Source organism: Pinus tabuliformis, chromosome 9 (assembly GCF_031772625.1).
Source record: "Pinus tabuliformis cultivar Carrire ecotype Pingquan chromosome 9, CPIR1, whole genome shotgun sequence".
Lineage (NCBI taxonomy): Eukaryota > Viridiplantae > Streptophyta > Pinopsida > Pinales > Pinaceae > Pinus > Pinus tabuliformis.
This window is the reverse complement of record NC_142307.1, coordinates 1,707,067,277-1,707,139,365: the sequence shown is the minus strand read 5'-3', so window position 1 is coordinate 1,707,139,365 and position 72,089 is coordinate 1,707,067,277. Positions and strand designations below refer to the sequence as shown.

At 36.0% G+C, this 72,089-nt stretch overlaps 4 pseudogenes; all 4 read right to left on the bottom strand.

The window, feature by feature from the left end:
- Nucleotides 1-24,857: 24,857 nt before the first annotated feature.
- On the bottom strand, nt 24,858-26,049 carry LOC149155484 (mitochondrial outer membrane protein porin of 36 kDa pseudogene; annotated as a pseudogene).
- Nucleotides 26,050-26,056: 7 nt separating this feature from the next.
- LOC149155483 (lycopene epsilon cyclase, chloroplastic pseudogene) lies at nt 26,057-27,455 on the bottom strand (annotated as a pseudogene).
- Nucleotides 27,456-43,349: 15,894 nt separating this feature from the next.
- LOC149155482 (mitochondrial outer membrane protein porin of 36 kDa pseudogene) lies at nt 43,350-44,254 on the bottom strand (annotated as a pseudogene).
- Nucleotides 44,255-44,543: 289 nt separating this feature from the next.
- Nucleotides 44,544-55,521, bottom strand: LOC149155481 (lycopene epsilon cyclase, chloroplastic-like; annotated as a pseudogene).
- Nucleotides 55,522-72,089: the final 16,568 nt, after the last annotated feature.

The following is a 72,089-nucleotide window of genomic DNA, read 5'->3' as shown; positions in this document are numbered from 1 at the left end:
ATCCTTAGAAAAATTGTCAGGACTTCCACATTGCAAATCTATCTGCAGTAAATATGGTCTAACCATTCATGATCCTTTGGTTAGAAAAAGGAAGGCCAAAAAGAGAGCCAAAAGGGAATATAAGCAGACTGCCAAATTCTATAGCAATAAAGGCCGATCCTCAGGAAGAAAAGTCCCTCCAAGGACCAGAAAGGGACATTACAGGTATATATGCCTAGGACACATTACTATAAGCCTTCAGATATACACCTGCATACATCCAAACAAGAAAAATGGAATAAGCTAACTTGTTGGCTTTGGGGAAAGATGGGGCATACATCCAATCGATGTACAGTGGGTGAAGAATCAAAGAAAAACAGAGGTAAGAAAAATCAGCCTCTGAATAGGCATGATAACGCTGTCAAAATAGAGACCCAAACACAATGCAGAAAGTGTGGGTACAAAAATCATGACACAAATCGCTGCCCAAATATTTCAATCACAAAACATTTACAGCAGCAACAACTAGAAGATTCATCTGTTGACTCCTTCAGCTCTTCGTCAGAATCATCTGTTGAAAATTCACATGCACATATGCAACCTTGTGCATGCTCAGACTCAGACAATTGTGAATGCCCACACTATTTTGATTCTGATTCTGATTTTTATAGTGAATCCTCTATTGAAGAAACGTATTTAGTACCACACAAGGAAAAGGTGTTGATGGCTCATACTGAAGAAGAAGAATTCAAGATTCTTTCTCAAATCCGAGCCATGGAAGAAGGTGATATGAAGGAAAGGCTTACTACAACTTTCATGGATTAGCTACATGTATCATGTTCTTCTAAAAATGTTGTCAAAAGTCCATTATTTGTTGATGCCTCGTTTGAGTGGAATACCAAATCATTCCAGAAACATCAACCACATCACAAGGTTCGCTCACTCACCTTGGGGGACGTAAGCAGAGAAATACATCATCTCAAATCTAAAATTTATGGTTTAAAATCTAGAATTGCAGGGTTAAAAAAAGAAAAGTAGCTTGAAAGTGTCCAAGAAAGGAACACCACAACCTCCTACCAAAATCCAAATATAGAAATCATTGAAGGACAGAAAGATCCTATTCTAGGCTTCAGAGAGATGAGGATCATGGCAATTGAATATCAACAACACCATGTAAAGGTAAATATGTGTATACAAGGAGAAATTTTTTCACTAACTGCGTTATTAGATTCTGGTGCAGATGTAAATATCTTGAATTCAAAAGTTATTCTAGCAAAATATTGGATTTCTGTAGAAAGTAAAGTTGTTTGTCTAGGAAATAAAACACTCAGGTATGAAGAACCAAAATCTTCTATATGTTTTGACCAACATTGTATAAAGCTTAAGTTCGCAATATCATATATACTCGTTGATTGCATTTTGGGTAATATCTTTCTAGCCGTAGTTGAACCCCATGGTTCAATACGATTGAAGAATAATAAAGCTAGCTACTTCATCATAGTCCCAACCTCAGATGGAAAGTCAAAAAGGATTGAAATGCCTTACATCACAAGCCCAAGGATTTCAACCATGGTCCAAAAAATCAGGGACTTAGATAGAGCCGAAGCAAAATTAACAAATCTAAAAGATCTGAAGTCTTCGATACAAATTGAAGAACAATTGAAAAATCCTCTAAACAAAAGGAAAATTGTTGAGCTGAAAAAGATGATAGAGGATAAATGTTGTTCAAAAGAACCTAATGCCTTTTGGCATTGGAAGTAGCACACAGTCGATTTACAATACAAGATAGAGTATGCTGGGAAGCCATGCCAGAGCAGAGCAATCCTGATGAATAAATAATATAGGGATCTATGTGAAAAGGAGATAAAGAAACTCTTGAACAGAAGACTCATTAGAGAATCCGGCAATCCTTGGAACTGTTATGGGTTCTATGTAAACAAAAGATCAGAACAAGTTAGAGGTATTTGAAGGCTTGTAATCAATTACAAACCTCTGAACTCTGTTCTCGCAAATAACACATATCCTATCCCCCACAAAGGAGATTTAATAGGGAGGATAGGAAGAGCAAATATTTCAAAATTTGATTTAAAGTCGAGATTTTGGCAAGTTGCCATTTCTGAAGAAGATAAATTCAAAACAGCCTTCGACATGCCTACAGGACATTATGAATGGAACGTGATGCCTTTTGGATTGAAGCATGCTCCCTCTAAGTTCCAAAATGTAATGGATTTCATCTTCAAACCTTACTTTGATTGGCTCCAGGTCTATATTGATGACATCCTAATTTTTTCAAAGAATATTCAAGATCATTTCAAGCATGTGTAGACCTTTGTACAATTGGTAAAAAGAAATGGTTTGGTTTTAAGCAAGAAGAAAATAGAGGTATTCCAAACCTCTGTAAAGTTTCTTGGCCACACCATATTAATTGGCAAAATATCCTTGCAAAAACATGCATTAGAATTCTCTGAAAAGTTCCTTGACATTATTACTGATAAGACCCAACTTCAGAGATTTCTAGGATGTCTAAATTATGTGAGTAACTTTTATCAAAACTGTGCAAAGGATAGAAGTTTGTTAAATCAAAGGCTCAAGAAAAATCTGCCTCTATGGACCGAGGGCCACACTAAAGTTTTCCAACGAATCAAAGGTAAAGTCAAAACACTGCCTATCCTTTACGTAGCTGATGATAATGCTTTCAAGATCGTAGAATCAGATGAAAGAAATATTGGATGGGGAGGCATCCTCAAATAGAAAAAGGAAGGTAGAGAACAAATTGTACAGTTTGCTTCAGGAACCTGGAGTCCAGCGGAACAAAATTACTCTAATATAGAGAAGGAAGTTAAAGCCGCTTGGAATTGTATAAATAAATTTGAAGTAAATATTGTAAATAAAAAATTCTTGCTAAGGATTGATGCCTCGGCTATGAAGAAACTCTTAACCAAAGATATTAAAAAGCCAGGAGAAGCTAAGTTTGCTCGGTGGCAGGCCTTGTTCGCCAACTTTGATTTCGAAGTGGAGCATATTAAAGGGAAAGAAAATCATCTGCCAGATTTTCTCAGTAGAGAAATTATTCAGCCACCTGAACATGTGATGGAAATATAACAGAATGGGATAAAAGCCAACAAAAAGAAGTACTTAGAAAAATTCCAAATAATCTTAGTTGGTCAGAATACAAAGAAAGTTGGAAGACCAACTGGAAATTAAGAAATACGAAAGTATTAGATGCCAGTATTCAAGCACACACTGCTTTATTACATCTAGTACCTGAAAGAAGAGTGTATCCAAAAGGGAGCAGGTGGATCCACGATATGGTTTATTCCAAAAGTATGGATGCTGCAAGACAGGCACAAGATGCTCTTCTACATGACTTCCATGATCTAACCATGATATGGTCACATGGGGTAAGCAGAAGTGGGGTCTATGAAAGATATTTTTCAATAAATCAAATGAGGAACACTTCTTGCCCTTTTATAACACATAATGTTGCACTATGGCCTGGAAAGGACCCCAACCTCATCTTTCAGGACACAGTTTATGATTTCGACATCTACAAAAGATTATGTTGGGACATATTGAATAAAGTTAGCAAAGAGGAAACCCATTACACCAAAATAAATTTTGGGACCGTAGGAATCATGCAGTCAAACCAAAAAAATGATTGGTTGTGAGATTGGTGGACTGATTATGGTATGAACAGAACAGGTATAGATCCTGTTTACCATGAATCATATGTCAGAATAGGTTGTGATACATGTTTTTAACACAATATTCCTGAATGCTTCCATTCTCCTTATGAAATCGTCAAAGACATTTTCTCTCTCCCAGATCGATATCCTCTCCGAGATAATGAGGTATTAAAAGAATATATGAATAGACATCACCAATGGCTTATTCTCATAAAAATTAAGCAACAAATTATATTAAATAATCCCATGATTGTAAGAAGGATTTTTACCAAGGCTTGGGATGAGAATCTGTATAAAAAAATTTGGTTTCCCGAAATTACAGCGTTTTAAAAAAATTTGGTTCTCGTGGACTTTTCCATAAAAGTCTCCACAATGTAAATTTGTCGTCGAGTCACCAGGACAATTTGTGACCAGATTCTCCCGTGGGCTTTTCCTGTTCAAAAAGCTTCCACTTTGTAAAGTTTTATTCTCCGTAGATTTGTAATAATCTTCAGTAATGAGACACGGAGCACTTCTTCGTCATTTGGTGTGCTTTGAGCCACATCTCATGATTTGACAGATTCCTTTAGTACCAAGTTTGTCGACTCGATGGTTGGATGTTTGTCCCCTCCTTTTGCTATATAAGAAAGGGAGTAAGGCTCATTCGGGGCCTTCAGAGCTTTGAGTGTTTTACTTTTTAGTCTTTTAGAGTCGAGATTTTTCCTGCTCTACAACTGCGGACTTCTGTCTAATCTACTTGCATCATGAAGAAATCTCAAAGTCTTAGGTGATCTAAGAAGCCTACTCATCTGTGTGTTCAACACAGGTGAGAATCAAAAGTGGCCAGATCTTTAGAGAGTCTGTCTCTATGAGTGTTAGTATCAGTGTTCAAAGACTGAGTCTGTGATCTCGCCAGGTAGCCTCCAATAAGCTATCTCCCAGCTGAGTAGCTAAAGTCTGGTAAACGCAAACACAGTCTATCTTAGGATTGAATAGATTGTAATCCTTCTATAATCCATTTCTGAATTAATATAAAAGAGTGTTATCACTATTCCACATCTAAGTACTTGTGTATTAAAAATGAGTTGTTGAGGTAGTATCTATTTAAGTTACTCTGTACTGAAGTTCGCCAAAAGTTCGCCAGAGGTTCGCCAACGCACAGAAGGGACGCCTGACCGTGTAAAGGTAAGGGAGCTGTTGAGAAGGTCGACAGTGCGTGAAATGTGTTAGTAGGTTCGTGTATGGGTTCATGTATGGGTTCGTGTAAGTTAGAGTAAGTGGCAAAAATAGAGAAGAGACTCAGCAAGGCCTAGCAGCTGCACTGTTGTTGCAAACTTCATTGAAGTCCCTGCGTAAGCTAACCAACAGGTTAGCTTATTCCATTTTTCTTGTTTGGATGTATGCAGGTGTATATCTGAAGGCTTATAGTAATGTGTCCTACGCACATACCTGTAATGTCCCTTTCTGGTCCTTGGAGGGACTTTTCTTCCTGAGGATCGACCTTTATTGCTATAGAATTTGGCAGTCTTCTTATATTCCTTTTTGGCTCTCTTTTTGGCTTTCCTTTTTCTAACCAAAGGATCATCAATGGTTAGACCATATTTACTGCAGATAGATTTGCAATCTGGAAGTCTTGATAGTTTTTCTAAGGATCTATTTACCTTAGAACTAGTGCATAAACTAACCAAAGTCTTTGTAATGAGAGAATAAATCTCTCCCCATGTATAAGATTTAAATGGTAATTGAAACACTTCTTGCAGTTTGATGTAATCAACAAATCTGGATGGAAGAGCTGCAAGGTATACCTATTTCCACAATAAATTTTTGGAATCTTTCACTTCATATATTCTTTGTACCCAATCTCTATGAAAATCTTCAAATTGTGACATTTTGTTGCATTTGAGGTTCATTAATATAACCTCATGTTTGTCAGCTAATTCTTCTTCAGAGTCGCACTAGTGCTCTAAGATCATCGAAGTCAAGGCTCCGATCATATTGCTCTGAACTGACCCATATGCATTATGAATGATATTTCCATCTGCATCTTTAAGACATTCTTCTTCCATCTTTGTTATTAAGGCTGGGGATGATTCTATTTCCCACCATCTGAGAATTGTTCCAGTGAAACACTGTATGATGGTTTTGAATGCTTCAATTTCACTCTTACCCCTGAGACACATTAGCTTATATTCAGAAAACATTACATTAATTAGTTACCTGATTTGTCCAATGCTAAGCTTATCAACATTCCATTCCTTATGAGATTCTAGGAAGAATGTATGTGTCTCTGGAAGTTTGCCTTTTCCAGCCAAATCAGGAGCCGAGTATTTATTGAACTGACTTTCTAAAGGTTCATAGATAGGAAGAACCTTGGCCATTTTTTCTTCTTCTTCCAGAAATAATGATGCCATAGAAATGTGTTATGATGATTCTTCTTTCTGTGAAACTATGGTCTCTTTGGGAAGCAAGAATGGAAATCTATCCATTGGTTTGACAGGGTCTTGTATCTTTACACTTTTTTTGTGCAAAAAGGAATCTGGAACTAGTTTATCTATTTTTGATACCGATATCTTTTCTACTTTTCCCGCCAGTTCACTTATTATTCCCTTAGTAGAATCAAATTGTTCTACCATCCTTTCTCCTACTTCTTCTATCTTGTTCAAAGATTCTCTAGTGTATCCTCTAACAACTGAGAATGTATATTTTACATCATTAAAAAAATTATTTACATCATTCAAAGAAACTTGCACGACATCAAATTGATCTTTAACCTCTGTAGATTTTATCACATTCATCTCCAGACCCTTAATGGTTGTGCTTGTCCAGTTTAGCTGTTCACTGGCCTTTTGTATTCTGCCATCTATTCCCAAGGAATTATCATCTTTTAATACTATAAGAATGGCCTTTACAGAGTTTTGACCTTCTCCTAAGACAATATCTTTATAAGGAGGGACATGGCTGACCAAGAGTGAAGTGATGAAGTAGAGGCCTTATGACCTGCCATCATAACATCTTTTGTTTGTCTCATGTTTTTCCAGGAATAGAAAGATATCCAGGAATTTGTTTCTTCCATACACTGTTTCCATTCTTGAGACAATTTAATTTTTTCTTTAACAGTATGAGTAAGACAAAAAGATTCAGCTTCTAGATGAGTGAGAAGACCACAATTTAGCATGGCTTTCATCCATGCACCTCCAATTTTTTGCTTGGAACAACCATCCATTAATGTAAAAAACTTTTGCATTTCCATGACAGCTGATTTTTTATAATCTTCTGGAATTGGGCCAAATCTTGAATCAGGGATAAGCTCATTTTCTTGTTCTAGAAATCCAAGCCCATATCTAGGCTTTGCTGGTCTCATGGTACTGAAGATTGATGTTAGCCTTGGATCTTCTTTTTCGAAGGTAGTGATCTCATGCATCATTAGGATGTGTTCAGCTTCATGGAGAAATGGTATATCTGAACACTTTGTATTAGGACAAGGATTTATAGAAGTGGTAGGTGGAGCTTCTCCTATCCTAGGATGGTGATTTTCATGCATGAAAATATCAGCAAGATGACTAAGATTAACAGGGCAATGACAATTTCTAGACATTTTACTTCAAGAGAGGAAAAAATTACTAATTGTGCAAATTGGTATAATGATATATGTTTTTAGGAGTTTGAACTAGAACTGGAGCAAGTTGTATCTACAAACTCAGGGTCTCTGTATAATGGTGATCTTCTGCACATCTGGTCGATTCTTTTTCTATCTATGGTTGACCTTCTATGGAATGAAAGAACAGTAGAGGATGATTCTTCCCAGATGTCTACAGAAGTTATTTTCTTCGTAGTAAGAGGTTTGGGATTTGACACTACCCAATGTTCTGGGAAAGTTAAGTCTTCCCATCTAATGGTTTGGTTTTCAATCTTTTGGTTTCTAGAATCAGTTAACACCACAACACTGGCCTTCGACTCTTTACTCGGAGTGTGCAATATTGCAGGACAGCGGGTATTAGTATGCTTGAAACAACCTCTAGTTTGAATGGCAATATTGTGTCTTTTCTTGGCCATATCGAACCCAGTGGTCTAGATTTGCAACTGAAGGATACTTTCGATTGTCTCATCGAAAACATAAACTGAAAAATTTGGGTAACAATCGAAGTATACTGGGCCATTAGACAGAGGAGCTACAATTCCTCCAATCAATGAATCTGTATATTTATTGTGGGTCAGATCTCTAACAATGGCTAGAACAAAAGTATTCAGACCCTGGTGTGTCAATGCATGAATCCCAATTCTGATACAACCCAGATGAAGATATTGGGTTTTCAACCTCTTAGCTTCAGCTTGAAGCTGCTTAGGATCTAATAGTGGAATAGACTAGACACAATCAGAGTTTTCTTGTATTTGGCTAATTGACTCTTTTATAGATATTCTAGTGGCAGCTTTTAAGTGGAAGATTGATAAATCAGAATAGCCATATGAGGCATTTATATTTGGAAGCTACCATCTAGCAGTAGGTTGTGATTCTTCGTACTCTAATTCAGCAGAATTAAAATCACGACTAGAAGCAGATGCGAACATCTCTCTAAGAGGATTTTCTTGAGCAAATGATTCTTTCTCTTCTAACTCTCGGAAAGAAACATACTTTCTATATGGATCCATTTATACTGAGTGTTTTTCAAGAGTACTAACCTGAACCAAACACTTCGTCTCTGATACAAATTTACGCAGGGACTTCAATGAAGTTTGCAATAGCAGTGCAACTGCTAGGCCTCGCTGAGTCTCTTCTCTATTTTTTCCACTTACCTGACTTACACGAACCCATACACGAACCTACTAACACATTTCATGCACTGTCGACCTTCTCAATGGCTCCCTTGCCTTTACACGGTCTGGCGTCCCTTCTGTGCGTTGGCGAATATAGATGACATCCTAATTTTTTCAAAGAATATTCAAGATCATTTAAAGCATGTGCAGACCTTTGTACAGTTCGTAAAAAGAAATGGTTTGGTTTTAAGCAAGAAGAAAATAGAGGTATTCCAAACCTCTGTAAAGTTTCTTGGCCACACCATATTCAATGGCCAAATATCCTTGCAAAAACACGCATTAGAATTCTCTAAAAAAATTCCTGACATTATTACCGATAAGACCCAACTTCAGAGATTTCTAGGATGGCTAAATTATGTGAGTAACTTTTATCAAGACTGTGCAAAGGATAGAAGTTTGTTAAATCAAAGGCTCAAGAAAAATCCGCCTCTATGGACTGAGGCCCATACTAAAGTTGTCCAACGAATCAAAGGTAAAGTCAAAACATTGCCTATCCTTTATGTAGTTGATGACAATGCTTTCGAGATCGTAGAATCAGATGCAAGCAATATTGGAAGTGGAGGAATCTTCAAACAGAAAAAGGAAGGTAGAGAACAAATTGTATAGTTTGCTTCAGGAACCTTGAATCCAGGGGAACAAAATTACTCTACTATAGAGAAGGAAGTTAAAGCCGCTTGGAATTGTATAAATAAATTTGAAGTAAATCTTGTAAATAAAAAATTCTTGTTAAGGACTGATGCCTCAGCTATGAAGAAAGTCTTAACCAAAGATATTTAAAAGCTGGGAGAAGCTAAGTTTGCTCGGTGGCAGGCCTTGTTCGCCAACTTTGATTTCGAAGTGGAGCAGATTAAAGGGAAAGAAAATCATCTGCCAGATTTTCTCAGTAGAGAATTTATTCAGCCACTTGAACATGTGATGGTAATAGTAACAAAATGGGATCAAAGCCAACAAAAAGAAGTACTTAGAACAATTCCCAATAATCTTAGTTGGTCAGAATACAAACAAAGTTGGAAGCCTACCTGGAAATTAAGAAATACGAAAGTATTAGATACCAATCTTCAAGCACACACTCATATATTACATCTAGTACCTGAAAGAAGAGTGTGTCCAAAATGGAGCAAGTGGATCCACGATATGGTTTATTCCAAAAGTATGGATGTTGCAAGATAGGCACAAGATGCTCTTCCACATGACTTCCATGATCTAACCATGATATGGTCACATGGGGGAAGCAAAAGTGGGTTCTATGAAAGATATTTTTCAATAAATCGAATGAGGAACACTTCTTGCCCTTTTACAACACATAATGCTACACTATGGCCTGGAAAGGACCCCAACCTCATCTTTCCGGACACATTCTATGATTTCGGCATCTACAAAAGATTATGGTGGGACATATTGAATAAAGACAGCAAAGAGAAAACCCACTACATCAAAATAAAGTTTTGGACCACAGGAATCATGCAGCGAAACCAACAAAGTGATTGGATACGAGATTGGTGGACTGATTATGGTATGAACAGAACATGTATAGATCCTGTTCACCATGAATCATATGTCAGAATAGGTTGCGATACATATTTTGAACACAATATTCCTGAATGCTTCCATTCTCCTTATGAAACCGTCAAAGACATGTTCTCTCTCCCAGGTCGATATCCTCTCCGAGATAACAAGGTATTAAAAGAATATATGAATAGACATCACCAATGGCTTATTCTCACAAAAATTAAGCATCAAATTATATTAAATAATCCCATGATTGTAAGAAGGATTTTTACCAAGGCTTGGGATGAGAATCTGTATAAAAAATTTCGGTTTCCCAAAATTATAGTCTTTTAAAAAAATTTGGTTCCCAGTGGGCTTTTCCATAAAAGTCTCCACAATGTAAATTTGTCTTCGAGTCACAAGGACAATTTGTGACCAGATTTTCCTGTGGGCTTTTCCTATTCAAAAAGCTTCCACTTTGTAAAGTTTTATTCTCCGTAGATTTGTAATAATCTTCAGTAATGAGACACGGAGAACTTCTGTATCTTTTGGTGCGCTTTGAGCCACATCTCATGATCTGACAGATTCCTTTAGTACCAAGTTTTTTGACTCGATGGTCGGATGTTTGTCCCCTCCTTTTGCTATATAAGAAAGGAAGTAAGGCTCATTCGGGGCATTCAAAGTTTTGAGTGTTTTAAGTTTTAGTGTTTTAGAGTCGAAAGTTTTTCCTGCTCTGCAACTGCAGACTTCTGTCTAATCTGCTTGCATCACGAAGAAATCTCAAAGTCTTAGGTGATTTGAGAAGTCTGTGCATCTGTGTGTTCGGCACAAGTGAGAACCTAAAGTGACCAGATCTTTAGAGAGTCTGTCTTTATGAGTGTTAGTATCAGTGTTCAAAGACTGAGTCTGTGATCTCGCCAAGTAGCCTCCAGTAAGTTATCTCCTAGCTAAGTAGCTAAAGTTTGGTAAACGCGAACACAGTCTATCTCATGATTGAACAGATTGTAATCTTTCTATAATCCATTTCTGAATTAATATAAAAGAGTGTTATCACTATTCTACATCTGAGCACTTGTGTATTAAAAATGAGTTGTTGAGGTAGTATCTATTTAAGTTACTCTGTACTGAAGTTCGCCAGAAGTTCCCCAGAGGTTCGCCAATGCACATAAGGGACGCCAAACCGTCTAAGGCAAGGGAGCCGTTGAGAAGGTCAATAGTGCGTGAAATGTGTTAGTAGGTTCATGTATGGGTTCGTGTAAATCAGAGTAAGTGGCAAAAATAGAGAAGAGACTCAGCAAGGCCTAGTAGCTACACTTCTGTTGCAAACTTCATTGAAGTCCCCGCATAAATGGCAGCTCCCAAGTATAAATGCCTCAGAAGTCTATTCTGATTTATCAGTCTTCCATTTAAAAGCTACCACTAAAATATCAGTCTATTATGATTTAACTTTAATTTAATTCTTTTAAATTTATCATATTTGAAAATTTAAATCAACATTTTTAACCAACAACAAATATGGTTAGTCATTAGGACATGATCTAACTTCATTATAGGTATCAAATGATAACTTAAAATTTTCAATCAACATTTTTAACCAACAACAAATATGGTTGGTCATTAGGACATGATCTAACTTCATTATAGGTATCAAATGATAACTTTTTAAAGGATGATCTCAAAACCATATAAAAATACACTTCAAAATGTTTTATAATTGAATGCAACAATTATTTGACTTGCACCACTCGTGGCATGTATCGAAATATCCATTTCAAACATCTTTATATATGTCACTTTTTGAATTATTTTGGTTGTCTCATTGAATGTAAGTGTACTCTCTTTGTTTTATGATCTTAAATTCCTATGTTTTATTGGATAAAGTTATAAGGTTACATGTTTGGATTATTAACTTATTTAATAAGTATATAGCAAAGGTAACAAATTTTGTGATGTGATTACTAAATAGCTAAGTACACACTTGCTACAAATTTAGATTTACGATTCACCCAATTAAGTGAAAGTGTAACATATAAAAGGATAAATTGTATATATAATCAGAGATTCCCATGAAACTTCATAATCACTGTGGAGGTTCTTTATTTACGGTTCACCTAATTAAGTGAAAGTGTTAACATATAAAAGGATAAATTGTATATATAATCAACGATTCCCATGAAACTTCATAATCATTGTGGAAGTTCTTGGGTAAAGCTCACTTTAAATCTCTTCTTTTTAAATTTATCTTTATATAATATAATTATTATAACTGAGGATGAAACAAACTGTCATATGTTCTTTCTCTGTCAGAAATTGTTGCAGATTTGGCATTCTTTGGAAATTTTATATGGTCTTTCTCATGCTTCTCACTCATCCATACAAGAAGCTTTTGTTTGGTGGATCAGGCAAAAGAATTCCTGGAAGCAGCTTTTTATCATCATCCTTTGGTGCATATGGAGATGGAGAAATAACAAAAATTTTAAGGAAAGTAAAGAGCCTTTCTTGGGAATCATCCAAAGCATATCTTTTATTTTTGATTCCTTATCTGAGAAGCCTCCCAAGGAAAAAAGATTGGCCCACAACTTGGATGACCATTTTCATAACTGTTACCCGAGAGCGTTCTTTGATGGAGTGGCTCAAAACAACTCCTGTGGCCGCGGAATCTATATCATCATGGATGAAAATTCTCAATTTCTTATTTCGTGGAATGGTGGAAAAGGATCTGGATGCAAAGCGGAGGCGATGGCTCTAGTTGGGCTTCTCTCTTTCTGTCTCTTCTTTAATATTCAGTCCGTTTCAATTTTTGGGGACTCCAAATTAATGGTTGATTTTGTCCTGGGAAATATCCATATTAGCAATCCTCAACTGGCAGGCTGGATGAATAGGATTGTTTTTCTTTGGGACAGGATGATAGGATGTTCCATTCAACACATTTACAGGTTACAAAACAAGCAGGCTAACAGTTTATCAAAGGATGGTCTGATTTCAGCTCCAGGTATTTGGCACATGAAGGTAATTTCAGACAAGCAAGTGATCCCTATCACAGAATTCTCTTTTCCTAAAGCTTAATTCATCTTGCTGGTGTCAGGTATGTTTTTTGTTTATTTTGACCTTGTTGTTCCCATTTCTATTTAGATCAATCGCCTTCTTAGTATTTTGTTCTATCTCCCAAGGAGGATCTAAGTTCTCAACTGTATGTATTTGCAAAATTTTGTTTATGAGGCCCTTCTACAGAGATTGATTGTCTTTATGAACGATCATTAGTGTTATGCTTTTCAGGGATCTCTTTCCTCTTTATCAGGATTTTTTGTCCATTATCCAACTCTTTTGCAGCTTCCTGTCTGCCAATGTATTCCGATAATTATACTCCTTATATAATACATTACGCTTTTTCTTTCCTGAAAATATATATATATATATATATATATATATATATATATATATATTATAATTATAATTATTTTCTTCATATTTTAATAAATATATGAATTAAAAAATCAAAATACAGTTTCAATATTTCAATCATCCTACTCATAATGACACTAAGGATATTAGTTACATAAAACTTTATTAACAACCATTTCATCACTTTTTAATGTGGCTTCAAGGATGTTTTCCAAATTTAATGATAATAATTTCAGGGGAATTTTACTTAAATATATTATTTTTCATAATTAATTTTACATTTTATGAAGATATAATGATGAGAAGCAAATTCTCAAATTTATGGTGCTGGATTTCATTCATGGAGCAGGATTTCACTTTTGTCAGATGTTTAGGGTCTTGGGTCATGAGCAGAGTTTTAGGGCATACTCTAGGCTCAATGGTTTCTTTACTCTATTTTTTTGTTTTTTGTTTTTGTTCTTTTTGTTTTTTTGTGTAATTATTAAAATTGGAGAAAGTTGTTGTTATGTGAATTAGAAATTTAAATACTCTTCAAAAAGATTTCAGCAAAAGATTTAAATAAACTATTTGAAGAACTATGTTAATTAATTTATGTGATAAAAATTTAAATCTTATATTTTTCAAAAATATTTTAACAAAAGATTTAAATAAACTATTTGAAGATCTATGTTAATTAATTTATGTGATAAAAAAATAAATTTTTATGGTTAAAATTTTTATTTAGTATATATAGTCTATTTAGCATTCAAAAATTCAATTTAAACAATGAAAAATAACACAATATTTTTCACTCTAAAAGCCGCTCATGTTAGATAGGTACTTAAGATGGTATTAGAGAAAAATAGTGTAAGAGTTTTAACATATTGTTATGTCATAAAGAAATATTCAAACTTTTTTATTATGTTGAGAGGCGCTCTTCAGCCAAGTGTGGAACTGTCCTTTCCTATTATATTATGTAAACATTTTGACTCACTCAAATTACACAAAAATAAAAATAACAATAACAATAAAAATAATTATAATTATTATTAAAACATTTTCTCTAAGTGAAATTACATAGAAATAACATAATTTGATTTCTCTAGACTCTAGGTATATCTGGAATTCATATGGATCTAGAATGGTTTATAATTACTTTTGTTGAAAAAACATTATAGTGCATTGTAACTATTGAGAGTTTTTTTAAATAAGTTTTTTTTCCTCCTAAAATTTGTCTAATAATATTATATTTATATGTTATTTAGCACCATCATTATGTTTCTTCAATTTATACACATTTTTCTCACTCTTTAATTTATATACATTTCTTTTCACTATATTTATTTAATTTATGCACATGTTATTTTATTTTATTTTTTTAATGTAAATAATTTATTTATATATTTTTACTTTCTTTTAATTTTTTAGATAATTTAAATAAAAACTTTAGTATATTATGCTACTTCGTAATACTTATGTTGCAACCAAGCTTATATTTATCATTGTAAAAATTATTTTAAATAATGATGTTTTTTTTTACAACTATATCATTTAATATAATATTATTTAATTTTAATTTAATTCTGTTAATTTATCATATTTAAAATTTAAATCTACCATTTTCAACCAACAAATATGGTTGGTCACATGATCCAACTTCACCATCTGTATCAAACGATAACTTATTTGTATAAATAATAACTTAACTTTTAAAAAGATGATCTCAACCCCACATAAGAACTTGAAAATTAAAAATACACTATGACAATAAAAAGTACACTTCAAAATGTTTTATAATAGAATGCAACAATTATTTGAAGCCATGTTTTATAATAGAATGCAACAATTATTTGAAGTGACTCCTCGTGGCATGTTTCGAAATATCCATTTCAAACTTGAATGTTTATATATGTCATCTTTTGAATTATTTTTGGTGGTGTCTTATCCTCTGTTTTATGTTCTTAAATTCCTTAGTTTTATGGGATAAAGTTATAGAGTTACTTGTTTGGGTTAATTAACAAGTATATAGCAAAGTCAACAAATTTTGTGATGTGACTACTAAATATCTGAGTACACACTCTATAAATTTAGATTTACCATTTAACCAATTAAGTGAAAGTGTAATTTTTTTTTTTTTTCAGATGAAGAGAAAGTGTAAGCTATAAAAGGATAAATTTGTATATATAATCAACCATATCCATGAAACTTCATAATCACTATGGAAGTTCTTTGCTAAAGGTCACTTTAAATCTCTTTTTCTTAAATTTATATCTACATAATATAATTATTATAAATTATTTTTTCCACATTTTAATAATATATAAATTAAAAGATCAAAATACAATTTCAAACATCTCAATCATCCTCCTCAAATTTATAGTAAGGATATTACTTACATAAAACTCTATTAACAACAATTTCATCACTCTTTAATGTGGCTTAAAATATGTTTTCCAAATTTAATGATAATAACTTCAAGATAATTTTATTTAAATATATTATTTTTTATAATTAATTTTACATTTTATGAAGATGTAATGATGATGAATAATTTTTAATATCTAATAGTAAATTGTTAAGAAATTGATATTTGTTAGGATATTCCGACACATAGGATATAGTTAAGTTCAACTTGGTCTAGTATAGAGTTAGGTTAGAGTTAGGTAAAGTGTGTTTCTTTACCGTTGTACATTTTGTAACTTACAATCCGACGGTCACGATATGTAGTGATTCGACGGTTCACTCTCACCTCGGTATTACCGACACTTGATCCGTGGCTTGACACCCGATTGGTCCATGAGTTCTATTTAAAGCGCATGGAGAGTCATTGTTTGGGCAATCCGTGCATGAGAGAAGCTTATGTAAATTTTCATTCTTTGATTAATAAATTGCCTGTAGTACCCACGTTGGGGCAGGCCGTGGATTGTTTCCCTCCTTGCACTTTGAGGGTTTTAACCACGTCAAAAATACTGGTGTATTGATTTGAGATCTAGTTGTGAGCGGTGTCCTTTTGGTGTTCTTTCTGAGAAACTTACCCTGTAAATTCCTTCTTGGTATCAGAGTGATTTGAGGGCCGCGTCCGTTGGTGATCCAAATCTGAAGCCAGTATAACTGCATGCGGCTGTCGTTTCCTAGATCTGATGTTTCTGACTGCTTTCGGGCCGAGAGGACTGCTCTGTTGCGTTCGGAGCATCTATTCCAGTGAGGAACCCCTTTCGTTTCACGCGAAAAGGTTTCCGGTAGCCCTAGCTGCGTCATTTTTCAGATCAGGAGGTATACAGTGTTTTTTGCAGTTTACTGTTATTTTCTCTCTGCTTATTTCGATTTCGGTTTATTTAGCCCTTTTTTTTAACCGGATCTATACCTTTCATTTCTGCATATGCTCTTTGCCCTGCGACTCTGTGCGATCTGGGCAAATCAGAAACAGAAAGGAAGGATTTTTCTCATGCGTATGCTCTTTTCCCTGCACTTTAGTGTGATCTCGGAAAATCAAAAACATTGAGAAAAATATTTAGTTTTTCGGCTAAAGCTAACTTTGAGATTTTTTTTAAAAATTTCTAGTTTTTTGGCTAAAGCTAACTTCGAGCCGCAAGGTTCGTTTTTCTTTGCATATTTGTATTGGGTTTTGTGTTTTGTGTTTTGTAGGGAATTCATTCCCGCACATTCCCGCACTTTGCCGGCAACTTCAACAATGTTTTTTCAAAAAGCCATAACTTCTTCATCCGGAAGCCTTTTTCAGAGCCGTTTTTTTTAAAACCGCCTATTTTTTCGAGATCTATCCATTGGAACACTTATTTTCAGCATCTTTAGCTTCAGGTTTTTTAAAAAAATGGAAAGTCCATGCCAAGTCATTCTTGACAGCACTAACTACTTCCAATGGGTAGCCTACATGGAAGATTTACTTAGAAGTAAAGGTCTCTTCAGAATAGCCACAGACCAAGAGAAGAAACCAAAAGATGAAGACAAGGTTGCAAAATGGGAAAATAGACAAGATCAAGCACGTGGTTTGATAGGGATGTCTATTTCTCCTGATCTTAGATTCCACATTGCAGACCTTGAGACTCCTCATGAAGCATTAGAAAAACTCGCTAAAGTGTTTGGGATTAAAAATGAAATTAGAGCCCATCAACTTGAAAATGAGTTGCTTACTTTGGATCCTAATAATTTTTCTTGCATTGAAGATTTCTTGTCCAAATTCAAGGCCCTTAGATATCTCTTGGAAGGTGTTAAAGTTAAGAAAGAAGATGGTAACCTTATTTATTCCATCCTTACTAAGTTGGGACCAGCCTACTCTGTATTTGTTTCCACTTTCCATTCTACAAGGGAAGCTTTCATTTGTCAAGGAAAAGACTACAAGGCCCCTTCCTTTGACTCCTTTTGTGATTCCTTAATAAGAGAACAAGAAAAACTCTTACACCTTGGTCTTCTCAATCTTGGAAACTCTTCCGCGAAAGCGTTAACCGCCCAGCAGCAACCAAATTCAAAGAATCCTAAGAAGTCATATCCTCAAAAGAATGGTCCTAAACCATCTCAGCCTCAAAATGAAAGATCATTTCAACAAAATGATAAGACCAATAAAAACAAATGGAAGAAGACTGATAGACATTGTAACTTTTGTAATCGAGATGGCCACTTAGAATCTAAATGCTTTAAGAAGATGGAAGCCTTGGAAGCCGCAATGAAGAAACATAACATCCATGTGGAGCCTACTTCAACTTCAACTTCCGGAATGGCACTTTCTGCATGTCGTTGTCAATCATCTCAGTCTGGTTATGCATTAAATGTATCTTCTTCTTCTTCTCATTCTCATGAGTGGCTCATTGATTTTGGAGCCTCTTATCACATGGCCAAAAACCAAGCCATGTTTTCTTCTTTAAATGATTGTAACACCAAAAATATATATATTGGTGATGATATATCTCTTAATGTTGTAGGGACTGGAACTATTCATCTAGACAATGGTCAGTTTAATGATGTATTATGTGTTCCAACCTTATCCTGCAACCTTCTATCTGTCTATCAGATAACTCATTCAGGTGAAGGTAAAATTGTTTAATTTTCACCTCATGATGTTGTAATCAAGGATCTAAAAGATCCTAAACAGATTCTAGCTACTGGTCTTGCTGATGATTCCAAAAGGTTGTATAAGTTTCACAACTTTGGGTCATCAAATCTTCCCTCAGTATTTGTTGCTCATAATGATGAAGTGAGCAAACTTTGGCATGAGCGATTTGGTCACTTAAACTATCGCTCCCTTCAGCATCTATGTAAAGAAAATATGGTGACAGGTCTTCCTATGGTATCTTGCAGAGATGGTGTTTGTTCCGGATGTGTACTCGGAAAACATCATCAGGACAGTTTTGACAAACGTGCCTCTTGGCACGCCTCAGCCCCTTTACAGCTTGTGCATAGTGATTTATGTGGTCCTCTTCCTGTTGCTTCATTCTCTGGCTGCAAGTACTTCTTAACTTTCATTGATGATTTCTCCAGACGCACTTGGGTATACTTCTTAAAACTCAAGAGCGAAGTATTTAACACCTTTTTGGCCTTCAAAGCCTTTGTTGAAAAACAATCTGGACATCAAATTCTTAAGCTAAGAACTGATAATGGTGGAGAATATGTTAAAAACACATTCATCAACTTTTGCACCGAAAATGGAATTCAAATGCAACATACTGTTCCATACACTCCACAACAAAATGGTGTAGCTAAAAGGAAAAATCGCACCTTAAAGGAAATGGCTAATTGTATGCTGCAATCTAAAGGACTCAGTCTTAGTTTTTGGGCCGAAGCAATTAATTGTGCAAATTATATAATCAATCGCACTCCTACTAAGGTTCTAGAGAATATCACTCCAGAAGAAGCTTGGAGTTCCATTAAACCAGATGTAAGTCACTTTCGTGTGTTTGGAAGTGAAGCATGGGCCCATATTCCAGATGAAAAGCATAAAGCTTTAGAACCTAAGAGTGAGAAATGTACTTTTGTTGGATATTCTGAAGATGTAAAAGGTTATAGACTTATTCCATTTAAGTCCAAAAATGTTATCATTAGAAGAGATGTAAAATTTGATGAAAATAAATCGGCCTGCGAGCCTAGTCCGGCGGATGTGCCACCTCTTCCTATCTCTTCTACTTTTGAAAACATTTCTTCTTCAGATGATGAAAGCGAGGATGATAATCCTCCCCCACCTTCTCAGGATCCTCAACTTCCAAGATGGGTCCGTGCTACTCGGGATGCAGCAGGTGAACTTGCCGGTGATCCTACAGATCAGCAACGTACATGTTCTCAGTTTGAAAGAGCCTCTTATTTACTGGCTCAAGCTCCAGTAAATCATGATCCTGACACTTTTGCAGAAGCTTCAGGCCATCCACATTGGGAAGCAGCTATGAATGAAGAATATCATTCATTGATGACAAATGATACATGGGATCTTGTTCCTCTACCAAAGGGACGCAAACTTGTTAGATGTAAATGGGTTTACAGAACCAAGTATGGACCAGATGGGAAAGTTGATAAACATAAAGCTCGTCTCGTTGCTAAGGGCTTTTCACAGGTTGAAGGCATTGACTACACTAAAACCTTCTCCCCTGTTGCCAAAATGAACTCTATCCACCTTGTTCTTTCCCTTGCTGCCTCTTTAAAATGGGAAGTCCATCAGATGGATGTTAAATCTGCCTTCTTGCATGGGGACTTGCAGGAAGAAATCTATATGGAACAACCCATTGGCTTCATACAAACAGACTCCAGCCTTGTTTTTCGACTTAAGAAATCCCTTTATGGCCTCAAGCAAGCTCCTCGGGCTTGGTATGCCAAAATGGATAGCTTTCTTTTAGAATCTGGCTTTTCTAGGTGTCATTCTGACAATACTGTCTACACCAAGAGTGTGGGAAACTCTCTTATCATCCTTGTTCTTTATGTTGATGATCTTATTCTTACTGGTAGTGATCCCAACCTTATAAACCATGTGAAGTCCAGCCTTAAAAAGAAATTTGAAATGACAGACTTAGGACACTTACACTATTTTCTCGGTCTTCAAGTCTTGCAATCCCAGGAGGGTATCTTCCTTTCCCAGTCCAAGTATGCTTGTGATATTCTTCGTCATTTTCACATGGAAGACTGTAAGCCAGCCCCTTCTCCCTTTCAGTCTGGAGTCAAACTTTCAGTCTCTTGTACTTCTCCTGAAGTTGATGCTACGTTATACTGTCAACTTGTCGGAAAACTCTTGTATTTAACCCATACTCGTCCTGATCTTTCCTTTGTTGTTGGCCTTGTTGCTCGTTTTATGCAAAACCCCCGTGAAAGTCATTGGAAAGCAGCTAAAAGAATACTTCGTTATGTTCGAGGTACAGTACAATTTGGGATTCATTACAATGCCAAAGCAGCTCCTCTGTTAGTTGGTTTCACTGATTCTGATTGGGCTGGTGACCCTGATGATCGGAAGTCTACTGCCGGTTATGTCTTCACTCTTGGTTCAGGACCTATTACATGGGCTTGTAAGAAACAGGCTGCCATTTCTCTTTCGTCAGCAGAAGCAAAGTATCGTGGTGCCGTGGAAGCTAGTAAGGAAGCCTTGTGGCTTCGTCAGATCCTATCAGAGTTTGGCTTTGAGCAGCAGCATCCAACCACACTTTGGTGTGATAATCAAAGTGCCATTCAGCTATGCAAAGATCCAGTCCAACATCAGCGCAGCAAACACATTGAACTACACATGCACTTCATCAGAAAGCTCATTCATGACCATGTTCTTGAAGTGCAATATTGTCCAACAGATGATCAGGTTGCAGACATCTTCACAAAGGCTCTCACAGAGGCAAAGTTCACTAAACTTCGATATATGCTTGGAGTTCAGGAAGTTTTCACTAAGGGGGGATAGGCTCTAGTGCCTCCTTCCTTCTCCTATTGTGTCATATTTGTAAATCCTTCAATCCTATCCCAAGTTGTTCTTAAGGGGGGATGTTAGGATATTTCGACACATAGGATATAGTTAAGTTCAACTTGGTCTAGTATAGAGTTAGGTTAGAGTTAGGTAAAGTGTGTTTCTTTACCGTTGTACATTTTGTAACTTACAATCCGACGGTCACGATATGTAGTGATCTGACGGTTCACTCTCACCTCGGTATTACCGACACTTGATCCGTGGCTTGACACCCGATTGGTCCATGAGTTCTATTTAAAGCGCATGGAGGGTCATTGTTCGGGTAATCCGTGCATGAGAGAAGCTTATGTAAATTTTCATTATTTGATTAATAAATTGCCTTTAGTACCCACGTTGGGACAGGCCATGGATTGTTTCCCTCCTTGCACTTTGAGGGTTTTAACCACGTCAAAAATACTGGTGTATTGATTTGAGATCTACCCTCATGACCCTTTAAAGTGATTTGCAATTTTAAAGTATAAAAACTTGGAAATATAAATAATTGCTATGTTAGAAATTTAAATCACAAATACACTGAGTTTTCTAACTTAAGATGCACAACATAAAAATAAATCAAAACACAAATACATCAACACATAGAACATAAGATATAGCCAGGAAACCCCAACTCTAGGGAAAACCTGCAAAATTGTGTGTCTTTTATTATTCTTTGTCAACAAAGGATTTTTTTATGAGAATTAGGACAAGGGAGGAACTCCCTTTTACCACAAGAACCATTGATCAATCCTCCAAGATGAATCGACCCCTTACCTATTCACTAGATATGCAAAATCCCTACACATATTAGATAAATTGCACACACGTTAGGGTGCAAAACCTCTCTATTGTGTGCATTTGTGAATGGTATGATTGTGTTGGGGTTGTAAGAGATCATCCCTCACTTGATTTCTTCTATTATCTTGTATCATTGCGATATTTTGGAACCCTCGGCTCTTCCTTCACTGATCTGAAACACTTTACTCGTGCTTAAAGGTTAAATGCAAATCAGATCACAATAGCTTATTAGCATGGCATGGAATAATTAAGCATATATTCAAAGCTAGCATGAAATTTATAAGTTAAGAATGAGTTCATTAACATATGCCCACATGAAAGCACACATGCAAACATGACGTAAATACAAGAAAGCCAATAAACCATCATAAAGATGCATGAGAATCCATAATGAAAGAAAATTACTTCTTATTAATGTTACTGAAAATGCAAGTACATGTCATGCAATCCATCAAATCCCAATAGTGGAACATGGGTTTCTCATATCATTATCCAATGCAAAAACCCTAACCTCACCACCACTCACCCTACAAGCATCCAAGAGTCGGATGCTTTTATCTTTTCAAGCCCAGATCAACTTCTAATGCTAGTCCTAGCTCAAGTGCTAAAGTCCCTTACAAACTAGGTATGAGTGTATAATTATAGAAATGAAGTGAGTATTCACCTATTGTGACCTTTCATCTACCCTCATGACCCTTGAGTTTCCTCACAGCTCTTTCATCTCTAATGATTATTACATGCTCAAATCAATCTCAACATAGCTATTGATATTATGATGAAAAATATTTACATTATGGCAATAGATGAATTATGAGGAGAATGGTGAGGTTTCTCAAAACCCTAGAATGCTTGTTGCATATATGTTGTGATGATATGTAGATTTACACGGGCTAATGAACAAGGTGGCAATGTTCATTTGCCATGTTAGATGTTTACATAGTGCCTTAGGCAACTACATGGAGCCAGTTTTCTTGTTTGTTGAAACCCTAGTTATCTAGCCTCGATAGGAAACCCTAGCTTCCTTCACCTAGGCCAACAATCTTATTTCCTCTCTTCTACCTACAAGCAAATTATAATGGTTACAAATATTTGCATGTGATTTTCATTCAAAGAATAAAGTTAGAAACATGAAAAATTTATTGAAATAAAGATAATAATTTGGACCCATATACAGTTTATTTCCACATCGTAACATGGCATGTGTAGCATCACTCTAAGCTTCCCAACCGTGTTTTAAAAGAGGGTCATAGCCAATGTTGATTTTCATTTTTCTCTAGTGTCCCTTTGGCCTTTTCCTTTTCTTTTGCTTTCCTTTCGATTCATCTACCGGGACAATGCAGCTTTTTGTTTCTAGTTGTTATCCAAATTCATTATGGGTTTTATGATCCTCATTTCTTTCATTCTCAATATACACATCTTTTCCTGAACTTGGGTGGAAAATTCTTTGTTGGCTATCTTGGAAGTTTTGGAACAATAATTGGGTATAATATGGTTGATTCCCTCTAGAGTTGATGCACATCAAGCAAATCATAATGATGAAATGCAATATGATCTCAAGCAATTGTTTCATCTTTATAAGATAATAGGTGATGACTATTCTATCTAAATAATAGCTTACTAGTGTCCCATCTTGTGATCTTTCATATGTGATTCATTTGTCTTATATTACTTTGATTTCCCTTTACTTATGTAATCTACCATATATTTTACCTTTTCACCATGTTCAACGGTCGCATCTGCACTTAATAAGGATAAAATGGGCATATGAATAGTATAACTTTGAAACTAATTGTATTCATCGTTACTTTATCTAGCATATCTCTGAGACAACAAACCATAAAATTCTTCACAACTTCTTTCACATTTCAATTGATTTTGTGGGATAATTCCCCATGTCTATGTCTAGGCAGAGCAGTTGATCACTTTAATATTTTTGTAAGAAGTTGAGTTGCTCATGAATATTGTGATCTTGAATGTTGTGTGCACATAATAATTGCTCCAACATCTTGAAGTCTATTTGTAGTTGTGAGCACCAAAGAATTCACACTAGAACACACTTTGGAGTGATTATGTTTTAAAGGGTCTTGAGGATCATCTGCTAATGATGGATCAAAAGTCTTCAAATCAATATGCTCTATGATAATACTTGTTGGAGGGAAGATCAAGTCTGGGTGCAGTTTCTTTTCACATGACTAGTTGCAATTTAAAAAAATGGTATTGTTAATAACTAATTGCGCGACTTATGACTTCAGAATAATCGCACTAGAGAGTCACATATCCAATCACATATTGAGATAACAATATCGTTGTCAATTTGAAATGTGAATTATCAATTACACGGCGGGAGCCTTATCAATTATTGTAAGGTAGCACATATCCATGTCAACTTCTTTTGAATCTCACCATCTGAAAGGTGCCCTCCTCCACTAGACATTGACCTTTATTAACTACAAATCACACTCCACAGGTCACACTTTTCAATGACGGTGCCACTAATAACTTTAAGCGCGATCCGTGATAGGAGTCTTCTTGAGTTTCATTAGAACAAGTCACATCGTTAGGTTGCATGGGAAGGAGAGGGTTGTGAAATCGATTTGCGACCTCTACCTGATCACATCTCATGGTTACAATGCAAGTCACAAAAAGAAAAACGTCACTACCAATTGAGGACGTGACTTGTGCCTTGAATGGGTTTAAGACCAAGTGCATCTTCAATTTCTAGTTTTAATGCATATCATAAGTGTGACTTGTTTAAATTCGCTCAAGTTCATAGACTTCATTTTCTCTAGCAATCACTTTCGTTGCTTTTCATTTAGATCATTTCAAGGCTTTAATTCTAATGACAAACCAATTTTGGCACTCTTATCAAGAGCCTTAGTGTCAAATTCTCCATAAATTGTTACTAGTGATTAGGACTCCACTCATGTTGGATAAGTGTGCCAGGTTTCCGACGATTTTCAAGTCTTGATTTCATTATGGTAAGATGATCATTAGCATGAGAGCTCTCAATTGTATAAGTGTTCTCATTTGTCAAAAAATTGTGGGTGAATTTAACCACAGCTGTAGTATTTGAAATAAGATTCACTATATGTGGATAGGAGGCCTTCATAGTGTCCCTCTAACCTCTAATTAGCTAATATCACAATTGCAATGTACTCATCCTTTGAAACACCAATGTTTGCAATGAAATTGTGCTTGACGTGTTGTCAAATGCCATATCATCACCAACTGAAGTTTCATTATTACAAAGTGCACCAGAGACCTTGCCAATGGGAGTAGGTTCCAGAGTAATGCTTGAGCTCAATCCCACGTGATCATGAAAGTATTAAAATTCCACCTTGTAAGACTTTTGATCTAGTATTTTGAAGCTGAAAATAGTCTTTTCATGTGGAACAGGTTGATCAAGAGCGGTTGTTGTTAAGACATTCAAATTTATATCGAATTTCACATCCACGTTATGATTTGATACTTGTTTTGTGTGTTGAGATCTCGAGAAAATAGTTCCCTTTTCTTTACACTAGTCGATGTAAATGATAGTCTGATCTCACTGAAATGTAGACCCTAATAGTTTCCATTTCTTAATGTGACTATTGTGTAGCACTTCATGCTTGAATTTGACCTTCCTAGTTAAAGAAAAACGTGCGTGATGGACACTTGGCGCAATAATATTGACTGTTGGGGAAGGCAATTGTTACAAATTGGAATATTGTCAATACTATTTGCAAACTCATTATATTGCTTGCGCAGAGAGGTTGCGAATTTTATTGGTAAGGAAAGGTCGCATTTTCCAGTTGTAAGGGAGGTTGCGCTTAGAATTTGCACAATGAATCTATGGCATGCACCTTAAGTAGGGAGGCTGCAATTTTTATTGGTAAGGCCAAGTTGCATTTGAGAATTGGGACATGTGGAGATGGCAAGTTGCCGATGAAGATATTAATGGGTGATCACTACCATTTCAGCACGCAACTTAAAGAGCATAATTCTCCAAGAAAGAATGCAGGTCACATTTCTCATTCCCCAATTAGGTCACATGTGTCTGCATCAATTTTTCTCCTCTTGGATTTGATATCAAATGTTTTATTAAACAATAACGCATGTAATTTGGAGCCATGATAAACATGACCAATGCAAACTACATAAGATCAATTAAAGAAATCCTTGCCCCAATGAATCATTTCCACATCCACTCAGGTAGCTGAATTTTTTTTCAAAGAACATTCTGGTCCCATCAATATTCAACTGCAAAATGAATTCAAGCCCAAAAAGAAAGAGTACCCATTGCCGATTTTTCCCTTGAGACCAAAGACTTTCCCATGCTCTCGACGCTGCATTTTTTGTGCTTGGCTGATATGTCATTATAGCTCCATCACCATTTTCGTCCTTCATACAACTTGCAATAGTTGTTGCGTATGATGGAGCCTCTGAAAAAGAGAAGTCAACAGAAAATCCAGTGAATGGGAGAATCACGCATGTTGCAGCTTCAAGGCCCAAAATGCTTTGTCTTGTGTTTAGCAATGATCCACCAAAAGGAATTTAAGACCATTCCTCCTTATATAAATGTGAAATTTGTACTCTCAACATTTTTAGGCATGTAATTAGTCTCTTCTCCAATGGTTCAAATGACATTGCAAGGCGTGAAACTAAACCAGTTTCCTCAAATAAAATACATGTGGATGATTATGGTATGGCATAAAGAGATGTTGGACTTCAAATTAGATTTTTGTTATTTTAGTTCATGTAGTCTTGGTAATCCCATGAAAAGCATTATTTCAAGGTCGTAAGTAGAGCTTTCAACTTTGACCTTCGTGCCATACGTGGTCTGCACACCCACTGGTGGACCATCTACCTCATATTGCAAAAAACTTCCAGACGTTACCCCTGATGCAACAATAACAACCCTACAGGGAACTACCACTCCATTTCACAAAAGAGAACATTATGACCATCGTTTGCTTCAATAAACTTCCCAAATTTGGAATTGAGAAATAGCACACTGTCTTCAACACACCTGAAAACAGCCAACCATTTTTTAAATTTTCTTCACGAAGGATATTTCGACTCATATGACCATAGGATCATCAGTTAAGGGGAGCTTGTTCCTTTTAAATACACAATTGTATTTTTTCAAACTTTTCTCTAAACAATTTTCAAGACCAACAACTTCAAATTCATCCTCCCAACACACCATAATTATTAGTAAATGGCATATCGGGCCCAACAAGACCCACAACTATGTCGTGTTTAGCTGATTCTGCTACTAGTTAAAATCTAGTTGGACCACACCCCATGACTACCAAGTCTGAAAGTTCATCTCCAAGTCTAAGCGGTTGCAACTTCCACCAACAAGCTCTTTCAGAATGTGACATGACATCAACGTATATGACTCCACAGCTATATTGCAACCGAATGAAAGGCCACATAACACCTATAACTTTGTTGGAGCAAAAATCACAGCTGAAACTAAATAATCACACACAGCATAAACAAACATGAAGACACAGCGATTTTAACGTGGTTCACCCAACCAATCTGGGCTACTTCCACCAAACAGAGGCATCGGCAATCTCATTCATCAACTAGAAGATTACAACGACAGAGTTTCTCATCTGATCTCCCACTTCCTCACATCCCTCATTACGCATTTGCCTCTATGGGCTTATATTTTATAGCTGGGAGTAGAAACTGAATCATAAATTCACTCACAACAAATATAGGATGCAATAGCTCCTCATCAGGATTAAATGGAGTCATTTAGCAACAAATCCTATTGTTTTCACATTCACGAGATTTTCTCCAAATTTAATTGAAAGAAATCTCAAGAATCTCCACCTTGACAACAATTAGCCTTATACCCTGTTCCATTATTATTTTTATCTTTTCTGCAAGCCAAAAGAAGCCAGACACCATCATAGCTTCTCTAACAAAATTGGTTTCGTGAACATGTCTGCACAGTTTTCCTTTGGATGCACTTTTTCAAGAGAGACTCCCCTTTCAGTGATAACCTGTCTTACAAAATGGTACATGATAGGTATATGCTTTGATTTACTATGATAGCAGGATTTTTAGCCAAGTGAATTGCACTTTGACTATCACAAAATAACTTGATGTTGTCCTGCAACCTACCAAACACACCAAACAAACCTTTCAACCAAACCGCTTCTTCGCAAGCATGTGAAGCAACTATGTATTCTGCTTTTGTAGTGGATAAAGCAACAATGTTTTGTAGCTTTGACATCCAGCTTATAGCTCCACCTGCAAGAGTAAATACATATCCTGAAGTTGACCTTCTCTTATCCAAATCACCTGCAAAATCAGAATCAACATATCCGCAAACAAATTCACTACTTTTGTTATAAGTGATACAATAATCACTTGCGCCTCTCAGATACCAAAGCACCCATTTCACTGTTGACCAGTGTTCTTTTCCTGGATTTGCCATATACCTGCTGACAACCCCAACTGCATGTGAAATATCTGGTCGTGTACAAACCATTGCATACATCAAACAACCTACTACATTGGCATATGGAATTTGAGACATATATTCCTTTTCTTCATTTGTATTAGGACATAAACTTGAAGAAATCTTAAAATAGGAAGCTAAAGGGACTGAAATAGGCTTCACATTGTTCATACCAAACCTCAAGAGTATTTTCTCAATATACTTCTTTTGTGATAGCCACAGCTTACCATTGCTCCTGTCTCTAAAAATCTCCATGCCCAAAATCTGTCTTGATGCTCCTAGATCTTTCATATCAAACGTCCTAGCCATCTGAGCCTTTAACCTGTTGATATCACTTATGCTTTTGCTTACTAAAAGCATATCGTCAACATATAACACTAAGATAATGAACATGCCATTATTCAATTTCTTTAAGTAAACACAATGATCATATTCACTCTTATATAATTTTGACTCATCATGAAAGAATCAAATTTCTTGTACCATTGTCAAGGCGACTGCATCAGACCATACAATGATTTCTTGAGCCTGCAGACAAATTTCTTTTTGCGATTTTGAACAAACCCTTCCGGTTGTTCCATGTAAATCTCCTCATCTAAATCTCCGTGTAAAAATGCAGTTTTAACATCTAGTTGGTGTAATTCTAAATCAAGTAAAGCAACTAAAGCTAACACAATCCGAATTGAAACAATTTTTACAACTGGTGAAAATATCTCATGAAAGTCAATTCCTGCTTTCTGAGAAAAACCTTTTGCGACCACCCTTACTTTGTACCTGTCCTCTATATCATGAACGCCCCTTTTCAATTTGTAAACCCATTTACATTCCACAGTTTTTCTGTCTTTAGGAAGTTCTACCAAATCCCATGTGACATTCTTGTCTAATGCCATCATCTCTTCCTTCATAGATTCTTTCCACTAATCACTTTTAGAACCTTCTACAGCTTCCTAATAGCACAAAGGTTCATCATCATTAGCGGTTAAAGCAATTGAAGTAACATAATCATCATACCTTTTAGGAGGACGTTTGATTCTCGTGGACCTCCTTAAATATGTTTCTGGTACTTCCACAATTTGCTAATTATTATTTGTAGGAACTTCTTCATGATCTCCATCTGAAACATGTTCATGATCTGCATATGAAAATTGTTCATGATCTGCATCTGAAACTTGTTCATCTGGACTATCATCAGTATTTGAACTGGTTTCAAACTGAATATGTTGAAACTTAGGTACATTATCCTGTTTCAATTTATCATCTACATCCAGATTATTGAGTGAAGATTCATTGAATTTAACATCTCTGTTAATGATGATCTTGTGAGCAGTAGGATCCCACAACCTATATCCCTTAGTCCCATCACCATATCCAACAAAGATATATCTTTTTGATTTAGGATCTAATTTAGAACGTTGATGTTTCGGAATTAGAGCATATGCATCACAACCAAAAACTTTCAGTTTAGAATAATCACAAGGATGACCTTTCCATACCTCTTGAGGAATTTTGCATCCTATTGCAGTTGATGGTGATCGATTTATCAAGTAACAAGTCGTAGAAACCACTTCTGTCCACAATTCCTTCTGCAAATTGGTTTTACTAAGCATACTTCTTGCTCTCTCTAAGAGAGTCTTGTTCATGCGTTCAGCAACTCCATTTTGTTGAGGAGTATATACAGTGGTTTTATGTCTTTCGATCCCAGCGTCCTTGCAATAATTATCAAATTCCTTTGAAGTAAACTCACCACCATTGTTAGTTCTTAAACATTTAATGGTTCTTCCAGTGATGTTTTCAACTAATGCTCTAAACTGTTTGAAAACTGTGAATGTATCAAACTTTTTCTTTAACATATAGACCCACACCTTTCTAGAGAAATCATCAATAAAAGATACAAAATATGACGATCCTCCATATGAGATTATAGGAGATGGACCCCAAACATCAGAATGGATATACTCAAGGATTCCCTTACTAGTATGTTTTCTAGTTTTAAACTTCTGCCTGCTTTGTTTCCCAAATATACAATGTTTGCAGAAATCTAACTTAGAACATTTTAAACTAGGAAGTAACTTACGATCAGATAAAATTTTTAATCCTCTTTCGCTCATATGGCCCAACCTTTGATGCCATAGATGAGTAGAATTATTGTCGTTTTCAGATACTATAGAAGCATGATCTGACTCTGTTCTTCCTTCTAACTGAAAAAGATTTCCAACCTTCTTTGCTTTCATTACTAGTAAAATTCCTTTATAAACTTTCATTACTCCACCTTGAATAAAGGTTTTATATCCATTTGTGTCTAGTACTCCTAGTGAAATGAGATTTTTTCTGAGTTCAGGCACGTGTCTTACATCAGTTAATATTTTATTTGTCCCATCAAACATTTTAATCTGGATGCTTCCAATTCCCACAATATTACATGTGACATCATTTCCCATGTAAACTACTCCATCATTGATTGATTTATAAGTTTTAAACCACTCTCTATGAATGCACATGTGATTTGACGCACTAGAATCTAACAACCAATGTTGATCATGATTAGACAAACTCACTGATAACACTTCATCACTCATACCTAAAACGGATGCAGAACCTATATCTTTCGTGTTTGCTTCTTTCTTTTATGTCGAAGAGTCTACTTTGGATGTTTGTTGTCTCTTCCAACAGTCCTTCTTCAAATGTCCTGACTTGCCACAAAACCAACACTTTACCTTACTCTTCTTCCCTTTCGATTTTGACCGCGAGTTGTCATGCTTACTGAAGCGTATTCCTTTAGAACAACCTCTGACCATCATTGCTTCTGATGTAGAGGTTTCTAAATTTGACCTTTTCCTTGTTTCTTCAGATAATAAAGCTCCAACAACATCATCAAACTCAAGGGTTTTTGATGAACTAAGACTTATAGAAGTAACAAAATGATCCCATGACTTGGGCAACGAGCATAATAAAGTTACAGCTTTATCTTCTGATTCAAATTTTACTTCTATACTTTCTAACTGCACCAAGAGAGTATTAAAAGTATTCAAATGATCAGTAATAGATGTACCTTCCTTCATGCGCAAATTGTACAACTATCGCTTCAGAAGAATCCTATTGGTTAAGGATTGTGTCATGTACAGCTTTTCAAGCTTTGTCCACAAACCAACAGTAGTTTTCTTTGACACGATGTTAAACAAAACATCATCCGCCAAACACAATCGAATTCCGCTTAGTGCTCTTTCATCCATGTCACTCCATTTGTTATTTGTCATGGTGTATGGTTGTTTGGCTTTTCCCAATAGCGCCTTCGCCACGCCTTGTTGCACGAGTAGATCATACATCTTAACTTTCCAGATCTCGAAGTTGTTTTTCCCATTGAACTTCTCGATCTCAAATCGAGCACTTTGTGTTTTTGACATAGCTTAATTTGTCTTCTTACCCAGCAGAAGGAAATCTTCACAGCACTTATCAAAAACAAGTAATTTTTAGGATACTTGAAATGTTATTTCGGCTGGTTTGGATATTCTGCCTGGCCCTTTTAATGGCACATTACAAATCAAATTGATATACAATATCGATATACAATGAATTTCAATATAATCGAATCTTAAACGACTTCAAAACGATATATAATAAATACAATGTATATCGAAATTTAGAACACAAATCGATTTTTAAATGGTTCTTAAAAAAAAAGGTGCAAACCGATTTTTGTTTTAAATGGCATTTCACCACCATTCAACGCTGCCAGGCTCACAGTCCACCGCACTATTCAATGCTACCTTAACACAACCTTAACCAGCTTAAACACAGAAAACCGGTCCACGGTCTCACAGTCCACGACCACCAGTTTCATTTAAAAAACGATCACCAGTCTAAACGTAGCCCAAACAGCTCTTGGATTTACGACCATCCCACCGCACGCAGCCTTCAGACGTAGTGAACGACACAACAATCAGAGATACAGCCCACGGCACTGTGTATTTACGCTGATCCAGAGTCACCGCCAGCTTCTCTGTCACACGCAGCAGACCTGGCCTCTCAGCCTCTCTGTCATAGGCAGCAGACTCAATGCACGTACCAGCTCAACAACGTAAGCTCTGATACCAATTGTTGGAGCAAAAATCACAACGGAAACTAAATAATCACACACAGCATAAACAAACATGAAGACATAGCGATTTTAATGTGGTTCACCCAACCAATCTAGGCTATGTCCACCAAACAGAGGCATCGACAATCTCATTCATCAACTAGAAGATTACAACAACAGAGTTTCTCATCTACTCTCCCACTCACCTCACATCCCTCATTACGCATTTGCCTCTATGGGCTTACATTTTATAGTTGGGAGTAGAAACTGAATCATAAATTCACTCACAACAAATATAGGATGCAATAACTCCTCATCGAGATTAAATGGAGTCAATTTAGCAACAAATCCTATTGTTGTCACATTCATGAGATAAATCTTGTAAATAAAAAAGTCTTGCTAAGGACTGATGCCTCGGCTATGAAGAAATTCTTAACCAAAGATATTAGAAAGTCGGGAGAAGCTAAGTTTGCTCGGTGGCAGGCCTTGTTCGCCAAATTTGATTTTGAAGTGGAGCATATTAAAGGGAAAGAAAATCATCTGCCAGATTTTCTCAGTAGAGAATTTATTCAGCCTCTTAAACATGTGATGGTAATAGTAACAGAATGGGATCAAAGCCAACAAAAAGAAGTACTTAGAACAAATCCAAATAATCTTAGTTGGTCAGAATACAAACAAAGTTGGAAGCCCACCTGGCAATTAAGAAATATGAAAGTATTAGATACCAATCTTCAAGCACACACTGATATATTACATCTAGTACCTAAAAGAAGAGTGTATCCAAAAGGGAGCAAGTGGATCCACGATATGGTTTATTCCAAAAGTATGGATGTTGCAAGACAGGCACAAGATGCTCTTCTACATGACTTCCATGATCGAACCATGATATGGTCACATGGGGGAAGCAGAAGTGGGTTCTATGAAAGATATTTTTCAATAAATCGAATGAGGAACACTTCTTTTCCTTTTACAACACATAATGTTGCACTATGGCCTAGAAAGGACCCCAGCCTCATTTTTCCGGACACATTCTATGATTTCGGCATCTACAAAAGATTATGGTGGGACATATTGAATAAAGACAGCAAAGAGGAAACCCACTACACCAAAATAAAGTTTTGGACCACAGGAATCATGCAGCAAAACCAACAAAGTGATTGGATACGAGATTGGTGGACTGATTATGGTATGAACAGAACAGGTATAGATCCTGTTCACCATGAATCATATGTCAGAATAGGTTGCGATACACGTTTTGAACACAATATTCCTGAATGCTTCCATTCTCCTTATGAAACCGTCAAAGACATGTTCTCTCTCCCAGATCGATATCCTCTCCGAGATAACGAGGTATTAAAAAAATATATGAATAGACATCACCAATGGCTTATTCTCACAAAAATTAAGTATCAAATTATATTAAATAATCCCATGATTGTAAGAAGGATTTTTACCAAGGATTGGGATGAGAATTTGTATAAAAAATTTCAGTTTCCCTAAATTACAGTCTTTTAAAAAAATTTGGTTCCCGTGGACTTTTCCATAAAATTCTCCACAATGTAAATTTGTCGTCGAGTCACAAGGACAATTTGTGACCAGATTTTCCCGTGGGCTTTTCCTATTCAAAAAGCTTCCACTTTGTAAAGTTTTATTCTTCGTAGATTTGTAATAATCTTCAGTAATGAGACACAGGGCACTTCTCTGTCTTTTGGTGCACTTTGAGCCACATCTCATGATCTGACAGATTCCTTTAGTACCAAGTTTTTTGACTCGATGGTCGGATGTTTGTCCCCTCCTTTTTCTATATAAGAAAGGGAGTAAGGCTCATTCGGGGCATTCGGAGTTTTGAGTGTTTTAAGTTTTAGTGTTTTAGAGTCGAGAGTTTTTCCTGCTCTGCAACTGCGGACTTCTGTCTGATCTGCTTGCATCACGAAGAAATCTCAAAGTCTTAGGTGATCTGAGAAGTCTGCGCATCTGTGTGTTCGGCACAGGTGAGAACCTAAAGTGGCCAGATCTTTAGAGAGTCTGTCTTTATGAGTGTTAGTATTAGTGTTCAAAGACTAAGTCTATGATCTCGCCAGGTAGCCTCCAGTAAGCTATCTCCTAGCTAAGTAGCTCAAGTCTGGTAAACGCGAACACAGTCTATCTCATGATTGAACAGGTTGTAATCTTTTTGTAATCCATTTCTGAATTAATATAAAAGAGTGTTATCACTATTCTGCATCTGAATACTTGTGTATTAAAAATGAGTTGTTGAGGTAGTATCTATTTAAGTTACTCTGACTGAAGTTCGCCCAAAGTTCCAAAGATATTCGCCAATGCACAGAAGGGACGCCAAACCGTGTAAAGGCAAAGGAGCCGTTGAGAAGGTCAACAGTGCGTGAAATGTGTTAGTAGGTTCATGTATGGGGTTCATGTATGGGTTCGTGTAAATCAGAGTAAGTGGAAAAAATAGAGAAGAGACTCAGCAAGGCCTAGTAACTGCACTATTGTTGCAAACTTCATTGAAGTCCCTGCGTAAATGGCAACTCCCAAGTATAAATGCCTTAGAAGTCTATTCTGATTTATCAGTCTTCCACTTAAAAGCTACCACTAAAATATCAGTCTATTCTAATTTAACTTTAATTTAATTCTTTTAAATTTATGATATTTGAAAATTTAAATCAACATTTTTAACCAACGAACAAATATGGTTGGTCATTAGGACATGATCTAACTTCATTATAGGTATCAAATGATAACTTAACTTAACTTTTTAAAGGATGATCTCAAAACCATATAAAAATACACTTCAAAATGCACTTGACAATTAAAAGTACACTTCAAAATGTTTTATAATGGAATGCAACAATTATTTGACTTGCACCACTCGTGGCATGTTTCGAAATATCCCACTTTTTGAATTATTTTGGTTGTCTCATTGAATGTGAGTGTACTCTCTTTGTTTTATGTTCTTAAATTCCTATGTTTTATTGGATAAAGTTATAAAGTTACATGTTTGGATTATTAACTTAATGTAACAAATTTTGTGATGTGATTACTAAATAGCTAAGTACACACTTGCTACAAATTTAGATTTACGATTCACCCAATTAAGTGAAAGTGTAACATATAAAAGGATAAATTGTATATATAGTCAGCGATTCTCATGAAACTTCATAATCACTGTGGAAGTTTTTTGGTAAAGGTGACTTTAAATCTCTTCTTTTTAAATTTATCTCTATATAATATAATTATTATAATTGAGGATGAAACAAATTGTCATATGTTTTTTTTCTGTCAGAAATTGCTGCAGATTTGGCATTCTTTGGAAATTTTATATGGTCTCCCTCATGCTTCTCACTCGTCCATACAAGAAGCTTTTGTTTGGTGGAGCAGGCAAAAGAATTCCTGGAGGCAACTTTTTATCATCACCCTTTGGTGCATATGGAGATGGAGAAATAACAAAATTTTTAAGGAAAGTAAAGAGCCTTTCTAGGGAATCATCCAAGCATATCTTTTATATTTGATTCCTTACCTGAGAAGCCTCCCAAGGAAAAAAGATTGGCCCCCAACTTGGATGATCTTTTTCATAACTGTTACCCGAGAGCGTTCTTTGATGGAGCGGCTCAAAACAACTCCTGTGGCTGCGGAATCCATATCATCATGGATGAAAATTCTCAATTTCTTATTTCGTGGAATGGTGGAAAAGGATCTGGATGCAAAGCGGAGGCGATGGCTCTAGCTGGGCTTCTCTCTTTCTGTCTCTTCTTTAATATTCAGTCCATCTCAATTTTTGGGGACTCCAAATTAATGGTTGATTTTGTCCTGGGAAATATCCATATTAGCAATCCTCAACTGGCAGGCTGGATGAACAGGATTGTGTTTCTTTGGGACAGGATGATAGGATGTTCCATTCAGCACATTTATAGGTTACAGAACAAGCAGGCTAACAGTTTATCAAAGGATGGTCTGCTTTCAGCTCCAGGTATTTGGCACATGAAGGTAATTTCAGACAAGCAAGTGATCCCTATCACAGAATTCTCTTTTCCTAAAGCTTAATTCATCTTGCTGGTGTCAGGTATGTTTTTTTGTCTATTTTGACCTTGTTGTTCCCATTTCTATTTAGATCAATTGCCTTCTTAGTATTTTGTTGTATCCCCCAAGGAGGATCTAAGTTCTCAACTGTATGTATTTGCAAAATTTCGTTTATGAGGCCCCTTCTACAAAGATTGATTGTCTTTATGAACGATCATCAGTGTTATGTTTTTCGGGGATCTCTTTCCTCTTTATCAGGATTTTTTGTCACGGATTTTTTGTCCATTATCCAGCTCTTTTGCAGCTTCCTGTCTGCCAATGTATTCCGATCATTATACTCCTTATATAATATATTATGCTTTTTCTTTCCTGAAGAAAATATATATATATATATATATATATATATATATATATATATATATATATAATTATATAATTATATAATTATTATAAATTATTTTCTTCATATTTTAATAAATATATAAATTAAAAAATCAAAATACATTTCAATATTTCAATCATCCTACTCATAATGATACTAAGGATATTAGTTACATAAAACTTTATTAACAACCATTTCATCACTTTTTAATGTGCCTTCAAGGATGTTTTCCAAATTTAATGATAATAGCTTCAGGGGAATTTTACTTAAATATATTATTTTTCATAATTAATTTTACATTTTATGAAGATATAATGATGAGAAGCAAATTCTCAAATTTATGGTGCCGGATTTCATTCTTGGAGCAGGATTTCACTTTTTTCAGATGTTTGGGGTCTTGGGTCATGAGCAGAGTTTTAGGGCATACTCTAGGCTCAATGGTTTCTTTACTCTATTTTTTTGTTTTTTGTTTTTTTTGGGTAATTATTAAAATTGGAGAAAGTTGTTGTTATGTGAATTAGAGATTTAAATCTTATACTCTTCAAAAAGATTTCAGTAAAAGATTTAAAAAACTGTTTGAAGATCTATGTTAATTAATTTATGTGATAAAAATTTAAATCTTATATTTTTCAAAAAGATTTTAACAGAAGATTTAAATAAACTATTTGAAGATCTATGTTAATTAATTTATGTGATAAAAAAATAAATTTTTATTTAGTATATATAGTCTATTTAGCATTCAAAAATTCAATTTAAACAATGAAAAATAACACATAGTATTTTGCACTCTAAAAACCGCTCATGTTAGATAGGTACTTAAGATGGTATTAGAGAAAAATAGTGTAAGAGTTTTAACATATTGTTATGTCATGAAGAATTATTCAAACTTTTTTATTATGTTGAAAAAATTGTGTAAGAGTTTTAACATATTGTTATGTCATAAAGAAATATTCAAACTTTTTTATTAGGTTGAGAGGCGCTCTTCACCAAAGTGTGGAACTGTCCTTTCCTATTATATTATGTAAACATTTTGACTCACTCAAATTACAAAAAAATAAAAATAACAATAACAATAAAAAATAATTATAATTTTTTATTAAAACATTTTCTCTAAGTGAAATTACATAATTTGATTTCTCTAATATTATGTAAACATTTTGACTCACTCAAATTACAAAAAATAAAAATAACAATAACAATAAAAAATAATTATAATTTTTTATTAAAACATTTTCTCTAAGTGAAATTACATAATTTGATTTCTCTAGACTCTAGGTATATCTAGAATTCATATAGATCTAGAATGGTTTATAATTACTTTTGTTGAAAAAAACATTATAATGCATTGTAACTATTGAGAGTTTTTTAAAGTAAGTTTTTTTCCTCCTAAAATTTGTCTAATAATATTATATTTATGTGTTATTTATCACCATCACTATGTTTCTTCAATTTATACACATTTTTCTCTCTTTAATTTATATACATTTTTTCCACGATATTTATTTAATTTATGCACATGTTATTTTATTTTATTTTATTAATGTAAATAATTTATTTTTTAATTTTTTAGATAATTTAAATAAAAACTTTATTATATTAGGCTATTTCGTAATACTTATATTGCAACCAAGCTTATATTTATCATTGTAAAGATTATTTTAAATAATGATATTTTTTTTTACAACTATATCATTTAATTTTAATTTAATTCTGTTAATTTATCCTATTTAAAAATTTAAATCAACATTTCCAACTTCATCATTTGTATCAAACGATAACTTATTTGTATAAATAGTAACTTAACTTTTAAAAAGATGATCTCAACCCCACATAAGAACTTGAAAATTAAAAATACACTTTGACAATAAAAAGTACACTTCAAAATGTTTTATAATAGAATGAAACAATTACTTGAAGGCGTGTTTAATAATAGAATGCAACAATTATTTGAAGTGACTACTCGTGGCATGTTTCGAAATATCCATTTCAAACTTGAATGTTTATATATGTCATCTTTTGAATTATTTTTGGTGGTGTCTTATCCTCTGTTTTATGTTCTTAAATTCCTTGTTTTATGGGATAAAGTTATAGAGTTACTTGTTTGGGTTATTTAACAAGTATATAGCAACGTCAACAAATTTTGTGATGTGACTACTAATATCTGAGTACACACTACAAAATTAGATTTACCATTCAACCAATTAAGTGTGAAAGTGTAAACTTTTTTTTTCCATGAAGAGAAAGTGTAAGGTATAAAAGGATAAATTTGTATATATAATCAACCATATCCATGAAACTTCATAATCACTATGGAAGTTCTTTGCTAAAGGTCACTTTAAATCTCTTTTTCTTAAATTTATCTCTATATAATATAATTATTATAAATTATTATTTTTCCAAATTTTAATAATAAGTAAATTAAAAGATCAAAATACTATTTCAACATCTCAGTCATCCTCCTCAAATTTATAGTAAGGATATTACTTATATAAAACTCCATTAACAACAATTTCATCACAGTAAGTATATTACTTACATAAAACTCTATTAACAACAATTTCATCACTCTTTAATGTGGCTTAAAGGATGTTTTCCAATTTATTTAAATATATTATTTTTTGTAATTAATTTTACAGTTTATGAATGTGTAATGATGATGAATAATTTTTAATATCTAATAGTAAATTGTTAAGAAATTGATATTTTGTGTATTATATGTTATTTAAATTAATATAATAATGGTTTGTATATAGAATGTTAAGTGGTGATGTTGATGTTAGATTTCCTTAAAATCTAGTAAAGTGATATGCAATTTTAAAGCATAAAAATTTGGAAATATAAATAATTAATATGCTAGAAATCTAAATCACAAATACACTGAGTTTTCTAACTTAATATGTACAACATAAAAATAAATTAGAAGACAAATACATCAACACATAGAACATAAGATATAGCCAGGAAACCCCAACTCTCGGGAAAACATGCAAAATTGTGTGTCTTTTATTATTCTTCATCAACAAAGGATTTTTTTATGAGAATTAGGACAATGGAGGAACTCCCTTTTATCACAAGAACCATTGATCAATCCTCCAAGATGAATCGACCCCTTACCCTCGGTAGCTCCGATCACTTTTAGACTTATCCAGAAAATCACATCTCCGACCGCAGTAAGGGAGTTCTATCTAGATAGGGCTGGATAAACAATCTCGGGCTGGACTCCTCCTTTCGGTTCAATCAGCGAGCATGCTTTCTCTCTAACCGGACCATCCAAACAAAATAGAAGTTCAGGATGGCCTAGCTAGCCCTTAATTTCACTATTATTATGGGGGGGGGGGGGGGCTATCCTCCCACCCGGAAAGAAAGTTAGGCGGGGATACTCGATCTGGAAGGGATGCTTTGGACTCTCGAATTGGATCTTCTACTGGTGGATCAATAAGATCAACAAAGTCAACCGCTTGTGTCTCTGCTGCTTGCTTTGCTACTTGCTCTATTAGTGGTGGATCAACGCAGGATCATCCATTCGGTAAACCTATGCACTAGAAATTCAAAATCCCTACACATATTAGATAAATTGCGCACACGTTAGGGCGCAAAACCTCTCTATTATGTGCATTTGTGAATGATATGATTGTGTTGGGGTTGTAAGAGATCAGCCCTCACTTGATTTCTTCTATTATCTTGTATCATTGTGATATTTTGAAACCCTCACCTCTTCCTTCACTGATCTGAGACACATTTCTCGTGCTCATAGGTTAATTGCAAATCAGATCACAATAGCTTATTGGCATGGCATGGAATAATTAAGCATAGATTCAAAGCCAGCATGAAAGCTATAAGTTAAGAATGAGTTCATTAACATATTCCCACATGAAAGCACACATACAAACATGACAGAAATACAAGAAAGCCAATAAACCATCACAAAGATGCATGAGAATCCATAATGACAGCAAATTACTTCTTATTAATGTTACTGAAAATGCAAGCACATATCCTGCAATCCATCAAATCCCAATAGTGGAACATGAGTTGCTCATATCATTATCCAATGTAAAAACCCTAATCTCACCACCACTCACGCTACAAGAGTCCAAGAGTCAGATGCTTTTAGCTTTTCAAGCACAGATCAACATCTAATGCTAGTCCTAGCTCAAGTGCTAAAGTCCCTTACAAATTAGGTATGAGTGTATAATTATAGAAATGAAGTGAGTGTTCACCTATTGTGACCTTTCATCTACCCTCATGACCCTTGAGTTTCCTCATAGATCTTTCATCTCTAATGATTATTACATGCTCAAATCAATCTCAACATAGCTATTGATATTATGATGAGAAATATTTACATTATGGCAATAGATGAATTATGAGGAGAATGTTGAGGTTTCTCAAAACCCTAGAATGCTTGTTGCACATATGTTGTGATGATATGTAGATTTACACAAGCTAATGAACAAGGTGGCAATGTTCATTTGCCATGTTAGATGTTTACACAGTGCCTTAGGCAACTACATGGAGCCAATTTTCTTGTTTGTTGAAACCCTAGTTATCTAGCCTCGATAGGAAACCCTAGCTTCCTTCACCTAGGCCAACACTCTTATTTCCTCTCTTCTACCTACAAGCAAATTATAATGGTTACAAATATTTCCATGTGATTTGAATTCAAAGAATAAAGTTAGAAACATGACAAATTGATTGAAATAAAGATAATAATTTGGACTCATATATAGTTTATTTCCACATCGTAACATGGCATGTGCAGCATCACTCTAAGCTTCCCAACCGTGTTTTAAAAGAGGGTCATAGCCAATGTTGATTGTCATATTTCTCTGGTGTCCCTTTGGCCTTTTCCTTTTCTTTTGCTTTCCTTTCGATTCATCTACTGGACAATGCAACTTTTTGTTTCTAGTTGTTATCCAAATGCATTATGGGTTTTATGATCCTCATTTCTTTCATCCTCAGTATACACATATTTTCCTGAACTTGGGTGGAAAATTCTTTGTTGGCTATCTTGGAAGTTTTGGAACAGTAATTGGGTATAATATGGTTGATTCCCTCTAGAGTTGATGCACATCAAGCAAATCATAATGATGAAATGCAATATGAGCTCAAGCAATTGTTTCATCTTTATAAGATAATAGGTGATGACTATTTTATCTAAATAATAGCTTACTAGTGTCCCATCTTGTGATCTTTCATATGGGATTCATTTATCTTATCTTACTTTGATTTCCCTTTACTTATGTAACCTACCATATATTTTACCTTTTCACCATGTTCAACGGCCGCATCTTCACTTAATAAGGATAAAATGGGCAAATGAATAGTATAACTTTGAAACTAATTGTATTCATCATTAATTTCTCGAGCTTATCTCTGAGACAACAAACCATAAAATTCTTCACAATTTCTTTCACATTTCCACTAATTTTGTGGGATAATTCCCCATGTCTATGTCTAGCCAGAGCAGTTGATCACTTTAATATTTTTGTAAGAAGTTGAGTTGCTCATGAATATTGTGATCTTGAATGTTGTGTGCACATAATAATTGCTCCAATATCTTGAAGTCTATTTGTAGTTGTGAGAACCAAAGAATTCATACTAGAACACACTTTGGAGTGATTATGTTTTAAAGGGTCTTGAGGATCATCTGCTAATGATGGATCAAAACTCTTCAAATCAATATGCTCTGTGATAATACTTGTTGGAGGGAAGATCAAGTCTGGGTGCAGTTTCTTTTCACATGACTAGTTGCAATTTAAAAATATAGTATTGTTAATAACTAATTGCGCGACTTATGACTTCAGAATAATCGCACTAGAGAGTCACATATCCAATCACATATTGAGATAACAGTATCGTTGTCAATTTGAAATGTGAATTATCAATTACAGGGCAGGATCCTTATCAATTATGGTAAGGTAACATTAATCCATTTCAACTTCTTTTGAATCTCACCATCTGAAAGGCGCCCTCCACCACTAGACATAGACCTTTATTAACCGCAAACCACACTCCACAGGTCACACTTTTCAATGACGGTGCCACTAATAACTTTAATCGCGACCTGTGATAGGAGTCTTCTTGAGTTTCATTAGAACAAGTCACATCATTAGGTTGCATGGGAAGGAGGGGGTTGTGAAAGCGATTTGTGTCCTCAACTTGGTCACATCTCACGGTTGCAATGCAATTCACAAAAAGAAAAACGTCACTACCAACTAAGGATGTGACTTGTGCCTTGAATGGGTTTAAGATCAAGTGCATCTTCAATTTCTAGTTTTAATGCATATCAGAAGTGTGACTTGTTTAAATTCGCTCAAGTTCATAGATTTCATTTTCTCTAGCAACCACTTTCGTTGCTTTTCATTTAGATCATCTCAAGGCTTTAATGCTAATGAAAAACCAATTTTGGCACTCTTATCAAGAGCCTTAGTGTCGAATTCTCCATAAATTGTTACTAGTGATTAGGACTCCACTCGTGTTGGATAAGTGTGCCAAGTTTCCAATGATTTTCAAGTCTTGATTTCATTATGGTAAGATGATCATTAGCATGAGAACTCTCAATTGTATAAGTGTTCTCATTAGTCAAAAAATTGTGGGTGAATTCAACCACAGCTGCAATATTTGAAATAAGATTCACTATATGTGGATAGGAGGCCTTCATAGTGTCCCTCTAACCTCTAATTAGCTAAGATCACAATTGCAATGTACTCATCCTTTGAAACACCAATGTCTACAATGAAAATGTGCTTGATGTGTTGTCAAATTCCATATCATCACCAACTGAAGTTTCATCATTACCAAGTGCATCAGAGACCTTACCAATGGTAGTAGGTTCCAGACTAATGCTTGAGCTCAATCCCACGTGATCACGAAAGTATTACAAGTCCACCTTAAGACTTTTGATCTGGTATTTTGACGAAAATAGTCTTTTCATGTGGAACGGGTTGATCAAGAGCAGTTGTTGTTAAGACGTTCAAATTTATATCAAATTTCACATCCACGGTTATGTTTTGATACTTGTGTTGTGTGTTGAGATCTCAAGAAAATAGTTCCCTTTTATTTACACTAGTCGATGTAAATGCTAGTCTGGTCTCACTGAAATGTAGACCCTAATAGTTTCCCTTTCTTAATGTGACTATTGTGTAGCACTTCATGCTTGAATCTGACCTTCCTAGTTAAAGAAAAACGTGCGTGATGGACACTTGGCACAATAATATTGACTATTGGGGAAGGCAAGTGTTACAAATTGGAATATTGTCAATACCATTTGCGTACTCATTATATTGCTTGGGCAGAGAGGTTGCAAATTTTATTGGTAAGGAAAGGTCGCATTTTCCAGTTGCAAGGGAGTTTGCGCTTAGAATTTGCACAATGAATCTATGGCATGCACCTTAATAGGGAGGCTACAATTTTTATTGGTAAGGCCAAGCCACACTTGAGAATTGGGACATGTGGAGATGGCAAGTCACCGATGAAGATATTAATGGAAGATCACTACCATTTCAGCACGCAACTTAAAGAGCATAATTCTCCAAGAAAGAATGCAGGTCACATTTATAATTCACCAATTAGGTCGCATACGTCTGCATCAATTTTTCTCTTCTTGGATTTGATATCAAATTTTTTATTAAAAATTAACGCATGTAATTTGGAGCCATGATAAACATGACCAATGCAAACTACATAAGATCAATTAAAGAAATCCTTGCCCCAATGAATCATTTCCACATCCACTCAGGTAGCTGGATTTTTTTTCAAAGAACATTCTGGTCCCATCAATATTCAACTGCAAAATCAATTCAAGCCCAAAAAGAAAGAGTACCCATTGCCGATTTTTCCCTTGAGGCCAAAGACTTTCCCATGCTCTCAACGCTGCATTTTTTGTGCTTGGATGATATGGCATTATAGCTCCATCACCATTTTCGTCCTTCAGACAACTTGCAATAGTTGTTGCATATGATGGAGCCTCTGAAAAAGAGAAGTCAACAGAAAATCCAGTGAATGGGAGAATCACGCATGTTGCAGCTTCAAGGCCCAAAATGCTTTGTCTTGTGTTTAGCAATGATCCACCAAAAGGAATTTAAGACCATTCCTCCTTATATAAATGTGAAATTTGTACTCTCAACATTTTTAGGCATGTAATTAGTCTCTTCTCCAATGGTTCAAATGACATTGCAAGGCGTGAAGCTAAACCTGTTTCCTCAAAAAAAATACATGTGGATGATTATGGTATGGCATAAAGAGATGTTGGACTTCAAATTAGATTTTTGTTATTTTAGTTCATGTAGTCTTGGTAATCCTATGAAAAGCATTATTTCAAGGTCGTAAGCAGAGCTTTCAACTTTTACCTTCGTTCCATATGTGGTTTGCAAATCCACTGGTGGACCATCTACCTCATATTGCAAAAAACTTCTAGACGTTGCCCCTGATGCAACAGTAACAACCCTACAAGGAACTACCACTCCATTTTCACAAAAGAGAACATTATGACCGTCGTTTGCTTCAGTAAACTTCCCAAATGTAGAATTGAGAAATAGCACTATGTCTTCAACACACCTGAAAACAACCAAATGTTTTTTAACTTTTCTTCACGAAGGATATTTCGACTCACATGACCATAGGATCATCCAGTTAAGGGGGGTTGGTTCCTTTTAAATACACAATTGTATATTTTCAAACTTTTCTCTAAATAATTTTCAAGACCAAGAGCTTCAAATTCATCCTCCCACACACCATAATTATTAGTAAATGGAATATCAGGCCCAAAAAGACCCACAACTAGGCCATGTTTAGTTGATTCTGCTACTAGTTAAAATCTAGTTGGACCACACCCCATGACTACCAAGTCCAAAAGTTCATCTCCAAGTCTAAGCGATTGCAACTTCCACTAACAACCTCTTTGAGAATGTGACATGACATCAACGTATATGACTCCACAGCTATATTGCAACCGAATGAAAGGCCACATAACACCTATAACTTTACATAAAATAAAACATTTCCCTTTCAACCAGTGAGAAGAACTCTTATGATAATCGATATAAATTGTATATGGTTTCCCCATAGTTAAAATAAGCTCAAGTATGAAGCCAAGTAGACTCTTGCTTCCAACATGGAGAATATAAGGTCTTCCAAATGTAACATTAAGAAACATGGGTAAGCTAGTGCTAGTAGCATTATTAAAGTTTCTTCTAATAATGATAAGTCTTCTAGTCCAATTGTGGAATTGCAAACATTTGACATACAAAAGGTGTGCATCTGCATAATTTTGATAACTTCTTAGTTCCTAATTCATGCAACCTACGTGAACGTTTATGGAGAAACAATGTTAGAACCATTTTGAAAGATGTAAATGTCATTAACTCTAATTGACAGGGATGGTGCAGGACAGGTGTGCAACATGATTCTTCCCTTGACGATGCCATAGTGTAAAGCAGATGCCAAGAGTGTTATGAAAATGCATCCTAGAGGGTGAATATTAATTCGAAGCAAGGTTGGATCTTTAGTCATGATAATCTAGGGTTTTAAAGATGCATGGGAAAGATAATGGCTTCATAAACCTTAATGCAGTTTGAGTGATGTCATGGTCGTTAACATAAGAAGTCTTCGCTCCGTTACAATGCATATGGTAGAAAATAAAGGCTTGAGGATACATAAGACTCTTAGTGCATCATACCCTAAAATTGAAATATACTAGGATCAAATGTCATCACAAAAGCATAGGCATCAATAAATTTTGATGGCAATCATGTCAATGTAATACTTCACCGGCTCGAAATCATAAGCATAACTCTTGGGACCTAAAAAAAAAGAAGGGGGACCCAAAAATTTGGTGTTGGGAAAATATTTTGGGCGGTGTCGTAGCAACTAAAACAAGCCCATACAAGGCTCTCTTGAGTCTAAAAATGTGTGTCTCTCAACTGCATGTCTCAAATCCCTTTGGATGCTCAATGTAAATCTCTTCCTTAAAAACCCCATTGAGGAAGGTAGTCTTCACATCCATCTGGTGGATATTCCATCCCATCTGTGTTGTAATAGTTGAAACAACCCTAATAGATGAATACCTGGAATTAGAGAAAAGGTCTCGTCATAGTCAACTCTCTCTATCTACAAGAAATCCTTGGTCATGAATCTTTCCTTGTACTTCTTGATACTCCCATCACCTCCATGCTTGATCTTGTAGACCCAGTGAGATCCTACTATATATTTTCCCTCTAGCCTCTGCACCACTTCCCAAACATCACTCTTCATGATGCATGCATACTCCTCCACCATGGAATCTCTCTACACCTTGTTTGAAATAATGAGAGGGGGGTGAACCAGTATTTCTTATCAATTAGTATATTTGTAATTTTAAATATCATTAAAAGAAAATCTCCAGGAAAAATCGTAATTTTATTAATGAAAAAAAAATTACATGTTGTAGATTCTTTTAAAGCATTCTTCAAGCCAGTCAAGATTGGTGATCACAGAGCCAATACATTTAAACCATAGAGAAACAAGTTACCCTTTCCTCCATTTCTTATTTTCTACTTTCCACCACTCTCCTTGAGATGGAGTGGTTGTTACAAGAGCTAGTTGGTTCCCCTCATCCATTTTTGGAACTTCCTTATCTGAGTCTGAGCTATTTGAAACATGTTGACATTTGTATCCTCCCAGTTCCTTATACTTTGATCTCCCTTCCTTCTACACTGTGGGACCTCGATTTGTTGATACTTCATGATTTGTTTCCTTCTTTTCTACATTTTCTTGTGGATTTTGGATTTCTTCATTGGTAAGGGGATCCATTTCTTCTTCATCCACTTCATCTTTGGGTAGATGCTAAGAAAATTTCCATCCTTTATGTTGTTTCCTTGATTTATTCTTCCTTCGTGGCTCTTTTTTGACCTCTGGACATGAATTTTGTAGATGTCTTGTTTTTCTACATATTCAGCATCTGAAAGTCATGTTTTCAAAATCTAGAAACTGTGTCCAGCACTGCTTATTGTGAGTCAGGAGGATGTGATCTGGCAATCCTTTGTTGAGATCCACATCCACACAAATTATGGCGAAGGTGTAGATTCGTTCTTCAACTCTTTATGTGGTTGTCTTTATGTATTGCCCTAACAGATTCCCAATGCCTTATAGTACATTATGATGCCAGAAATCTAGTGGGAGATTATGTAGTCTAACCCAAACTGGCATTCTTGATACTACTATTATATTTGTGTCAAAATCTAGGAACCAGGGAGTAACAAAAATTCTTGTAGATCCCTATAACCATGGGCTTTCTTGCAGAATATAATCTCATTCTTCTGACGAAGAAAACTTAACTATGAAGAAGTCTTTAGAACAGAGGTGGATCTCACAGTTTATAGACCAATTTGTGAAGATCCAGTGAAAAAGATCCATTGGCTTCGGAAAAAAATTGTTGAACCTACATATAACATATTGAGCTTCATATGTTGTGAGAAGATCATTTGTTTCTAGTAGATCTACAGTGAATTTTGGAACGTGATTCAATTGTTCCACTATATAGTGGTTTGGGATATTGTGTGATTGTCTAGATTTGGGGAGGCATCTGGTTTTCCATTTAGAATATCTTTGAAAGACGAAGCTCCTTGATTCGATGTTGGTCCTTTGGTAAGACTTGATCCAGTAACACCCCCTGCACCCTTTTTCTTGTTCGATCCAAAATATCCTCCATGGAGTCATCAATTTAAAATGATGGTATATGATGGGGTGGAGTTTCAGTTCATCTTGCATCAATTTACCTCCGCATATCAGGCTTTGATGCAATATCGAATACCCCAATGTATGTAGGATATTTTTCTTCAGAATATTAAGCCTTTCAGAGACCTGCACCAAAAAAAGAATTGATTTCCCATATGGAGTTTTCATTAAAAAAAATTGTAAACATATTTATGGCTCCGGATCCAAAATCCTTTTTTGATAGTCATGTGAGTCAATATCTGGATCTATCTCAAAATATAGATTTGTTAGGTTTTGAGGAGGTTATAGAATAAAGAACAAACTCATAAACGAGATATGCTCCCCGTGAGACCTGAATAAGTTACAACAACCCTAATGGACCTGAATTTAAAAACTTTATGTAGAGATATGGCTAAACTTGAATTGGCAACTCACAGTTGATTAATGCATTTATGTTCCTTGTAACACACATCTAGACATATTTGTTGTGGATAACAACTTAGGTCAATTCCTGATTGAGTCACTTCATACACATTGGGTTTCCACCATGCACATTTTTGAGATATTTACATGGGATGATCAATCTTGGTCTGAAATATACTTCCAGGGATGCATGACTGCACAAATACACTAATGTTGATTAGGTTGGAAATAATTATTGATAGAAAGAGAACATATGGGTGCTAATTTAGCTTGGGATCTGCCATGACATTTTTTATGAGCGGGAAATAGAATTATGTAGCTTTAAGCACGGTCAAGGTTGAGTACATTGTTGCTAGCATAACTAGTTGTGAGGTGGTTTGGTTAAGGAAATTCTTTGGAGAGTAGTTTGAGTAGGTTATGAATATGACAGTCATACATTGTGACAATAAAGAGTGGGGTCCGACTGGAAGAAAATCTCGTATGTTGTTGGGACTAATATATGTTTGTGTGTTGAGACAATGTTGTTGTATGAGACAAGCTTAGGATTGTGATTGCTTTCTCCATGAGAGAGAGGATGAATAAGGTATTCTTGTGTGGCATGTATTTATTATAATATAATATTTGATGTAATGTCTTATATGAACAGGAAATCAAAGGATTGTTTCTCTTGGTAATGTATGAGGAAGTATGAATGAACTCTTCAGTGAGTTTTTTAAGAAAGTATTAGATATGAGCATGTTGATATGTTTTTGATCTACAGAGAGAAAGACTAATAAAGGACATTGATCCATATCTTCCCCCTGTCTGAGCTCCCAAGGTGAGGAATTGAGATGTAGGGCTCCTGGGGCTGAGGGATCTTTATAGAATAGGGTATCGTCCCAATTTGTAACCCACGGGGTGGAAGATGTTGCTTCCCTATCTTGGTAGAGTAGAGTATACCCCAGTTTGCATCATACCCACAAGTTGGGCTTGTTGGGATTTTAACACCTCGTCTAGCCAACGAGTTAAGAGGGATTGGGGGTGTGTGATCCTTACCTTTGGTAAGTCGGGTATCTCACCTAAGCTTATGATGCAAGGTTTTCTACCACATGACTCTTGAGGTTCATTATTGGGAAGATCAAGAAGCAATAGGATGGATGAGATATTGCATCTCATCTATTACTTGACATAGGGTGGAAGACGTGTGCTCCCCTATGAGATGACTTGAGGTGAGAATGTCGCATAAGACCTTCCTTGTTTTCATTGGATTATGAGTTGAGATGTGATCCTCGATAGATAGAGGGTGGTAGCTTGAACTCCCCTCTAATATCAAATTCTTCTTATTTTAGATTAGTGTTCATAATATGAGACTAGATACAGAGACAAGCATAGGTAAGCATATATGAGCAGAGATAAACAAAGACAACATTTGATGATGATGATATACTTATGTGAGACATATGCTGAAGTCGATCATTTCTCCGTAGCTCAAAGGGAGCGTTAATTTGGTAGCTCAAGGACAAACTCCTTCCTTTGGATAGTTTTACTCATTAAGAAAGACCCCTCCTAGCCCTTCAAATAATTTCATTTGATTAATGAAAAATATATATTTTTATATGAAAACCAACATGAGCACAAAAGGACAAGTCGACCCAAAAGAATAATTTGGACACCCTTGGATGGCTATAAATACAAGTCAAGTGACCCTCATTTGGAGATTATCAATCATTCTTCTTTCTTTGTTTTGGCTCGCACAAGTATGAGGTCAATTCATAGAAGTTGGTTCGTTTAACTCTGAAATTGCAGGTTCTAAAACTTGCACGTGTGATTAGAGCTTTTGGTCCTCAATTATAGGGTTATCATACAAGATTTTGGTTACAACCGCATGCATGCAAGCCTATGCATGCAATCGAGAAGTTTTAATTGCACACACATATCTCTCTCTCTGCGGCTAGAACCTCCAGTTTGATTTTGACAGTTGATTGCATATTCGAATAGTTGATGACAGTTGACCACAGGCTGGTAAATAGTGATTTGGATTAGTACTATTGTTGGGTTCATCTTCGAGATATTGTTTGGTTGATTTTGTTGTATAAGTTTTGTAGTTGAAGGTATGAATCATTTTATTCTCTCTTTGCTGAACATTTTATTACAATCTAATAAGAAGAAGGATTTGAAAGGGTTTTCCCCCTTGTGGGGTTTTTCCCTATTCTCCAACCAATTCTAGTGTCTCTATGTTGGAATTATTTTCTTCTATTATTCCTTTATGTTATGCTACATCGATGATGATATTGTTCTTTCTATATAATTGCATATGTTAATGATTAATGTTATGATGTTGTGGGCTGAATTCAATGTGTATATAATGAAATGAAAATATCTAAAGCAAAGAATAACATAGCCCTAAGAAAAATTAACACTTTTGAACCCATTGTCCCATGCTTCACCACTATAATGCAAATGTTGTCCCAGTGTTGTCATTCATTGCCGCAAATTTATTGGAAAACCCATGTATGCCTAGACCTGTATACAAACACCCGCAACCCCCAACTAGTTCTATGATTTCCTTCTCCATACATCCCACACTTGTTCCCCAACATTTTGCTGCTCATTTCCATAATTCATAGTGCTCTCTCTGTGTTATTGTGTGATAATACCATGTCCTCTTCTTTGTGTGATAATACCATGTCCTCTTCTTTCATCGGCTCTTTTCTTCCACTAACCCCCTCACGCGGCCCTTGCGTGTTGACCACACAGTGCAACCCACATGGGGGCTTCACTCAATGAACGTCTAACATATCGTGTGCATTTGAAGCATACTAAACAATACCCTTAATCTGACTATGTATTGGAAAATACATCTAAAAATCACATTATTTAACCCCCTACCAATACGAACCTAATACTAACACTCTTTGAGGATAGGGCAGGAATCTAAGAAAAGAGTTGTCAAAGAGGACTGATATTCTTTTAGGACTCAGGATTAGAGATCTAAGATAAGAATATTCTTAAAAGGACGTACCTTGTGAACATCCTGATGGGGTATGTACCTTACAGAGGTAGTGTGGTATCACACGTAAATCCTCCCAACATAATTCTCTCAAATAAAGTTGAGCTTGTCAAGATAAGCCTTACTCACAATGTTGGTTATATTGTTGATGCTTACAGTTGGCTTATCAATCTGACTTTTTTTAAGAGAATCCTTCAGTTTGATAATGATGTTGTATTGATTGTACAATTATGAATACCTCCCCAGTTACGAGGGAGTGTTGAAAATGTAACTCGTTTTGGTCTTCATAATTGTTGTATTCATTTCAATATTTATCCTATATAACAAATAAAAGAAGAAAATAAAAATTTATTTTTTTAAAGCATGGGTTTCATGCTCATTTTTTATGGCCTTCTAGGTAAAAGCATGTTCTTCGTGCTTCTGGTGTTTGTTAGGTATTAGGATTTATTGTCATGAGTCAAAGGAGTCAACATCATGTTTATAAGACCCTACCAGGCATAATGTAATTAGAAAAAGAATTTATTTTGAGTCTAGAAAGTCATGGAAACTCCAAAATTATACTTCAGCCCTGATAGCTTCAAGTTGGCCTAAAGGAGGGAATTTGTCCCCCTTGGAAAGGCTATATAAAGGAGAAGTTTGACCTAATTTAAATCCACTCACCCACAAGTTCGATCTCAAGAAGGAGGTTAGATCTATAGTTGGGAAGTAGAAGAAGAAGAAAGTAAAGGTCTAGAATATTAAAGGAAGTACGAAAATCTTATTTTTGGGCTCAATCTCTCTCACACATGTGAAAGATTAGGGTTTCAACAACATCTAAGAGGAGACGAAATTGCAAGACCGAGTTGTAGTAGGACGAAGTACAATATCTTGTTGCTGGAAGGAAGAATACTTTGTCTTGACCTCATTGTCCTTGGAAGGAATTGTCTTTCTCAAGGAAGCTCTCAAGAGGAAGTTGGATTAGGGTTTTTGCAACTCTTACAGGGCTGAAGTTGCAGGTCAAAGAAGCAGTCTTGAAGCTGGGAGGTCGAAGTTGCAGTATGAAGTTGGTTAGTGTTGGATCAAGGAAGGACTCCATGAAAGGAATGACTTGGTACTTGGAGAAGGACTTGGTCTAGGGTTTGGGTCTTTGTTGTCTCATTTGAATTAGATTCTATAAGAAGATAAGAGTTTTATGGGTTCCCTTTGGAGGAGTTTTGCCATGGTTGAGAACCTAATTTTGTGTCCTCTATTGTTGATGTTTATGGTCTTGATATTTGTTTGATGAAAAGATCTAAATAAAGAACACAAAAAGACTAACTAAGTTCACAAGCAATTATTAAGGTTAAAGAAAATTGATTTAATAAGCTACCACTTTGAATTTTCCAATAACGTTGTTATCCTAGGATAGGAGCTCAAATAAGATTAGAAGTTTAATGAAGAAATGTGCTTGGGTAGAATATGTGTGTCATATATGTGATTGATATTGGTAAAATTGTTTTAATTTTATTTAATGTCTTTAATATCCTAGTTGTGTTTTTATTCATCAGATATAATTTTGCTCAAAATTAATACTTGATTGTTAGGGGTAAGAAAATTAACATGCCATATCCATCTCTACCTTGTCTAATGAACACCACCCATAATAGAGAAAATTGTGGGAGCAATTTGCAAATTGAAACTAAACAATACTTGGATTCAAACTAGAGTTCCTCTCACCCAAGGCTAGAATCACATAATTGTATATATGGGATGAAACAAATTAAATCCATGAAAAGGAGCAGAAGTGGAAAGGGGATCTAAGTAGTTGATTTCCAAAAATCCTCTGAATGGGCCTTACTTACGTGAGCTTGAATGAAGGAGACACAACCCATAAACCAACAAGTGGCCACTTCTTTTATATCTTGCAATGATACACCACCATGCATATAGCTCTACCAAATCTAAACAGACCCATATACAAAAGAAAGCATCCATAATTCCAAAAAGCTTATGGGAATTCCATCCAACACATAGATTAACCATGAGCGGAGCTGCTTGAAGTGAGAAAGGGGAATGGATTTCCCACATCCTAGCCTTATTCACATGATGCAACTAGTTATTTTCTAGAATAATGAGCCGCTCGTGCCTCTGGCTTGGGTTAATGTTTGAAACCATATCTAAAGAATTTGGAGTGTGCCTGCAACCCTATTTTTTATTGGGGTCCCAAGTTCAAGGTTGGATGCAATTTTAGACAAATGATTAACTTCTGAATTCAACTCCCTTTTAACATGAAAGAATGAGATGTTTGCATATTGGGGAGACATGTGAGTGACCCTTCAAATCAAAAAGAAAATATGATTGACAATTGTGAAGGCTTTGTCGTTTAATACTTTGATTATGACAACAAGTATCCAATAAAAATTAGGGATTGAATATTTTCACTCTTGGTTAAGAAAAGTATTAACCACAGTGAATATGCCTCCGCAATGTTATTAAATGTCCTTCCTAGACCCCATGAAAATCGGTTCCTCCAAGATCTTGGATGATCCCAACCCCACCTTCCACCCTAGGTTGTAACTTACTTTTAATACAAATATTATTTTTTGAAAAAATAATAAATAAACATTAGGATTCCTATAACAAGTAATCGCAATTCATGAATACTACTCTAAAGATTACCATAAAAGAAATCCAACTAGGTAGCACAAAATCAAATTTTCTAGTTTTCTACCATTTACTACTCTTGCATAATAAAATATATAACTACAGGTTTATTTCATCAAAATATATAAATACATGTTCATTTTCAACAAAAAGGTTTGAAGCCTCCCCGATGGGGGTGATGGATCAATGGATAAACGAGCGGATAGGTTGGTGTACGATGCACGCCTGACATCCACACACTCAAGGCCAAATGTTTAAATTTGATTATGGTGGTAGGCACAGGTGTCAATGCCTGATATGCAGACTCTCCGTTCGTGGGCGTCGGTATTATAAACCATGTATCCCTTGAGGTTCCACACAGTAAGTTGTAGTGGGCGATGAAGGTTTGGCGTATTGTGTATTAGAGGGTCGAGATCTGGAGCGCCCAACAGTATGCATAGCTCTAGGTTGGTGAGAGGGAGGAGGAATGGTTTGAGTTGGCCTGCCGCATACATCCTCTCTTGGTCGGCCCATGGGATCTTGGTACGTTGCTGACAACCGAGTATAAGCTCTGCGATTGAAGTGCTTGCCTCCTCTTCTCTGGTTTCTTGTCTTGGCGAGAGGAATGGCTTAGTCATGGCTCTCTTTCTGTCAGGAATTGGGAGAGGGGCAACCTCAAAATAACTCCAGGGGTGTTGATGTTCTGGTGCTCGGTCTCTTGGTCTTTGGCTGCTCCCTAGGTCAAAGTTTCGAGCAACTCTTACTGCTCTCCTCTGGAGCAAGGTCTGTGTGCAGAGGTTGGGAGGTAGCATAAAAGACAGCAGGCGCTTGATAGCCTGCATCCTTGGGTTCGTGGTGGTAATTTCTGGTATCGGTTTTCCCTCTCCCCTACCTATTCCTATTTGGTTTTTCTTTCCTTTGAGTGCCCTTTGCAGGTTCAGCGAGCAGTCTCAGGGGTTCGGGCCCATGCACACGGTTCAGGTTTGTCATCTTTCGTTTTGATAGTATGCCCCGTCAGAGGGGTCGTCCGCGGCATGGGGGAGGGGCTCCTTGCCCTGAAGGTCATCAAGCTAATAATTCTGACAACCATTCCTCTTTAGATACAATTCGGGACTCTGTAGCAGCAGTGAACAGTTCGTCGGCCTGCTCACCAAGACGAATTGTTTCTACGACCACCCTGGACTCAATCACTAATCAACTACAACATATACAACTAAATATCGACATTATGAGGCACCAGTGCAATGAGGACCAAAATGAGCTAGTGGGCTACATCAATGATGTGCAGAATGTTCAAACTGAAATCTTGGACAATCTGGAAAGTATGCGTCGTCGCCACCGCCGCACCAATGAGCATCTCCGCTTCCTAGAGGCGTAAGTCGAGCACATTGACTTCCATATGCATGAATGGGTTGCCATCTTTGTTCCACCCCTGCTTTTCCACCAAACCAGCCTCCTTGAGAGATGTCTTTTCTTGGTTATGTATTTCAGTTTTGATGTTAGTATGGTATGGCCTTCAGGCCTAACAGAAATAAATGTAAATGGTGATTGTAATCAGCTCCTCCCTGGCTCTCAAGTGCCAAAGCCTGGCTGGCATATTAGGACAATGCCATGGGAGAAGAATTTTGTACTCAAGTTTCCCCTTATGATATAATGCAGACTTTTTGACCGAAAAAATAAAAAAAAAACAAAAAGGTTTGAAGCCATTACATCAAATCTCATCATGTCACTTACGGGAATTAAACCAACCTAAGAGGATCCCAATCATTCCTCACAACCACTAGAAACCGGCATAGATCCATCTTAACTATGGATCTATCAAGTACCGAGAGGGATCAAATCTCTCAAGGTGCAAATCTATTTTTTGAGTGCAAAACTTGAGGAAAGGAATAGGATAGGAAGATGATTGCATTCCATTTCAAGAGAGTTAGTCCATTGGTTTTGCAAGTGCAAGAGACTTGTCATATAGGCGTTATGAGTTTCATTGAATTTTTCTAACTCTATTAGCTTAGTAGTAGTGTCCATCAAGGCTATGTTGTTTCATTGATTTGTTTCTTCACGACTATATCCATTTCTACATTGAGAAAACTAGGGGACTAATTAGTTGCAAAGTGAAACTAAACAATACTCATATTAAAACTAGAGTGTCTTTAACCTAAGACCAGAATTACATGAGTGTATTTATGAGATGAAATAAAATTAATTCAAATCACTTAAATCCATAAAAAGGAGCCAAAGTACAAAAAATACCCAAGTAATTGATTTCCCAAAACGCTTTGCCCTTACACTTGAATGAAGGAAAGGTAGCCCACAAACCAACAAATGCCCGCTTCCTCTATCTATTTCAATGATACACCACCGTGCTTAGAGACATACTAAATCTAGATAGAACCATACACAGAAGAAAGCATCCATAATCTTAAATAGCTCCAGGATGCCTCCACCACATAGATTACCCATTCATGAAGTTAAGAAGGGGAATGGGCTACCCACACCAAGTCCTTATTCATATGATGTAGCTAGATATTTTCTTGGGTAATGTGCCTCTTGGGCCTTGGATTAATGTTTGGAGTGTGCCTACAAGCTCATGTTTTTATTAGGGTCTCAAGTTCAAGGTCGGTTGCCATTTTAGATCAATGATTAGCTTTTGAATTCAACTTCATTTTGACAAGATATGTTTGCAAATTGTGGATATGAATATGATTGACCGACGTGAAGGATTTTTTGTTTAATAATTTGATTAGCAATAAAGTCTCCAGTAACTAATATGAATTGAATATTTTCACTTTGGCTAATCAAGGTCCTAACGAAAGCCAATATGTTGCTTCGACAATGTTCTTAGATGTCCTTCCTGAACCCCAATCAATTTGGTTCTTCTAGGATCTTCGATTATTCCATCCTCATAAATGTTATTTCTTTCCCAAAAAACAAATATAAAAACAAAAACAAAAACATAACCATTTCTATAACAAGTATAGTTGATGAACAATACTCGAAAGACTTTCCCACAAATTCAACATAAATAATTAAAAAAATTATATGCAATAATGAGTGTAAGTTGATCATTCTAGTTAAGAGATCTGTCAACATCTCCTCCTCGAAAATGAAATAGGATGCCTAGAGATTCTACTCAATAATTATTATCAATTAATGAGTTTTTGCTTGTAGCATTATTAGTTTTTTTTTGTCTTTTAATGTGATGTATATCAAAATCTAACATAGCTAACTTATTTTCATAATTTTCTATTTACAAAATGCTCTAATTGCCTTAAAAACAACAAAACTCTAAATTTATATTAATAATTTAATTTCTCTCTAAACAAATAATAACAATTTTTTTTTTATATAATCCTCCTTAAAATAAAAAAATTATAATATCAAATTATTACAACATAAATTCGTAACCATGAATAAGCATGAATGATACGGGAAAGAATGTTAGGCAGAGAATGCAATTCTTTCACGTCAAACTATATTGTGCACAGATGACAATGCTTTCACGTTTAAACCCTTGACTCGATCTTCATATTGATATGTAATTTCAAGGCAACAGATCACTTTTAAAAGGTCAACAAATCACATAACAAATATATTTATTACATCGTAATTAATAATTATATATATATATGAATCACATTACATTAATATTAATATAATTTTAATGTATGACGCTCGTGACATATATAATTATGCAAAGCCACCAAAAGAAACCACCTTGGATGATTATCTCTGATTTTATGTATGTGCGCCCTGCCTTTCTTAATCCTTCTTAACTTATATGACCAACTTCTCAGTCTACCTAATATCTATCCTTCCCTTCATGCAATATAATGTGCCACCTTTTTGCATTAGTTTGCTAAAGACTCCGGAAAAACGCCCATGGCTCATATAATGTGGCATAGAGTGGATTGTTTCACCTTAACCCTATTTGAAGAAAAGATTCTTCCAAGTTGTAGTTCACTTGGACCAATTTTTAGAAAGGCCTCGAGCAAATTTACTAGAGGTCAGATTTGGTGTTCCTTTTTAAGCACAACTCCTTCACTAACTAAGTTGGAGGATACCTAGTGCATTACTATTTTTTATAATAATTGACACATTTGGTTCTCCCTCAAAAGGAGAAAAAAAGGTGTGTATGGCATGAAGCAACTACGTCATGAATTCTTATAGTCTAACAGCCCAAGTTATCTAACACGAATCCACACAGTGTGGAACCTTGTTCCTCAACTACATGAAGATTCTTGCTAGTTCACTTGGTAGGAGGATAGCATCTCCAAAACTATATTTTTTTCAAGGGGGAATATAATGTAGATTGCCAAAATTTGTTAGGACCACAACTAGGCCATGCATAAGGATCTAGAGGGGCCATGGAAAGCCTCAAATGGGTACCTTGTGATGAAGAAAAGTGATCCTTGGCAACAAATCCAAGCCATTTACTATAGGTTGAGGAATTTTGATGGGAGAGATGTGCATAGTTTCAAGTTTGACTATAGTAGAGTAAATTTGGAGATATACCAAATCTTTTTCAAATCCCTAACCACTGAGGATGTTGGAGAATCCACATCAGCTTTGAGGACACAAGAAAAGATTAAGCATGGAATTTGTGTAGTATTATCCTATGTTATTATAATCTCAAAGCCTATTTCCATAGACTTGAGAGGTTACCCCAAAGTATGTATATGTTATGCCATCGCTACTATAATATAGGGCTTTAGCATGACAACTTTACATTGGACATTCAAGAATTAAAAAATAATAAAGAAATAAATTAGTAGTGATAAGTGACATGAATTTTAATGTCAAGGCCTTGTATTATAATGTCGCATGTAAGTTTTAAAGAAAGAAATAGTGAGCCCATGATCGAAATGATTCCTTAAATTTGCAAGCCATGACCCTCCACGAGCAATAAAACCCCTAGGATTGATGGTTTCCCCTGTGAGTTTTACAAATCTATCTGGGTTTTTGTTGGGCATGATTTACTTTATGCCCATGAGGAGTGCTTGGAAAATATCTTATGGGTGTGGGAATTAACAAGGGTTTATCAAATTTCTCCAAAAGGAAAGAGCCCCTAGGTCCCAATGAATTGGCGATCCATTACTTAGCCCAATACATGTTACAATATTATAGGTAAGGTCCTAAGTTTAACAACTTAAGCATGTTCTTCTTAAGATCACTATATTCAAACAAATTGACTTCATTTGCAAGTGGCACACTCTAGAGAATTTTATCATAGTTGGGATAGTATGGAATGGGCTTGGATACCTCACCTTGATGCTTTACTTATTAATATTGACTTCAAGAAGGCTTATTGTATAGTAAAGTCGCCCTTCGTAATGGCCATGCTAGAGGCTCTAGGATTTAGTCCCTATTTCATTAATAGCATAAGATCCCTCTTTCAAAAGATGTTTTCATGTTGGGTGTGTGTTATAATCTCTCTATGACTAGTCGCATGCGCGAGGGGGAGATAGCCCTCCCTATTTGTCACACCAGTCATGGCCTCCCCTATCGGGGGGTTTCAGGGGGGTGGTAGCCCTCCTGCACGAAGTCGGGGCAGCACCTCGGGAAAAAATTGGACCCTATATTAGGTGGGCAGACCTACCTATGGTTTTGTGCATGGGTTTTTCACATGGTTTTGGGCATGATGGTTTTCTTCCCATGGTATTTTGTAGATCCGTTCAAGGGAACTACGGTTATGTTCTAATCTAGGGTTAATGGATTGGGTTTATGAATGTTTCAACATGTAGATATATGTATTGTAACATTGAAAGGAACATAATGAAAAATCAATCTGGTAGTCCTGGTTTTGGTATCCAGGGGAAAATATTTGTGTATTCGTTTTTTGTTTCTCGTCATTGTGTATTTTCTACTTTTTAAGAATTCATTTGCAGGTAATTTATGTACAGGGTTAAAACCTATATTGCCTATCTCTTTATGATTCATCTCAAATTTATTAAAAATCAAGTTATTATGATCCATTAACAAGGCTACCCACTAACTCCAACCCTATACAGTATTGTAGTTGAAGCCCTTGGTTATTTTCTTAACTCCTAAGTGAATATGGAGCATATTCAAATCATTTCCCTTCTTGATATTGGGGATGGCCAAATTATCAATGGCTATTATGTAGATTACTCCTTTTTAAGTATCACTAAAGATCAACAATCCTAATATCATATTATGATTTTCCTAAACATTTTTCATTGATTTAAGGTCTAATACCTACTAGACCATGATATGATGTTATAATCAAAGCCACAAATAATACTTCACTCGTCAGACACCCTAAATTGGACACACATCTAGATGAGCTTCAAGTTTATTGTTGTTCATTTTTCTTTATAGGCTCTCCCCAAGAGCTTTGGGATTCAATTTTTCAAAAGGTGGAAAATTAAATTGATAAGTGGGTTATCAAGCCCCTCATGCTAGTGTGACAACCCCTGGCTAATTCCCTCTATTAAAAACATTGTAACCATTTTGAATAATTAAATGACTAAGACATGGGACATGAATTCAGAGCTTTGGGGAAGGAAGGGCTTAGGAAAAATTGAGGAGGATTTATCCTTAATGGAAGCATAATCCAACTGGCATAATGGTTATATGAATGCAAATCAAAATGATTAAGGAAAAGAGATGGAAAGTTGGTTGAGTATGGGGACCAATAGAAATACCATCCAGGGGACTCACCATTGGTGGAGAAGGCCACGATATCACGCCACCATGAAGACGATTAGAATGATCATCATGGTGAGGGTGGTGGGGGTTTCCTCTAGAGTAATTCCATTACATGGTTGGGTGAGGAGAACATGAGCATTCACATAACACGGAGAAGGGGACTCAGCAAAAGAGAAAAAAACGAAGGGGAAAAACATAAGAGTGGTAAATAGCAGACACAGGCATTAGCAGGAATTGGAGGAATGCATTGCATGACAAAGAAGATACAGAGGTAACAAAGAACCATCATGGAGACAACCCAAGGAAGGGATAAGGATTTCTCTTGGAGCAACAGAAGAGAAGAACGAGACACAGATAGGATGCAAGGAGAAATATTGTTTAGTTTTGAGTAAAGAATAGTGGTCTTGGCATCTCTCAAGTGAAGGATAGTGGCTCTTTGGATTCCCTGGTTTGGGTGGGGACTCTGTTTCTTTAGATTCTTTTCCAACGAGTGTCATGGAAACTTCTTTGTTTGGTTATATGTTTAGAAATTAATTCTGTGAGATCTAGATTCCCAGTGTAGGGTGGAGCCACAAAAGGTATTGTGCCTAGTTATTCTCAGTGAACTCTGGATTCTCATTTCAGGGTGGAGTTACCGAGGTACTTCTATAAGGGAGGAAGTGGAACAACCAATGGAATCCTTGTAATAGACATAAGGGTGGATATGGAGTAACCTATGTACTCCCTGATCAGATTGGAGGGTGGAGATGGCATAGTCTCTAAATTCCCTTGATTAATTGGTGGGTGGAGATGGAATGATCTATGAATTCCCTGTTTCAGCTGGCATCATTGGTTATTTCCCTTGAGCACTCCTAAAGCACTAAATCTGTCTTGGGGTTGATTGGTTGCAAGAATGGTTGCACTGCAAGCCAATCTAAGGTTGGGTGGAGAGTTCAAGTCCTAATCTCAGTCACCAGACATTACATTACAAGATAACTACTTATCTAGATCTTTTTGCATGTAATTATTCTATATATGCTCATTGTGTTATTAAAAGTCCTAAATTAATCCTAAGGGAATATTATTCCTACATAAATTTAGAGGAATGGTTTAATTCCTACATAATGGATGAAGAATGGCTAATCATTGTTATTGATTGAATTCTTGTATTTTTGTGCATGTAAACTTTATGTGAAAATTGTATACATTTTGGTCATATCATTAGAATTCATACACTAACGATGAGAGATGTCATTCCTATGGAATTAATGACGAAAGGCCTATTTCCTGTAGGACAATAACAAATAATGAAATCTTGTAGATATGATAAGAGATGGGTAACTTATGCGTTGATTCATGAATATGAATTTAATCCAATTAACTTGGTATATGAAATAATATAGTATAAGAGATGGGTAAATCTTTGTTGTTTGTCCAGACTCTGGAATTGGAAGGAGTTGCAATGACAGGCCCAAGCTGTGGAATTTTCTTATAGAATCTTGGTTTCCCTTTAGATATCGTTGGAATGGTTGAATGCCATATAAGCCAAGAAGGGTAGTTGATTTTTAAGTGTCAACGAAAAGGGTATTTGGAATATACCTATACGTATATATATTACAAGAAAACCAAACCCAGGCAAAGTGCTGAGAGACCCAGCGAGGCCCCATATATGTGTATATGTATTCAAGCATTAAGATCTAAGGGGATGACCTTGTCGATGAAGCATTGCAGGCTATATGTGTAAATATACACATGCATGTTATAAGCCAGGAGAGATTGTTGAGTTGGCTATCAAAGGGTGCTCCATGATTATATGTGTGTATAAATATACACAAGCAGTCAAAAGGGAGAATGTAAATGGTTAAGGGTTGAGGTCGACCTCACAAATAACCATGCATGTAAAAATTACGTGAACATGTGTGTATAACAGGGTTGAGGTTGATTGACCAAGAGATGAAGATCTCTCTATCATGAAATGATAAAATTCACATCGGTGGCATGGTTTTGGAGGGGCAGAATGTTGATGAGGGAAACCCCACCCCTGTGTCTCTGTACCTCATGTGGGTTACCACACCTCATTCTGTTAATCTAATTCAAATAATTTTCCATTGTTCATCTTAGGGCACAAACCAAGGGATGGAACCATGAATGAGGACTCCCTGGCCCACCCCACCCTTGTGACATCACGAGGGGATGAAGTGGGGTCTTCATTTCAATCACCTCATTCGGTTCTCCCACTGATGACATGTCACAATTTCAATAGCTTTTAGAAGGTAGTGCTTATGATCGATAAATAAATGGGTCCCATTTGATCTAGTCAAGAAGCAGTTTACCTTGTAAAGTTTTCCGGAAAAAGATTAATCATAAACTTACCACCTAACTTGAGAATGGGAGAGGTCAAAAACCTATGTGAATGACCATCATGATTCGAGATAGGTGATGGAGCTTCAAAACATTATATGAAATGATGTGGTAGAAATAAATGTGTGACTTTACACAATTGGTTTCGTGGAAGCATCGAGATCTTATTGGAGTTGGTATCCAAAAGAGACTTGGGAATTAATTACTTGGACCATTTTCTCAATCTATCAATGAAGGTCATTGATCAGCCGAGGGGGCGGGAGTGTTTTCTACACACACACCACATATTTAATCAATGGACCTGAAATTGATTATGTTATAATGTAATATATAGTAATTTGTAAGCTATGGGGGTGGACCAGTAGGGAACATAGGACAGTGATGTGGCAATGCCACATGGGTAGGCCTTTGTCGTGGGCCTAGGTTGATGTGGCGTCATGGTGGCAGCCAGATTCGACATTTTGGAGGGGCCAAGTTGGCCAAAAATGGATGATACGTGGTGCTTGCATAAGAGGGAATATTAATTGGGTAATGTAAGCATGACGCCATTCGAGTTGACATCACCCTAGTGGTTTTTGAAGGAGCACGGTGAGAAAAACTCGGTAACTGGCATTTTGTTCCGAGATATTTTGAAGGGTGACATCACCCCAGGATGATGTCACCTGAGTGGTTTTAGAAGGAGCACCACAAAAAGGGCCTGGGTATATGTTCTAGGATGGAGAAAATTTCTCAGCGATTGGCGACAATAACTTTGCCTTGAGGTAATAAACGTCGGCGTGACCTCACCCAAGAATGACGTCACCCCAAAGGTTTTCAAAGGAGCGCGGAGAGAAAAGGGTCGAGGTTTTTATGTTGGGGAAATCCTCATATAATCTGGGTCGTTGATTCCTCTTATGGTTGTGGTCGTTGATTGTCTAGGGGGTCATGTAATGTGATATGGCCCATGCCACGAGGAGGTTTGTTGACATGGAAACATGTAGTGTATTAACATGGCACAATGTGGAGTACCACGTGGGCAACACATGTGTATCACATGGGTGCCATGTGGTAGGACATGGTGATGTGGCAAGAGGTCATCAATAAAAACCTTTCAATGGCCATATCTTTGAAAAATTTTATATCACCCGAAATATCTCAACAAGACAAATGCAATGGAGATGTTTATTTTAAGTTTCAAAGAGCAAATGATGAAATTTTATGACCCATTTTCCAGGATCTTAGAGGTTGGTTCAATGATAGTAACACCTCTTTCTACCCCTAGTATGGGTTATAGGTGGATGGAGATCTTTTATAGCTATTCCTCCACTTTAGAACCACACCAAAGTGTTGGTGGTCGCTCATGTGTATAACTATTCTTACTGTATATCATCTAAGGTATCTTATAAACAACTAGAAAAAAACATTTTGTAACTTTATCTGAATTACACCTAAAAAGCAAGACAGTGTCTATCAAGCTAGTTTAGCACTATGTTATAACCCTCAGAATTTTGGATGAATTTGAATCATCAAAACTAGAATGCAAGTGAAAGCATTTTCCACCATGTGTGTGATTAGGGTTGTCAAAATCCTCCTTGGGCACCATATCAAGCAAGGGTTTTTATTGTGTTAAAAAACATGGAAAGGCTTCGTAAAATTCAAGATTGCATACACTTTTGTCATACAAGTATTTGTATTTGTAAGCCTTGCGAGTCACTCAAAACCTTTCTAGCTTGGAAATAGTCATATCTTAGGATCAGTTTGTTGTTTAATGAGCACTTCCCTAGGTGCTCATCATTGATAATTTTTGAGGGGAAACATTTAGGCAAGTCCTCTTGGTTCTCACCCTTAAGCTATTTAGACAAGGCATTCAATCTACCAATGAAATCTTTGATAGACCTACCCAAACTTGGATTTTATGGCCTAGCCTAAAGCAAAAATTCTTGCTAGGTAATTCTAATAGCATTGTTATGGACTAAATATAAGGATTCATCTTAGACCATTTACATATTGAACTTGGCCTCTTTCCACCTTGCACCTATTGGTGAGACTAGAAATATGGCAAGGCAATTACTTTCACCTACAAGTTAACCATGGGATACAAGTGGTTTTGTTCCAAACCCTTCCTTAAAAGTTGACTCGATTAGAATTGGAGCCTCTTATTTAAAAAAGAAGAAGGACCTAGTTATTTTTCCTCAACAATATATGGAAACCTATTATGAACCTAAAAAGTATTCTTCTCCTTAGAGCCCAATGATGTGAGGCCTCCATTTTAATAGACTATTAAATTACCTAATGGTTCATAACTTGTTGTGTCGTTAATGTGGGAGAGTTGAAACCTTAAAACACATATTTTGGTTTTGTTCACATCTATGTTCTAATAGTGATTACCTACCTCCTTTCCTCCATACATGTGAGCAAGGTACATCCATACCCATTGAGTATGTACCCCCTTAGAGAGTTTTTCCATCCTAGCCTCCCTAAGTCTCCTATTTGATTAGTTCATCAACTATGGGTTTTCTAGCTTATATGGATCACCCCATAGTTGGCCCCCACACTCAATGAAGTGGTCAGTTCGACAATGACATGAGAGAGCATGTGGCAAGACCCATAGATGCTAGTGGGTAGACAAACAACTCATTATAATACCAATAGAAAACTCAAAATGGGCCTAATCCTTAGAGTCCTATGGTGACGGATGGGACCCTATTTCATCCATCGACATTGATCCTTTAGTTAGAGGTTGGATTGGTGTCCCTAATTATCATGACCAACCTCTTCCAACACGTGACTAGATCATTGGCTAGCCCTATCTTGCTCAAGTTTGTGCCCTTTATTTTTTTTCCTTGTGAATATGACTTTTCAAGTTGTTTGGCTTATGCCAATCATGTATTATTTTTGTGTTTCCTCGTGACCTAGACTTCATGGTGGGTTGTTTTGGTTTTCACCCACCCCAATTTTGAGTTTTTGCTCTATGTCGAGGAAGTTATTGTGAAAATCCATTTTTACTATTGAAGATTATACATATTGTCTATCAACAAAGATTTCACACATAGAATATTCGTTTGTGTGCTTAGGAAGCATATCTTGTGACTTTTGAAAAAAAATATGCATGGTACTAGGTCAAACTATTCAGTAATTAATTTTGTTTACACAACCTCTATACATGTTACATTGAATCTTTGTGTGAAATCATAAATAAACATGAAGTTTTGGCACTCATGAAAGATATTTTTCATCTTCCATGGGTCACAAAATAAGAAATGTAACTTGTATAGAGGCCTTAATCAATGTTGTTACATGTCATTTTGTTGCATCCAAACAAATGGCCCTGGACCCGAATCTATCATCATCCATTTACACTTTGCAATCATCCCCTACAAAGCCAAAAGCGTTCCCTTTCCAGAATTTACAAGAATCTTGGATTACATTGGCTAAAAACCCTAATTTTATGGATCATTGCACTTGTCCTTAAGAGAAATTGTGCTAAGTTCCACACATGGAAATTACGTTGGCCAGCGCAACTTGCTTTCCAAAAAAGTGCAATGAACACTTGGAAATGAGGAAAAATAAAAACTAATTTCAAAGTTTCGCTTTCTAGAAGCTCTGGAAGTGGTTTTAACTATTTACTATTGGATTAGATCTTGCACTCCTAATGTCGAGGTCTTATCTTATCTCCTAGAACTTACCTCCCTCTAATATGGATCTAAACCCTAAAATGGTAAATCCAAAACCACCTCATTTACCCTATATATGCAGCTTGTACCATAGAGTCTAGGTTGGCTTTTGGAGACTTTAAATTATGCCCTTGTCTTGCTCATTTGTGTCTAGAGGTCCATAATCCATCCATGTGCTCAAATTGTGAAGGGTTACTATTGTTGCAAAGAAAGGAAAAGATAACCGAGAGAGATTCACAAGGTCAAGACCTACGAGGGTCGTAACCTTTTCCTAATTTTATTAATACAAAAGTGACTTATTTCTCCTATACTTATGTCTTATTTATGCATATGTAGAACATGAATCCTTGACTTCTTGTTTGGAGTTTTTTGTATATGATATTTTGTATGCTTTGGTTCTCTTGCTTGTTTTGGATTATTTGCAGGTTCCACTTATAGAAATTGGAATTTGGGCTAGAGCTAACCAGCCAGGAGAAGGAGGAAGCTTGCATTTGATTCCAAGTAGGTTTTCTTCCCATATTTCAAGTAGCTCTAAGGAAATCATTACAATTTTGCCTTGGTTGTTTCTAGACTAAGCCACTAGGTCTAGGGAGATTAATTTTGTCAGCAGAAGGAATTTATCCACAAAACAACTTGGCGAATCCACTATGGATTAGGATGTTCTTTAGTAGTTTTCTTTATCTAGCCTTTTAGGACATCTGAAATCGACTCTATTTATCTTGTCGAGACTGTTATTGGACTTAGGAAAGCTTAATTTCGATCTTGTTTAGAGTTTTATTTACTTGTTTTGAGAAAAATTATCCCCATCGCACTTTTTATTCTGAGAAAGAGCATCTCAGCGCACTTGTCCCATTATGTAACTGCAATGACTCGCACAATTTTCCATACACTGCATTATGACTACTGTAACTGCAAAAAAATCATTTTCCTTGCCTTGCTTTGAATTATGTTTTTCTTACAATGTCTCCCTGAGTCTCTAGTTTGTCCAAGATCTCTGTAAAGTTAGCAACTTGTGTGTAATTGATTTTGATTTCCTTTTTAATGAGAGTTTTCTTATTTTTGTTTCTTCTTGTCAATTAGGGTTTTTTAATTATTTGACCTGGTTATGCATATGTTGAAAGAGCTTTTCATATTACAGTAGTAATTTGGTTGAATTATTTTTTATTTTAGATATCATTTTGGGATTCAACTGCGTTAAGTAAGTCATACTTTAATTTTTCTTTGCTTTGAAAATTGAAAGAAAAGAAAATTTTCATTTTCTCATGCATTAGGGCTTTGAATTTTTTAATTGGAATAGTAGATTTGGAGATATTGTTTGGATATTCTTGTTTTTTGCATTATTTTTTGAAACTCCTTCCCTTCTTTAGTTATATCTTCATTGAATGAAAATAGTTTTTTCTCATACTAGTTTCACTTTAAGAGTTCAGGTGAATTCATGTTGATCCTTGAAACCGAAACCTTAATTCAAGATAAACTTTAAAATTTATCAATGAATCTAAGGAGAATTTGAAAAATTAAAAACACATTTAGTGGTCTAAGCTATAAGACGTGTTCCAGTGTCTCTAAATGTAGGAGTTGTCATCACTTGTCGGTGTTACATTCCGGGAATGGTTGTTTTTTCATGTACATTGAAGTATATCATATCGTACTTCCACGTATCTTTGGGTATATATGACAGTTGTAACATACACACCTACCTTGAACTTCTATTTTTTTTGTTTTTCTACTTGTTCCCTTTCCTTCCCTTCTTGTCATTTTTTTTTATAATTATTTATATCATGATTTCCTCCTCTTGATGAATCAATGGTCTCTTGTCTCATGCTGCCATGCGATAGCCTACCATAGGCCTGCCAATAGTCGGTTAAGAAAAAGATTCGGGGTGCGTACGCTTCTTAACTCACCAACATTTTTGACATCCTGACACCCTGACCTCCGACTAAGTCGAGGTCGGCCCATTTTTTAGCACAAATCATACCTCCTTCTTGACGGCTTGACCCCCAATTTTCGACCTAGTCGGGTCAGTGCACCTTACCTTACTACCGTGCCTCATTCTGTTGATATGTCGCCCAACCTTCGACTAGTCAAGGTCGACCCATTCTTAAGCATAGGGCTTAATTCCTTCTGACGGCCTGACCTCCTACCTCTGTTACATCCTAGGGCTTAAATAATCCTTGGAACCCATGTACCGGCCCACATGATCCCAGCCATGAATCCACGGTTGACGCATATAGGGTTTATCTCCCATTCTCCGATAAGGTTGGGGTGATCAATATGTATCAGGACTGAGATGTAATAGGACGAAGTGAAATCTCTTGTTGTTTGAAGGAAGAATACTTTGTATTGACCTCATTGACCTTGAAAGGAGTTGTCTTGATCAAAAAAGGTCTCAAGAGGAAGATGGATTAGGGTTTCTACAATTTCTACAGGGTCGAAGTTACAGGTTGAAGAAGCATTATTGAAGCTGGGAGATTGAAGTTTCAGTCTGAAGTTGGTTAGTGTTAGATCAAGGAAGGACTTCATGAAAGGGATGACTTTGTACTTGGAGAAGGACTTGGTCTATCGTTTGGGTATTTAAAGTCTCATTTGAATCATATTCTATAAGAAGAGAAGATTTTTACGGATTTTCCCCTTAGAGTCATTTTTCCCTAGATGAGATCCTAATTTCAGTGTCCTATGTTGTTGTTGTTTATGTTCTTTATATTTGATTGATGAAAATTGATTTAATAAGCTACCACTTTGAATTTTCCAACATGGTATCCAAACTAAGATGAACAAGAAGGCAGTTGGAACGATCATCTTGTGGACACAAAGAAATAGGTTGATTGTCCAGTGTAATCATTTGTGGAAGGGAAAAAGAAAAGAAGTAGAAGACCTATTGATATAGAAGGAGGGTTTCTAAATTAAAGAATATCAAGACTGCACCAAGCTCTCATTAAAGGCTTGAGAGGAAGACTACAAGAAATTTTGTCTCTTGCAAGAAGGAGATCTATTTAAAGACTCATTGAAAGGCAGCTTTGAAGGAAACATCAAAATGATATTGGTATTATTCATCACTCTTGAAATTTGTTGTTGGATAAATCCTAGGAAATGTCTTTCAAGGACATTATTGAAGTTCCTTCAAAAGTCTTGAGGGCATCAAGAAAGGTTGAAGACATCATCAAGGTTATCCAGTAAGTATCATATTACTCTATGTCTGAATATGCAGGTCATATGGGTTCTTTATGCAAGGAGAGAAATAAGATCATTGGAGTGTCAAATTACCTAGCCTGGAAGAAAAGGATTAACCTAGCACTTACAAAACATGAGGTAATGGAATATGTTACTGGTGAAGTTACTAAACCTAAGAAGACAAGACCCAAGAACTAGCAAAGTACAAGAAAGGGAAAGTAATGGCTCAAAGGATCATAATTGAATCCGTCAAGAATACTCTTGTTCCATTTGTTGCAAATTTGAAAACTTCCAAGTCTATGTATGACAAGCTAGTGAACTTTTACTTTGTAAGTACATCAAGTCAAAAGATGTATTTTCAAAATAAACTATACAAGATGAAGAAATCAAAGGATGAGGACATGGCATCCTTTCTAATGAATATCTCTCAATTACAAGATCACTCACGGGGGCTTAGAGAGAATTTTTTATTCGGAAATGACTATCTGTGTATTAAATGCATTGCCACAAGAATGGAGCATATTTGTAGTAAGTGTCTACTCTAAGAAAGATTCAACTCCCTTTGATGATGATGTGACCCTGTCCACGCTTCCATGTAACCTTGGTTTTCCACCTATTCGGGCTTTATGATGTTGGTGTGATTGGTTTGTTGTTCTGGCGGTTGTATGTAAATATGGATAACAGATATTTTATTTGGAATCTGGGAACAATTTAATGAGCTCGTAAATGCCCACCTACGGTCCTCGGGTCTCGTCCCCTCCATTTGGTCTTTACACAAAATGCTCCTGCTTTCCGGTCATTTGCAATGGTTCTGTTCTGTTATGAGGCTCTGCAAGGGTTTGTCTGTCACAACGTATGGTTTCACTCCGGCGCTTATGGCAATCTCTGGTTTTTGGGTATGGCTGTAAGTGAACGTCGACCTTCCAAACTTGTTGGTGCTGTTGTCAGTGGATTTTCCCTGTAGAACGAATCTGTCTTGGCTCTGGAGGTGCGCTTGCTCGAATTCTTTTTACACAGTGAGTTCTTCGTTTCGTTTTATCGTCCTTTTGCTGTTTGGTTTCGGAATCTGGTCTCTCGGCCAATGATTATCATTTGCTGTTGTTTATATTACCCTTTATCTCTGCTACGATGCGTAAATAGGTTAACTTCTGGTTCCAATAAACTCAGGTGACAGCATGATGGTCTTCCTCGGCTACAAACCAGGTAATTTGTTCCCTCCTTGCTTTGGATTGACCTTCTTCTGGTATAGTCACTGACCAAGCCTGCTCCTCTTGTCTCAGGCTTCTTCGGTTTGTCAGTGGCTCTGCTCCGCAGGCTCCTTGGTCTGGTCGTGCCCAGGTATGTTGCGTTTGCTCTGCTTTGTTTCAGGTCTCACTGTACATGGTATGCTAACTATAATTTGTCTGGCTTTTTCAGGTCAATGGTTCGACCTGGATACGAGGATCTTACACGGTTTGGTCTCCAAACGAGGCAACCCTCTGCCGGTAGGCTCTTTGTCTTTTAAAGTCTGTCAATTTGCAGTTAGAGTCTTTGAGTCTCTGTAGGGTTTGTCACTCGCCGTCTTGCAGTTGTGTACCAAC